This window comes from Jaculus jaculus, chromosome X (assembly GCF_020740685.1).
Source record: "Jaculus jaculus isolate mJacJac1 chromosome X, mJacJac1.mat.Y.cur, whole genome shotgun sequence".
Taxonomy (NCBI): domain Eukaryota; kingdom Metazoa; phylum Chordata; class Mammalia; order Rodentia; family Dipodidae; genus Jaculus; species Jaculus jaculus.
Genome location: NC_059125.1, coordinates 88,998,806 through 89,070,894, shown reverse-complemented (window position 1 = coordinate 89,070,894; position 72,089 = coordinate 88,998,806).

Here is a 72,089-nt window from a genome sequence, read left to right as displayed (position 1 = left end):
TGCTCCTCCTACTTCTGCCTCCTGAGTACCGGGATTAAAGGTGTGCACCACCACACCCAGAAATATTTTATCTTTGCACAGTACTATGTACACTATCCTTTAATATTCCTAAAAACATTATAGAAAAAAGGTAAAAATATACTGGTTGTAGATAGGGTTCCATAAGTACAGTACAGCAAGCTTGAGTCTGGATCCCCAACACTCTTGTAAATGCTGGGTATAATGGCTCATGTTATTAATCCTATTGCTGGGGAGGTGGAGACAGGATTTCCAGGGCTTGCTACTGAACTGTACATTCAGCATGAGACCCTGTGCCAAAAAACACAAAGTGGATATTGACTAAGGGAAATACCTGAGATGAACCTGTGGCCTCCACATGGCCATATGTATATATGCACCAGAACACACACATTGTGACAATACACATGTGAACACACATGCCACACACATATGCATGCAAAAAATAAATACTAAAACAGTGATTCAATAGGAACAATATTAACATTTATTGTGTATTTATTTGTTCCTTATTTCATCCCAATTCAAAGTTTAGGTGAGAGAAAATGATGAATGGAAACATAGGAAGGAAATGTGCCATAAGCGACATTTAGCAGATGTGATTTTAATGTGTCTGGAATAGCTCTGCATAGTTTTACACCTTTATGAGTTTATTGTGATAACGGTGGCAGGGAGATGCAGGCTGTAGGCATTGCTAAGTGATGATACAATTTTGAGTTTCACTTGATACTTCCATTAAAATGTTTCCACATGCTTTTAAAAAAAATTGCATCTCAGAGAGTTTTAACATGAAGCCCAAACAATGGTAGAGGGAAACAAAATTCCATCCATTCTCATCTTCCTAGATGGTCTCTCTTTAGTCACACCAAGACTAAATGAAGAATTGCATAGGCTGGCACTTGGTATTAGCCATGTACCGCATAGGAAAATGCTATGTCCAGAGTCTTGTAACAATGATTGCAAAGGAATGGTTGAGGTCAGAGTTCTGTATGTGATTGTATAAACCTGGAATCCAAACTTGGGAAAAGTAGCTATAAAGCAATCATTCTTTTCATCCAGGCAAGATTTGGTTTATTGCTACTGCTTTTTGAATCAAATGGTCCAAAGGGAGTACTTTAGAGGGCTTACAAAAGCTGCTATTACTATACAGTGGCAGCAGCCACTGTTCATAAACAGTGGAAGACTGCTTCTAATGGTACTGGTATGATAGAAAAATGGCAGGTGTTTGTGTAGTATCAACTAGAAATATGGATTCTGAAGTTGTTGATTGGGTAGCATGAGCTTTATTGAAATTTCAACAGAAAACCTAAAATAATAAAAGATTACCTATAACTTTCAGTTTTATTTTTAGAAGCTGTTCCCATTAATGACTTTATAAAACACTCGTTGGACTCATGTCATACATAAAGGTAGGATTTGGTAAATTACCATTTCAGGACTTAAAGACCCAAATATCCGCTGTCTTTTAGCCATTAGTTTAATTCATATCTATCTGCTACAGTGTTAATAGTAGAGATTCAATGATAATACACTCCAAAAGAAATGTTTTCCCCAGATTCTACATTGCATGAGAAATAATGCAGAATTCATTGAAATGGCCTCTAATATATTTCTCATTATGTTTTAAGGACCAAGAGTCTCATCTGACATTTCTAATAGGAGAACCATGAAATCTAAGGCCAGAACAAATTCCATTTATGTGTATACATTATGTAAGTCCAAAGAGGTAAATCGGCCCATTTGAAACTGAGCTCATTGCAACAACTGAATTTAAAATCAACTGGATGTTCAGCAAACTTTCAAAGAATCTCTTTGTTTCAAATGATGTTATTGTCCCTTGTAAGAAACAAAATATGCAGAGTAATGTAAGAGAAACCAATGTATGAGCTGGAGAGATGGCTTTGTGCTCAAAGGCATTTGGTTGCAAAGCCTGATACTTGTGTTTGATTCCTTAGTACCCACATAAAGCCAGGTGCACAAAGTAATGCATGTGTCTGGAGTTTATTTACAGTGGCGAGTGGTACATTAGTTGCTATCAAGAAACCTACATTGATGCATCATTACCACCCAAAGCCTATGGTTTACATCTGGGCTTACTCCTTGTGTTGAATATTCTGGGGATTTGTGCAAATGTATAATAGCATATATCCACCATTATAGAATCATACAGAAGCTTTGCTGCTGAAAAGGGCCTTTGTGTTCAGGCCTATTGTGGTGGTTTGAATAGAATAGATGGCCCCCAATATATTCGTTGTTTGTTTGTAGTTTGCATCTGTAGCCATCTCAGGCTGGAGGCAATATCACTGGTGGATCTTAAGGTGTGGTGGTGGGTTTCAGATTTCAATCTAAAGATATGCAAAGTGTGCCTAGCTGTAGTTCCTGAAGTGTGCTGTGGCTTTTGGCTTTTAGGCTTGTGCTTCTCTCTGCTTGGGCCTGTGAAGGCAGGCCAGCTTCTTCTGCCATTATGGAACTTCCCCTGGATCTGTAAGCTTCAATAAATCCCTTTCTCCATAACTGTGCTTGGTCTGGAAGTTCATCTCAGTTAACCTGAAGCTGTCTGCTACACCTATTCATCCCTATCTCTTTCCATCTGTGATAACCACTTATGTTTTTATCTCCATAGTTTTGACCTTTTCAGAATGTCTTGTAGCTGGAACCATACAGGATGTAGCTTTTTCCTATTTACTTCTTTGACTTAGTCATACACATTTAATGTTGTCCTGTGCCTTTTTGTGGCTTAATAGCTCTGTGTTCTTTAGTACTAAATAATATTTGATTGTCTGGTTGGGCCACAGCCTATCCATTTAACTACTGAATTAGCATCTTTTTTTGATTTGTTTTTTTTTTTTTGTTTTTTGTTTTTTGAGGTAGGGTCTCATCCTAGCCCAGGCTGACCTGAAATTCACTATGTAGTCTCAGGCTGGCCTCAAACTCATGGCAATTCTCCTACCTCTGCATCCTGAGTGCTGGGATTAAAGGTGTGCAACACCATGCTCAGATCGCATCCATTTTTTGTGCATGTGTGTGCACATGTGTGTATGTGTATGTAGTAGTAGTAGTAGTATGTGTGGGATGGTGTGGTGTGTGTGTGCTGATGAATGTGCTCCTGTGTAAGTATGTAGAAGCCAGAGGAGAATGTAGGGCTTCTGACTCCATCACTCCTCTGCATGTTTCCTTCAGACAGCATCTCTCACTGAACCCAGAGATACCATTTTTGGTCAGACTTGGTCAGTTGGGTTGGTCAGCAAGTCCCAGCCGTTCATTTGGATGGTAGGAATTCAAACTCAGGATGGATCAAGACCTATCAGTCCTCATGCTTATAAAGAAAGTGCTCTTGACTTATGAGTTATCTACCCAGACTAGCTTCCAAATGTTAACAATTATGAATAAAGTGCTATGAACATCCATGTGTATGTTTTATAAGGGAATAAAATTTCAGATCTTTGGGGTAAATACTAAGGAGTAGGATTACTGGATTCTACATTTAGGGTGTGGGGAAGATGGCTTAGAATTTAAAGTTGCTTGCTTTCAAAGACTTGCTCCCTAGTTTTAATTCTCAAGACACCTAAATAAGATGGACACAAAAGTGTCAAGCGTCTGGTGTTCATTTACAGACCCAGGTGCATCCTCCCTCATATACATGCGAATAAGAAAATAAAAGCAATAAAAAGGCTACTTTTAGTTTCCTGAGAAATTAGTAAACTGCCTTCCAAAGTGGATGTCCATTTTGTACTCCACACTAACAATGAAGCAGAGATCCTGTTATTCCACATCTTAAATAGTATTTACTATTTGATCTTGAAAGTCAAGTGATTCTAACTGTAGCCATTGTAATAGGTGTGCAGTAATATCTTACTGTTTTGGTTTAGTTTTTTCCTTTCCCTTTCCTTTCCTTCCCCTTCCCCTCCCCCTCCCCTCCCCTCCCCCTCCCTTTTCTTCCCTCTCTCTCTTTCTCTACCCATGGTGTTAAGGTATCAACCTAAGGCTTCCTGCACGATCCATAAGCACTCAAAATCATTGCTACATGTTCAGTCCTATTGTTTTGATCCTGAATTCTTTAAAGCTCAGCATATTTTCATATGCTTACTTATCATTTGTGTATCTTCTTTAGTCTGCTAAACTCTTTGACTCCTTTTTAATTGGCTTATTTATTATATTATTGATTTTTTAAAGTTATTTGGGTGGGTTGGATAATAGCCTTCTATCAGAAATGCCTTTTGAAAATATTTTCCTCCAGTATGTAGCATGTTTTTTTTTCCTGCTTGACAGTGTTGATCACTATACCAAGAGCATGTCCAAGAGTGTTATTATCATTTCTTAATTTTTTTATGTTTATCTTAATTTATTTTTTGAGAGACACAGGCAGACAACGAAAGAGGAAGATAGATAGAGAGGAAATGGGTGTGCCAGGGCCTCCAGCCACTGCAAATGAATTCCACGTGTATGTGCCTCTTTGTGCATCTGGCTTACTTGGGTCCTTGAGAATCAAGCCTCTTACCAGAGTCCTTAGGCTTCACAGGCAAGCACTTACCTGCTAAGCCATTTCTCTAGCCCTATTATCATTTTTTTAGATAGGGTCTCACTCTAGCCCAGGCTGACCAAAAACTCACTCTGCAGCCCAGACTGGCTTCAAACTCATGGCAGTTATTTGAATTCAGCTTCCCAACTACTGGGATTAAAGGTGTGATCCACCATGCCTAACTTCCAAAGTTGTATTATTTATTTACTTATTTTAGATATAGCTTAGGAAGCACCACCACATGAAGTAGGAGCATTTATTCTGCAAAAAGCCCAACCTAACAATTTTTAATGCATCATCCCTTTCTGCTGTTACAAATAACTTTATGTTGCTGGCACAAAGAACTACACCATGAGCAGCCTGTGGGAGGAAAGGATTTATTTTGGCTTACAGAGTCAAGGCAAAGCTCCATGATGGCAAGGGAAAATGATGGCATGAGCAGAAGGTGGACTTCACATCCTCACCAACATCAAGTAGACAACATTGCAGGAGAGTGTGCCCAACACTTGCAAAGAGAAGCTGGCTATAACACCCATAAGCCCACCCCCAACAACACACTGCCTCCAGGAGGTTCCAGTTCTTAAAGTGTCACCAATTATGGACCTAGAATTCAGAACACATAAGTTTATGGGGGCACCTGAATCAAATCACCACATTTGAAAAACCCAAAACCTTACCACCAACTTTTTGTTGTCTATTTTTTTCTCTCTTTTTAAAAAATTATTCTTATTCATTTACCTGAGAGAGAGAGAGAGAGAGAGAGAGAGAGAGAGAGAATGAACATGCCAGGGCCTCCTAGCCCCTGCTAAAGAATACCAGACACATGCACGACCTTGTTTACCTGGGTTTATGTGGGTACTGGGGAAATGAACCTGGGTCCTTTGGCTATGCATGCAAGTACCTTAATCACTGAACATTATCTCTTCAGCCCCAAGATATTTTTCTTTGGCTATCCTTTAGAAATGTTAGAACATTGCATTTTACATGTAGATCTATTTTGAAGGAGTTCATGGACAGGTTATAAGGTCTTTCTTGAAATTAATTACTTTGCATGTGTACGTATGTCTATTTGTCAAAGAGGCTTTTGTTGGTTGAAAACACTGCATTGTATTGCCTTTGCTCCTCCTCAAATTTGAATTACGTATATTTGTTTAGCTCTATTTTTAGGTTTTCTAGTCTTTTCTATGGATTTATTTATCCTTTTCCCCCTCAAATAATAGGTTACTATATCAATTATTGTAACTGTGTAAAAGTCTTTATGTCAAGTAATACCAATCACTTGATTTTTTTTTTTCTTCTCCGCCTATATTGTGGGTATCCTAGCTCTTTTGTTGTTCCTTACTATCACCAAAATTGTTGTAAATATCTTTAAAAATAACTTAGAGAGAGAAGGAGAGAGAATGGGCATGCCTGGGCCTCTACCCTCTGAGAATGAATTCCAGATGCACATGCTACCTTGTGCATCTGGCTTACATGGGTACTGGGCAATTGAACCTGGTTCTGTGGGCATCACAGGCAAGGGCCTCAACTGCTAAGAAATCTCTACTTGCCTGTAGCACTTTCTTATTAACTTTTAATACAACACTAAAAATTGATCATTTATACTTATTATTAGATTTTATCTCTTGAAAACGTTACAAACTGTACCTAAAGGTACACATGCTTACCTTTTGGTTACTGGTAATTCTGTATCAAAGGATGTAAGATTATTTTCATACAGGCAAACAGCTTTTTTTTTTCTCCTCTAGAGCTTAGATATTTAGTTTACCTATGAATATCATAGATGATTATTCTCTGATTTTTTTCAACATAAAAACAACTTCTAATAAAAACAATTTTAGGGCTGGAGAGATGGCTTAGCGGTTAAGCGCTTGCCTGTGAAGCCTAAGGACCCCGGTTCGAGGCTCGGTTCCCCAGGTCCCACGTTAGCCAGATGCACAAGGGGGCGCACGCGTCTGGAGTTCGTTTGCAGAGGCTGGAAGCCCTGGCGCGCCCATTCTCTCTCTCTCCCTCTATCTGTCTTTCTCTCTGTGTCTGTCGCTCTCAAATAAATAAAAATTAAAAAAAACAAAACAATTTTATCTGTAATCTTGTTGGTTAGGATCTTCTTTCTCTTTCTTTTGATTAATTGTTAGGAGTGTATTAGTCTTGTTCATTTTCTTTTTAACAACTAACTTTGTTTCCTAAATTTCTTAATTAATTTCTTCATTTCTATTTAATTGATTTCTATCCTGATCTTGACTATTTCTGTCTGTGCTGCAGTTAGCTTCTCATTTCTGTAAAACACCCAACTATAAGTAGTTTATGGGAATAAAGGGTTTATTTCAGGCTTATAGGCTAAAGAAGCTGGCTCACTACCATAGATCTCAGCAGAGGGAGGCCACCAAGCAGTCAGTAAACATGGAGAGACAGAGCTCAAACTTCTCTAAACACACTTCATAGGGCTAAACTACAAGATCTGACCACAGTGACATATCTTTCCTCTGCAGCAAGGTTCTGTCCAGTGGAGACTCAAATTGGATGCTCAATCTTAATAAAACACCTGAGTTTGTGGTGCCATACATTCAAACCACTGCATTCCACCCCTGGCATCATAGAATCCTGACCATCTCACAATACAAATTGGATTCAGAACAACTTCAAAGGTCCCTGTAAGTTTTACCAATGCTAACATTGTTCATGTTCATGTTTCTTAATTGTGAGCCCTGTAAAATCAAATACAAGTTATGTATTTCTATCACATAATGACACAGGGTATAGCAGATACCTTAAGGTTCACTGAGATGAACTTCCAGACCAGGCATAACTATAGAGGAGGGGATTTATTTAAGCTTACAAAACCAGGGGAAGTTCCATAATGGCAGAAGAAGCTGGCCTGCTTTCACAGGACCAGATACAAAGAGATAAGCACAAGCCAAAAAGCAAAAGCCAAAAGCCACACAGCAGAGCACACTTTAGGAACTCCAGCAAGGCACACTTTGCATATCTTTAGATTGAAATCTCAAACCAACCACCATACAGGGTAAACATTTCCATTGCCAAAAAGCATAACAAGGAGAGACTGGACCAATGCAATATCAATAACAATTAGGCAAACATCAAACATCCATAACCAGTGACAAAAATTTCTGGATTTCAATTCTGTCACTTCAGCCTCTTCAATAGTCCTGGTACATGCAAAACATCCTCAGTCTATACTGCAAACCATGATTCATTTTCTTAGCACCATACAATGGCCTTACATGGTCTCCAATACAGGGATGTCTACTCTGCTTCACATATTACAATCAGCAGTAGCTTCTGGAAGTTTTTGTACTGCATGACCTGCTTTTCTGCATTTTCCATGCTTCTAAAGCCAACACTAGTTAAGAGAGTAGCCAATTCAGAGGGGAAATAAATCTTGACTTTGAAAAGCAGCATACTCCTTCAAGTTTACCTTCAAGCCACCTCTTTCCAAAAGCATTTGTACTTTTACTCATTTTAGGGATTTACAGCTCACCCTGAAGGGATCATTTCAATTGTTTTAATGCAAAACAGCTAGCCCACCCTTAACTGTGGTAATATAATTAATAATGGTAGCTTCAATAACCTAAAGCCAGTCTCTGTGCCTGAAACTTCAAACTTACTTGACTTTTTCCAATAACAATCTGTATATTTTTCATATCATTCTATTCATATATATCTTCTGTCAGGCATACCAGTCCATTACTTTTAAGTTCAAATTTTGAGCAAATTTTCTGGCCATGGGCATAAGAATGCATCAATCTCCTATGCCAATATTCCCCTTCCAGCAAGGTTCTTAATTTCCTCTTTAAAAGTTCGTGATCCAAATGTTCACAGTCCACAATTCCCTCTGCATTTAGCATTTTCAAATTCTCACCAGAATAGCCCATAACACTTTGCTGATCACATTGTGAGCTTTCTCCAGTCCCAAGTACCAAGTCTTTCCACATTCCTCTGGTGCACAAATTCCAAAATACCAAAATCCACATAGTCAAATTTATTACAGTAATAATCTTAGAATCAAATCTCTTAGAATCAATGTCTTAGATCTTAGAATCTCTTAGAATCAAATTTACTATTTGCTTGTCATGGCTGGACAGACACCTAACAAAAAGCAACTTATCAGAGGAAAGGGTTTATTTCATGCTTATAGAGTCCAGGGGAAACACCATCAATGGTGGAAGAAGCTATCTCTCATCCACAGATCCGTGTAGAGACTGCCAAACATCCAGAAAACATGAAGAGTCAGAGTTTAAACTACTTTCTTCATCTAGTAGGGCTGGACTACTAGATCCATTCCCAGCAGGGCTCTTCCCTCTGGGTATTCAAGTTGCAAGCTCAATCTTTAAAAAAAAATAATACCTAAGTCTGTGGGCCCATATATTCAAACCACCACAATGTGATACTGTTGGGTTGAATTTTTTTTGTTTTTCCAAAGCCTTCAGATGAATTGTTATTTATTTGAGAGCTCTTTATTTTTGTAATGTATTCATTTAAAGCCATAAGCTTCCCTCCTAAGACTGTGTTCATTGTTTTGCATAAGTTTTGATATGTTGTATTTTCATTTCCATTCAGTTCTAGGACTTATTTTTATTTATTCTTTCTTGCTGGGCATAGTGGCATACACCTTTAATGGCAGCACTCAGGAGACAGAAGTAGGAGGATCACTATGAATTTGAGGCAACCCTGAGACAACATAGTTAATTCCAGGTAATCCTGGGCCAGAGTGAAACCCTACCTCGATAAAACAACAACAAAATTCTTTCTTGATTTCTTCAACAATTCATTTATTGTTCCATCTCTAAGAGTTTGTATATTTTCTGTTATTTATCTTGATTAATTTTGATTTTATTTCATTGTGTTCAGAAACAATACAAGGAATTATGTAATTTTTTTCTGACTTTGTAGAGACTTCCTTCATGTTCTAATATATTATCTATTTTACAGAAGGTTTCATGAGATGCTGAGAAGAATGTGTTTTCTGTAGTTAGAGTAGAATGTTCTATAGATCTCTGTTACATCTACTTGATCTATGGTGGGGTTTAATTCTGTTTATTTATTTTATGTTTAGATAATCTCTCTATTGATGGTAGTGGGTATTAATGTTGCCCAATATAATTGTGCTGGGATTTATTTCTTATTTAATGTCTAGTAGATATTGCTTCATAAAATTTAGTGTATTATATTTGGAGCATATATGTTTATGATTATCAAATCCTCTTGTTTAATTGCTCCCTTTATGAATATAAAGTGGCATGCTTTGTTTTTATTACTTTTGGTTTAAAGTCTGTTTTTTCAGATATTAGCATAGACATTCCTGCTTGCTTTCTATTTTCATTTGTTTGGAATATCTTTTTTCTTCCTTTCCCCATAAGGTGGTATAGTAGACAGCTACAGGTTGCTAAGATGAACTTCCAGACTGAAAGGTTTGGGAGTGATCAAGACCACATGAACCATTCTGAGGCAAAGACAGAAGCTTTTATTCAGGAAAAGCATGAGCTGCCAGGGTGACTCACCAGAGAGTAACACAGCCAATCTGAGTTTTTAGGTAGTGGACTTTATAGGGCTCTTTCAATTGGGGGAAGATGAAGAAGGGAAAAGAAATTGCTTTTAAGTTGAATAAAAAAATGATTTCTTTAGGGGAGATCTAAAACAACCAGGGTGTGAGACAGGAACAGTGACCAGGTGAATTAGGAGATAAGGGAGCAATAAACCATAACCTGGGGCATTGTTACTCAAGGAAGGGATAATGGCTGGGTGGTTTCTTGGTGAATGGGGATAATTTGCTTCCTTATGCCTCTGTCACCATTTTGTTGTCCTTAGTGATTCCATCTTGGGAGCCCATCTAGACCTAACACACACCAGGAACATTTATGGAGGATGATTTATTCATTTAAAGCTTTCAGATCCAGAAGAAGTTCCATAATGGCAGAAGAATCTGGCCTTCATTCACATGTCCAAGGAGAGAGAGAGAGAGAGAGAGAGAGAGGGAGGGGGGATTAGGGAAGCCTGAAGGCAAAAAGCCACACCCTATAGTACACTTCAGGAACTCCAGGCATTTTGCATATCTTTAGATAGGAATTGCAAATCCACCATATCACCTTAGGGCTGGAACCTAAGATATGCCCAGTGACACCTCCCCCAGCCTGGTGGCTATGTATCCAAACTACAAACTAATGAAACTATGAATTTCCTGGGGGGCATCCATTCAAACTACCTCTGTCTTTAATGGTAAGGTGGGTTTCTTGAAGATAGCCAATGGATGGATCCTGATTTACAATTGAGACAGTTAACCTGTGTCTTTAGATTGGGTAATTGATTCCTAAGACGTTCAAAGTTATAATTGAAAGATGTGAACTAATCCTTGCCAGGTTGAAGTTGTAGAGTTTTCTATTTGGTTGATCTTCATTTACATTAACAACCATTCTAGATTTAAAAATACTATTTATTTATTTGCAAACAGAAAGCAAAAGAGAGACAGAAAGAGAAAGGGAGAGAGGCACATTAGGGCCTCTTGCCACTGAAAATAAACTTCAGATACATGTGCCTATTTGTGCATCTGTCTTTATGTGTGTACTAGGGAATTTAACTCAGGCCAACAGGCTTTGCAAGCAAGCACCTTTAACTGCTGGGCCATCTCTCCAGCCCCCTCTAGTTTTAATTATTTTTGTTTCTTCCTGTAGCCCTTTAAATACATTTATTTTTCTCTTTAATGTAAAGTACTCCATCCTGTATTCTCTAGGGCAGCTTTAGTGCTTATACATTCATATAGCCAGCTTTTATCATGGAAAGTTTTTCTTTCTCCTTGCATTGTGAGGGATAATATTAATGGATATAGTAGGGGTGGCAGCTGTGGCCTTTCAATATTTGAAATACTCCATACTAAGCCCTTCTAGCTTTTAGAGATTCCATTGAAAACTCAGATTTTGATTGGCACAAATGTGTAAATGATTTTTTTTGTCCTATAGTTTTCAGCGCTCTCTTTGTTTCTGTGTATTTAATGTTTTACAAAAAAATATATTTTTAGTTTTAAAAATATTTTATTTATTTAGGAGTGAGAAAAAGAAGCAAACAGAAGGAGAGTGAATATGGGTATACCAAGGTCTACTGCTACTGCAAGTGAACTCTGGATACATGAGCCACTTTGTGCATCTTGCTTTATATAGATACTGCGCAATTGAATCAGGGCCATAAGCTTTTGCAGTCACATGCCTTAATCACTTAGACATCTCTCCAGCCCTTAATGTTTTAACTATAATGTGATTTATTTTTCCTTTGGTTCTAGCTATTTGGCTGCTTGTGTCTCTTTCATAAGGTATGGAAAATTTTTCTTCTATAACTTACTGAAAATATTTTTATCCCCTTGACTTGTAGTTCTTCCCTTTCTTATCTGCCAATAATTTGAATGTTGGTCTTTTTAAGGTGTCTGCTGTCCCACATTTTGCTCATGTTCTATTTGTACTTCTTTTTGAGCTTATTATTGGTTTTGGGCCTCCTGATATATTTCCTCTGCCTTGTCCTGAATTCTTTTAATTTTTATTTATTTATTTATTTGACAGAGAAAGAGGGAGAGCAAGCAAGCAAGTGCCAGGGCCTCCGGCCACTGCAAATGAACTCCACATGTATTCTCCCCCTTGTGCATCTGGCTAATGTGGGTCCTGGGGAATTGAACATGGGTCCTTTGGCTTTCCAGGCAAACATCTTAACCACTATGCCATCTCTCCAGCCCCTTGTCCTAAATTATGATATTTTGTCTTTCACACGATCTCTGTTGTTGCATGGCATTCTTGGCCACTATTTTTGGCTTTTTTTTGTTTTTTGAGATAGGGCCTCACTCTATCCCAGGCTGATCTGGAATGCACTATGTAGTCTCAGGGTGGCCTCACACTCATGGAGATCCTCCTACCTCTGGCTCTCAAGTGCTGGGATTAAAGGCAGGCTCCACCATGCCTGTCTGCTTGGGCACTTTTCAGTTGATTGATTTCCATTAGTTTTTTTTTTTTTTTTTTCCCTAGCATCTCTATCTCTTTATTGTGTTTCATTTTCATTTCTTGGTTTGACTTTCTCATGCATTTGGTTGATAATGCTCTGCTGGAATTCATTCAGGCATTTCTTTATGTGCTCTTTGAATTCATTCAGGTGTTTATTGAGTTCTTTTAGTTGATTCTCTTGCATTTCATTTAGGTGTTTGTTCATGTGCTCTAAGTTTATTGTATATGCTTATCATAATTTTGTTTTGGATTTTTTCCTCTGAATTTCCTTAATGTAGTTCTCATTGGTGGCTTCAGCTATGTGGTAGTTTATTCTTGGTGGGGATATTATGCCCCGAATAGTGTTATTTTCTTGTGTTATTTGTTTTGTTTTTGGAGTTTGAGCATCTATAGGAAATCCCTTTGTATTGCCAAGAATGATACAACAGTAGCACCTCTACTGGCACATGTGCTGAGTGGCCTGGTATGCCTTGGTTCTAGAAAGTGTGAACAGTTGGTCTACATACAAATCTGTGTTGGGAGCATGGGTCCCAACCCTGGGACCTATGCTGAATGTCCTATATAGCCTTGCTCCTGGTGGGCATGGATGGGCACTCTGCAGTTGTGTTTGGGTGGAGTTCATGGGGGAGAAGAGACCAGTTCTGAGTATCCTAGTCCTCTCTACTCTGGGCAGGTGTATATGCATGCTCTACGCACAAGTCTGGGTGAGGTGCAAGAGTTGGGAAAAAAATTAAATTTGTAAAGGAAGCAATTTTTACAGTATCTTGGCTCTGTTCATTTATACACACATTCCTTTAACCAACTAAATGCGTCTTACATATTTATCACTTTTACAGTATAAATGTTCAACTCATTTTTATTTAGTAATAGTACAGAAACCTATATCAGAATTTAATGTATATATCTTCATTTGTGATATACCAGTTTGTCTTCACTTAAGTATTTAGAGACTGTACAATAGCATTCCTAAAGTAGAACAAATAGGGCAGTATTTCCAAAGAGAAAAAATTGTAAAACTAATAAATCAGTAGACAGGCCAGTTAAAATTTGTACTCTCTTAGAAGTATAATACATAGAGCAAGCTGAGACCATTTAGTCATCATTATCTATGCTATGTAGAAGAGTATATCCGCATTCAGTTCAAGTATACACAGTAAACTAACAAGTCCGTCTTTGAAATAGTTTCTACATTCCTATTATAGGGAAGTTATCAGAGTTTTAACTTGTTCAAAATTTGAAATGTACTCTCAACCAACTGTAAGTAATCTGTATATTTCAAAACTTGGTAGTTTTCTTCTTTTTAAATCTCTCTTTTTCTCACAATCTATAGGAATAATGAAATAGACTAAAAAATCATTACAATGCAATGGTATCTCTGTGGTGCCTGCATATTAAATATTTTGACATTGCTTATACATACTTGGTGTAGTTTGAATGATGTATAAATTCAAGTGTTTTATGAAGTTTTTAACTTGGTACTCCAGCCACCTGGCTCAAGAAGTTGTCATTGGAGGCGGTTCCTGGAATCCAGGTCTAAGGTGTGTTTGGTGATGTATCTGATTTCAGCTCAAAGGTAGGCAGAGAGGTTTAAGATCTAGGAGTTCTGATTGTTACAGGTTTGTGTTTGCTGCTTTTGTTTTTTGCTGAATGTTTGGTTGTTTTTCTCTGCTTGGATGTATGAAAGTACCTTCTTCCATTACTGATGGAATTTCCCTATGGATCTATAAACTTTAAACAAATCTCTTCCTCCCCAAACCTGGTTTGGATGTTCATCACAGACACATAGATCTGTCTACAACACTTGTTTACAAATCTAAATGAAGATGTTTACGTTTATTAAAAATATTTCATTTATTTATTTGAGAGAGAAACTCAGAGAGCAAGAGAGAGTGAATGGGTGTGTCAGGGCCACTAGCCATTGCAAACATACTTGGGATACATGTACCATCTTGTGCATATAGACTTATGTGGGTACTGGGCAATCAAAACTGAGTCATATGGCTTTCCTGGCAAGCACCTTAACCACTAACCCATCTCTGCTTCCCTAAATGAAGATTTTTTAATTGGTCTTTGAACAAAAACACCTAAAAATAATCTGTTAAGCTTTATTTGTGAAGAGTAATAAAAAGACCAAGGATGCAGAAGAGAACTTACAATACCAAGGTTTTCATTGAAATTAATCTGACCTAGTATGAAACTCCAATGCCAAGCCTGAATCTTAAACAAAATTTCTTAAGGCATTATAGCTAATCTGCACTGAATGTCACATGTTTTTTGTAATACACCAAATACAACATGCTCCAGTTTCTAAATCCCTGAAAAATCGTTTATGATGACATCAAGTAAATAAGAATCCTTTTAAAAGAATTATTTGTTGGCTACAATCAAGTAAATTTCATCATCCCTTCCCCAGACCTATTTTGCATATTGGGTCATATAGCAGTTTTAGTCCTAGTAACGATCTATTTTTGAGAGCTCACCTACAGTCTAATGACATTATGGAAAAGAGTCTGAAATTAGAACTGCAACATGAATAAAAAGGCAAACATTCAGAGTTTAAATGATTAACTTAGTATTTAGCAACTTCTCATTTATAAAGGTGTTTTAAAGCACTAATTTATCTACTTAAAGCTCCTGTGAGCATGGCTGTACTATGAGAAAAATCAGAGATTTTAGTGAAAGAAAAGTGAAAAGTTCCTAGTGGAGCTACATTTTTCCATAGCTCATCTCTAAGTGAAATCTCCTAAACAGGTAAATCAATTAAATTTCTCTTATCTAAATAGCCAAACTGCTCAGTAGATTAAGAAATTCCATTTTCCAGAGGCTCTTAGGGATAACCTGAAGCATTGTTCCACATTAAGCCAAATTTTCAGAATTGAAAAATTAAGGAAGCCCAGAATATCTAGGATATTTGGACATCTTCAGGATCAATGATGACTAATGAAAAGCTAAGTGTGATAATATCTCTAACCAGAATCAAGCATATTTATAAGAAAATAACCAGTTGACTCACCATTTCTAATTCCTTAAAGGTCAATTTATTTCTGACTATGGCTGTTTCAATCAAAATTTTGAAATTAAGGAATGCATTTGTGTATCCTTGATGGCCACTGGCAGGCCTGAGGCATAAACAAGAGAGAAGACCAAATAGAAGTTGTTGTGGTAGAGCATAACCAACAAATTCTTAAGGTTCCAGCTATAATTTCTGCCAATGGCTCCAGAGGGCAATGAGATAAATGTATTAGCTATTAAAGCAATGGACTAAGAGAGAGTAAATTAAGGAACAGAGATAAGATTATGATGGATAGTGCAGGAAGAGTGTCACATAAAGATGTCACATTATTGTGAAGGAACCATTCTAGAATAAACAGACTCTTGGACCTAAAAAAAATGTAGTTCAAGAAATATGTCCATTCAGAATACCATGCTGGAAACAAAAAGAAAACTTGCTCCCTTCCTCCAAACCCTCATCATGCTGGAAAGCACCATGGGAACTGCTGGAAGAAAATGATCACCAACAGAATGAATAAGCAGGAGACCTTGCAGACTACAAAATTAACCAGCCAGACAAAAAGTACACACTTGTGCAATAGTGGCACACAGCCTTTGCTGGTAGCCTGTGTTCTCTGACTGGACATGAGGCCTACTCAGTGGGAGAGCACTCATATCTGGTATTTGAAAGCAAGTCAGAATCCTATGGTCAGGAAACTCATACTTCAGAGAGAAGCCCCCGATTGCTCTCTGGAGAATAGGAGGGCGCTTCCACACAAAAAAATTCTCAAGTAACTTCACATACCTCCTTTACCTTCAGCTGTTCAAACTCTTGGTTAGAAAATATGCTTTATTTTATAGATGACAGAGAAAACTGAGGGCAAGAAGATAACCCACTGCTCGCCACAAGAGCTTCCACCTGTACTACATCTCATAGGGCCCAGGAGAACATGCAATGGAAGCGGCACTATTAACACTGTTCACAGTGATAGCCTGACAACCATCTCTGAGGTGATGATAGCAGACATGGTGATCCAACAAAACCTATCAAAGCAGAGATCCAGATCCTATAAAGAATTCACCAATAAATCAGATTACCAAAAGACCTGCCATTTCTCAGGGATCATTGTGGAATGGTGGGTAAAAAGAATCTAAGAGCCACAGAATAAGTAGGAATGCCCTCAGGCATGGTTCCTCCACTATCCCATTGGGACTGACTGAGACCTTCACTATCCCACAGTGACTCCCATATCCTTACTGAAGAGGACCCCCAAGGAAATGGTAATTTAGGAGGGGAAGATAAGAGTATAATCTGTTAATAAATGAATAAAAATATCATTCCACTCCAAGCATAACATTATAGTAAGGAACACCAGTGCAATTACATATGAATACACAGACAGACACACACACCCCCCCACACACAATGCTCATACATACATACATGCATACCTGACTACATGATTATATGTTTTCCCATAGCATTGTTGATTTATACCATATGTTATAATTTACTTTCTATGCATTTTCTACTTACATAGAGAGGAAAATCTTTTCAGTTAAAAATGTTTGTCTGTTTTCTATGTATGTAAAAGACAGTGTCTGATACAAGATAATCTGTCAATAAATATTAGCTGGCTGAATGAATTAAGTTACAGAGGCTTAAAAATGGGAGGTAAGGAGATTGAGAGATGGCTCAGTTGATAAAACATTTGCCACACAAGCTTGATGACCTCAGTTTGGATCCCCAGAACCCATATAAGACTGGATATGGTAGTAGGCATCCATAATCGCAGAGAACCTATGTCAAGATGGGGACAGGAGAATCTCCAGAAACTCACAAACCACCTAATCTGCCATACATGGTGGCAAACAACAATAGCCTGTGTCAAACAAGATGGATGGTTAGTACAATTACTGGTGGCTGTCCTCTGATCTCTACATTGCATGTCATGGCATGTGCATACTTGAACTCACACACATGAATACTCACACACATACATACATAAATAAGGATAAAGAACAAAAACTCATTCCTTCCATAAATTGCTTCTGGTCAAGTGTTTTGTCCCAGTTGCAAAAAAAAAAAAAAAAAAAAGTAACTACTACAAGAATGACAATGGAAACTTTCATGTCAAGGAATGACTTGATCTAAAATATTTTAACAGACATTTCTCTAGATCTCACATGAAGAATAAACTTCTGGAGTGTAAAGGTTTAAACATGTAAAGCAGTTAAGAGACTACTACAATGACTCAAAGCATCGCTGATTGTACTTTGAACCTGGGTACTAACAAACATTGGAAGTTTTGAGAATTGGTCAGATTGAGGATATATTTTTAAGTTACAACCACTGTGATTTATCTACAACACCCCATCCCTTTATTGAGTTATGACTGCCATGCAAAAGCTGTACAAATCTTATGGACACAACTTACTGAGTTTGGAGGTAAATATATAGCTAGGAAACTGTCAGCACAATCCATGCTATAGACGTATTGATCACTTTTGAAAGTTTTAGCCCTCACTCTTTAGGTATTACTGTTTTTAAAAGAATGCTTATGAGCATACAAGGAAAAGGGAATGAGTCAAAGTAATTCTGATTCTTTTGGCCTGAACAAATAAAAAGATGATGATATCATATATTAAAATGGGAGAGCTTTGATAATTTGAAAGATTATGGGCATTGCAAAATGTGTTGAAGATTTTGGGATTTTTTTAACATAATATATTTATCCCTCAAGTGGGGATAGGTTGGAGGTCATTTCATTATTGATTATTTGGCTAGGTTAGCAAAGGTTTAGATTTAGGTTTCTTTGGTGTCTTTCTTTTAAATCTTTTAACATCTGAGGATAGAATAGAATATAGTATAACACCAGTTTTAATACTATATATAATTTGCTAGCATTTTAATATGATAGTTCACCAAAAAAAAGTATTTTGGTGACTATCTTCTTAAATTGATAGGTGCAGAAAACTTCAAAGATTAAATGTCCCTATGTACATAGAGACCACTAGCAGAAGCAAGATCATATCATGTCAGTCATATGTACTATATTTAAAGCAAAAGGTTACACATAGAAATTATACTACTTCCTGAATGTTTTTGTGTTTTGTTTTTTCAAGGCAGGGTCACTCTAGCCCAGGCTGATCTAGAATTCACATGTAGTCTTAGGTTGGCTTCAAACTCATGGTGATCCTTTTACCTCTGCCTCCAGAGTGCTGGGATTAAAGACATGTGCCACCATGCCTGGCAACATCCTAAATTTTAATCCTATGAAGTAGGTATATTGTTTTTACTATCTAAAAATATCTATATAATCTCACTATTATTATAATTAAGTAATTTGTCATACAAACAACATTTCAAGACACACATACATCCCTTGATACAGAATTGTAGTTCAACTAATTTCTCTCAGGTTTTATTAGTGCCTAGAAATTTATAACCTAGAATATTCCTAATAGCTGTTGTTATAATAACAAAAAAACTAAAAGCATGTAAAATCTAGAATATTTAAACATCAAATTATGGTGCATTTATACAATGAAACATGAGGCCAACTCAAAGAATATCATATTATTCATTAGCATGGAAAAATTAACTTAACATGTTGACTAAAAAGAAAACGCAATTTATAAGACACATGTTCTAGTAGTCAGCTTCAGCACTGCTGGTATGAACTTCCAAACCAGGCATAGTTTACAGGAGAAATAGAATTTATTAGAAGCTTACAGGTCCAGGGGACGTTCCATAATGGCAGAAGAAGATGGACTACTTTCACAGGAACAAACAGAAAGAAAAAACACAAGCCAAAAACCCACACTATGCAGAATACTTCAGGAACTCCAGCTAGGCACACTTTGCATATCTTTATATTGGAATCTCACACCCATCAGCACTCCTTAAAATCCACCCAGTGACACTGAATACAATGAGGGCCATATATTCAAACTACCACACCATTTAAGCCAGGTGCACATAGTGGCACATTCACCTGGTGTTTGTCTTTATTGGCTAGAGGCCCTGGCACACCCGTTGTCTCTCTCTGTCTGTATATATATATAATAAATAAAATATAGAATATAAATAAAATAAAACAAAAATTACACTATTTCATGATTTAGATATGTCATGTTTTTCCCTGGAGATACACCTATGTTAGTGCATCATAGGGCAAACTTTTAATAGCATGCTTTCACTGGTAGTCATTGACTACACTATTTCTGATTGAGGTTAGTGAAAATGACTGGCCAAATTAAGAATTTGAAACGTTCACATTCAACTCTTTCAATTTGAGAAACATGGCTAGTCATCCACATATTCATTCTTAAGATCACTTACAAGATTTTTCCTACTACAGTAATAATTAAGCACATAATTAATTAGTATTCTTACAAAGCATCATATATGCTGTAGTGAGCTGTACATCAAAGAAATTGAAGAGAAAATTCTCAACAGAAACCAAAGAGAAATACAGTATTTTTACTTTTCCCATTACTCATTTTTCTTCCATATGGTAAGCCAAACAAATGTATATATAGACAATTCTAGATTATGCAGAATCATGAGGGACTGAAACAATGTGGATAACAAAAATCCATAGATAATTTGAAGTGTAATTAAGTAAACACATACTGCACAGAGTTCTTGGCATAGCTTCTAAAGAGAACCACAACTGAGTGGTGGGAGTTCATCTACTTTCACTTTTCCTTTGCAGGTCCTGGTGAACAGTGAAATGGTCAAAAGGCTGTCAGCCAGAGAAAAGAAGAGGAGAAAAAGCAGACCATACTAACACAAAAACTGGTAAATCAAAGCTGGGCGTGGTGGTGCACACCTTTAATCCCAGTGCTCGGGAGGCAGAGGTAAGAGGATTGTCATGAGTTTGAGGCCACCCTGAGACTGCTTAGTGAATTCCAGGCCAGCCTGGGCTAAAGTGAGACCTTACCTCAAAAAGCAAACAAACAAAAAAAGAAAACTGGCAAATCAACCTCAGAATCTTTGGATTGACTCTAGTGAGAGTGATCAATTAAATACCTCATCAACTAAACTCTGTGAGGACATGACATGAAACTTTTTCATTATGTTAAGAATTTTAAAACTGAGAATGGTGGCTTATGCCTTTAATCCCAGTATCTGGGAGGCTGAGGTATGAATATCACCATGAGTTTGAGGCCAGCCTGGGCTACAGAGTGACTTTAGGTCAGCCTAGTCTAGAGTGAGACCCTGGTGAGAGGAAGTGAGAGAGAGAGAGAGAGAGAGAGAGAGAGAGAGAGAGAGAGAGAGAGAGAGGGAGGGAGAAAGAGAGTGAGAGTGTTTTGCCAGGCTTGGTGATACATGCCTATAATCACCACCAAAGCAGTTAAGATCTGGAGTTCTAGGTCATCCTTGTTTATATGGCAAGTTTGAGTTGAGGCCAGCCTGAGGTACATAAGATAATATCTCATAAGAATAAATGAACAAACAAAAGAGCCTTCATGTATGCAAATTCTAGCATGCTTAACATGAATCAGGTATATATAGTCTTAGAAATTTTCTAATCCTTTGCTCTGCATTGGCAACAATGAAGTGCTATTTCATTTTGGGGCACAGCTAATCAACTGCAGGCTCCTCTGCTAAATATGGAAAACAACCTTTTATGAGTCAGGACTCTGGAGATTTTGGCAGACATCCCTGTTTTCAGACCAATGGGAATGTTGTTGACTCACTCTGACTCACACCCATGACTTTCTGGGACAGAATATAATAAGCATTGTCAACATCCATTTTTTTTTATTATTGTTCCAGATTCATGTTCTTGTAAACAGATGTTAAAAGCATTGTTATGGTGAGCATTTTGTGGTTTATGTCATGCATTTGGTTTTTAAGAATTGTTGAAAATAATTTTTTATAGTGCAATTATTTTCAATATTACACAATAAACTCTAATATTTATAACTAAAACTGTATCTATGTTTGATTAGTAATTAAGCTCTCAAATGGTCATGAAAATTTTCTTTTATAGAGCTGTACTTTAGGATAAATTACTTGATACACTCACTAACATTGAGGACTTCTACTATATCTACATATAATTATTAATGTATCTTTCTATACTGTTAGTGAGTGAGTTCTATTTATGGAGGCAGTTTAAAACAAAATACACCATAAACTGTCTGATATTTGTAAATAAAACTGTATCTTCACATGAATATTAATTATGTTTTCCATAGCAATTGGGAGAGCAATCTTCATTTATAGTAGTCATTTTGAGTAAATGCAATTTTCAATCATTTCAACATTAACTGCTGTTTCTTTTTTTTTTTTAATTTTTATTAACATTTTCCATGATTATAAAATATATCCCATGGTAATTCCCTCCCTCCCCACCCCCACACTTTCCCGTTTGAAATTCCATTCTCAATCATATTACCTCCCCATTACAAACATTGTAATTACATATATACAATATCAACCTATTAAGTATCCTCCTCCCTTCCTTTCTCCACCCTTTATGTCTCCTTTTCAACTTACTGGCCTCTGCTACTAAGTATTTTCATTCTCACGCAGAAGCCCAGTCATCTGTAGCTAGGATCCCCATATGAGAGAGAACATGTGGCGCTTGGCTTTCTGGGCCTGGGTTACCTGACTTAGTATAATACTTTCCAGGTCCATCCATTTTTCTGCAAATTTCATAACTTCATTTTTCTTTACCGCTGAGTAGAACTCCATTGTATAAATGTACCACATTTTCATTATCCACTCATCTGTTGAGGGACATCTAGGCTGGTTCCATTTCCCAGCTATTATAAATTGAGCAGCAATAAACATGGTTGAGCATGTACTTCTAAGGAAATGAGATGAGTCCTTTGGATATATGCCTAGGAGTGCTATAGCTGGGTCATATGGTAGATCAATCTCTAGCTGCTTTAGGAACCTCCACACTGTTTTCCACAATGGCTGGACCAGATTGCATTCCCACCAGTAACTGCTGTTTCTTGATTCTGTCTTCCAATACTATTATGAGCAAAAGGGCAAATGAGCTAGTTTTATGTAATGTAAATTGCTTAAGCTACTTGAATATTTTATACTATTCCCTAATTTTGTTTAAAAGTAAAGAAATAAAGTAATTTGAATTCATTTATAGGTAATACTAACCAAGTTCTATTTAACTGAAAAAAATATAAGCCATTAAATTTCTGTTATTATACAATTTGGGGTAAATGATGGACCTCATCAATGTGATTTTGTAGTCACAACAGCACGAGCTGATGAACTACTTGTTTATACTGAGCACTTGTTGAAAGGCTGACCTGATAGTAAGGACTTTATATATTGACCCATACTATTTGTAAAACCCATGGGACGACATTGCTATCATTTCCCTCATTTATTGTAGATTAATTTGTCAAAGTTTTCCTAACACTCATAAGTGATAAGGCTCAGATTTAAAATCAAGTAATAGACCACTGGAGTGAATCTTTGTAATTATCCATGCTTCACTTATATTTCTAGGGCCTAAAGTACATTGAACAAGTATTTCTTTTTAGGTAGTTCAGGATCATCTTTTAATTTTCATCTCTGTTCAGTTGGCAAGTGTGTCTTACTTTCAAATAAGTTCACAATATTGTGTCTAGTGCATTGAGTTACTTCTCAATGTGTGTATAAACTTGATTTCTCCTTCCATTATTCCTGTCTTCTTTTTTTTTAAATTTTTATTAACCTTTTCCATGATTCCTGTCTTCTTACATTTTAACCTTTTCCACTTGATACCCTTCTGACAAGGATCTCTAATAAGCACATAAGTAAATAAACAATAAGTGACTAATAAGCAACTATAGTACATTGCATTTGCAAAACACTTTGCAATTTTTAAAGCCTTTCCACATGCTTGCTATCATTTTGTTCTTACAGGTTTATTTGCTATTTTTCAATTATAATAGCTTGTGAAGTATAGCAGGAGTCCTAGAGTGAGAGGCTAAGTTGTGGTAATACCCACTGTGGATTTAACATGTCCAGGCATATCTGGATGCCTATCGGGGGTTTATTTATGAGAGGGCATGAGGACTCTGATCTGAACTATAATAATTGGAGACATTCAAATTTAGATCTGATCTCAGCACTAAGACTCTCCCCTGAACAAGAATTCAGTTGAGTAGATGCGAAGCAACTACATTTTTCATGAAATATTATCAGGGTAAACTAGCTTGATTTGGAAAAGAAAATATGGTTTATATTAGGGTAGACGAACAGTTGAGAAGAGCACATGTAGAACTGTGCTGAGTTAAAAGCTCAAGGGCAGGGTGGTAGTACCAGGTTCTGATAGATAATAGGTCAGATAAAAGAGCACTAGCATAACAATCATCCTAAGGACTTGAAAGCATAAGACAGTTGCTATTTATGCCATAGTAATACATTGATGTGCAAGTAATGTCTGGAATGGCTGTTGCAATGGAATGGAAAAACAAGTAGGCCTGAAGAATGGTGGCTGACACCTACGGTGTTAAGGAAGCACCTCTTGCCACTAGGACTCACACTATATCTGGAGCAGCAGAGACAGTGATAATGAATGTTATGAGGAGAAGGAAAGCAATGGTTAGCCATTCATAAGCCATGCGAGCTGCTCCTGGAATCTATTCTATTTACTTGAACCAGAAAAGGCAGAATAGAAGAATTATTGGAGTCTGGGCACTCAGCCATTGTAGGCTTATATTGGTTGGATTTTATTATTACTGGAATTTTCTTAAATATATCCTATCTACCACTTTTCTCACCTCCTTCATGGATTTAGAAGAAACTAAAAGTTACATGTATTGGAGACACTTATAATAATAATAATAACTTTTTAATTTCTTTTTTCTTTTGTTTTTTCGAGGTAGGGTCTCATTCTAGCCCAGGCTGACCTGGAATTCACTATGTAGTCTCAGGGTGGCCTCAAGCATACGCCAATCCTCCTACCACTGCTTCCCAAGTGTTAGGATTAAAGGCGTGTGAAACGATACCCAGCAGATTTATAATTATTTTTCTATCTAACCTACACAGATTGTAATTTATCTATCAATTTTTATGTAAATATATTTCATAAATATTCATTATTTCTTCTACTGATTCTTACTTTCCCATCTATAACTTGTTTTATTATCTCCTTCTTTATGTTAAACAATTATTGAACTTCTATACATGTAAAACTTCTATCAGGCCATGTAGGGAGTTGTAGGGAGATATGACACAGGATTTCAGCCTAAGGAAGGAGTCAAAAATGTTTCCAAATTATAAAATAGTGTCCAAAGATAAAGAAACATAGGAACACTATGGATCAATGGCTGGACATGAAATCTCTCATGTTCTAAGCCCAGAGATAGTACAGGGCCATTTTTTTTTTTCTGTAGTCTAGTGTAGGGGAAAATCAGTATTTTGATTGCCTAGATCAGAAAGCATGTAAGATAAATGGAGAAATTTCCTTTCAATTTTCTTGTATACTTGTTTAATCCTCAGAATTTTTGCTCTCTCAGACAATCAGTATGATAAAGAGCCTATTTTCAAGGAGAATTCATTAAGCTGTGACATGGCATGGAGGAAGATATATCTGGCTTACAATCTGCCTTGCATGAAGCCATGGAAGGTGACAATCAAATAAAACTTGAAGCAATCTAACCATAATCAGAAGGCTGTCAAGGTGAAATAATCCTACTAAGTGGTAGGTTATGATAGGGAATGCAGGAAACACTACCCATTTGCCTTAAAATATACTTGGAACAACATTTTGTTAGGTATCATGAGCTTATCCATGAGAAAAGGTAATTTTACTTTTAATTTTTAAGAGAGGATCTCATTGAGAAGGCCAAGCTGGCATCAAATTTGCTATGTCTGCCCCACCAACTTATCATCCTCCTGCCTATGTCTGCATAAGTCTGAGATTACAGTAGTGTGCCACCTGTTCTGCTTAAAAAGAAGTTATGAAAACATCAACCCTGGCTTCTCCTATCTCCCTTTTCCCTCCTGGTAGGTCCCCCTGTGGCTGGCTTGGGGCTGCTTGGACCTTGAAAGCTTGCTGCTGAAGCAAGCCCCTTCTTCTGCCTTCCTGATTGAAGTGCCCCTGAGTCTCCAATTCCCAGATACCCTGATATGGAGGGGACACATGACAAGGAGTGAGTAGGCCAGATTCCTGTTCTTTGTCTCCTTCAAGTTTCCCTGTCCCAGTAGGTCACTCCATGTATGGCTTGGGGAAGACTGGTCCCTGTGTGGGACTGTAGAATCAGGCCTTTTGCTCTGGTATCCTGATTGGCCCCGGGGTACCAACATCCCTATTCCCCTAAGACAGAGGGTGCACTGGCCACTGTAGGAACAGGCCTCTTGCCTCTGACTCTCCAGCTTCCTGGCACCTGGTTCCCCAACACTTGATTCTCATGTGCTCAAGAGTACATGCAGTTGAAGGAGTAGGCCAGAGTGCCCAGTTCCCCAGGTACCTTTGATATACCTCTAATCTCCACAATCTGTATATCTGTGGTTATAACCCCATCATCCACCAGTAACCAATCTGGTTCACATTCAAAACAGATCACACTCTGAAGATCCTACAAGGATAAAATCTTTCTTCCTCCTAAATAGAATAAAGCCTCTCTTCAAGGTCGGTAGATCACAATGCAAAAAAGTGAATGAAAGTCATAAAACTGAGAAATTTTCACCAAGGATGCCTAGTCCCACAATGCAAGCCTCCAATGAAATCATAGAGAAATCAAAAGGAATTCATCTCCAAAATGAATACACAACAACCAATGAGACTCTGATCAAAAGAATTGCTGAACTGGAAGCAAACTATCAAAAAACCAACAATTGTATCAATAAAATTGAACAGAGTTATCTCTTGGACAGCATTCAGTTTTTGACCGTAGGTTTAACATGACTGAAGTAAACATCAGGACCTGTAAGAGATATGAAGGAATTGAAGGTGAGTCAAGAAATGGAAGATCTCAATAACCAGTTGATTAAGCTTAATGAAGATTTGATCAAATATAAGCATGAATTCCAGGAAGCATCAAGAAAATCAGAAATTGAAATGAAAATATACCTCAAAAAAGAGATGGACATGGGAAGGGGAGATGGCTTAGCAGATATAGTGCTTGCCTGAAAAGTCAAAAGACCTCAGTTCAATTCCCCAGAACTCACAAAAGCCACACACACAAGGAGGCACATACATCTGAAGTTCATTTGCAGTGACTAGAGACCCTGGAATGCCCATTCTCTCCCTCTCTTTCTCTTGCTTTCTTGCTCAATCTCTCAAATAAATAAATAAACAAATAGATAAATAAAAAAATAAAAAACCCAAAATAAAAAAGTGATGGACATGATATAAAATAATACAACAATAAGCAGAAAATTTTCTCAATCTGTCAAAAAAGAGGGCCATGCAGATACAACAAGTCTCCAGAAAACAAAACAGACAAGACCTAAGAAGAAACTCTCCAAGACACATCATAGTTAAAACTCTTCACAATGAAAACAAAGAGAGAGAGAGAGAGAGAAAGAAAGAAAGTTCTAAAAGCAGCAAGAGAGAAACAACTCACAACATACAAAGGAAATCCCATCAGAATGACATCAGATTTCTCTATGGAATCCATGAAAGCCAGAAGGGCCTGGAATCAAGCATATCAAAGTCTATAAAATTATGGCTTCCAACCCAAGTTACTCTACTTAGCAAAAATATCCCTCATAATAGATGGCAAAAGAAAAACTTTCCAAGAAAAAAGTCAACTCTATGATTATATGTACACAAAGCCAACCCTACAGAGAATAATCCACACAGAAAAGTCAAACAACCAATCTCAAGGGCCAATAAGAAGATAAAAAAAAAAAAGACCAGGCTCAATAAAGTACAAAACACAAGGAAGCACCAAACCTCATAAAGCACCTCATCATGGAAGGGATTAAATCAAATCTCACAGTAATAACCTTAAATATTAATGTTCTTATCTCACCTATCAAAAGACACAAGTTATCAGGTTGGATAAAAAATGGACCCTTCTATGTGCTGTTGTCAAGAAATCTACCTTACCACTAAAGATAAACACCTCCTTAGGGTGAAAGGATGGAAAATGTTATTCCAAGCAAATGGAAATGAAAAAAAAAAAATTAAGCTGGTGTTGCTATATTGATATCTGAACAAATATACTTCAAACCAAAAGTAATCAAAGAGGACAAAAATCTCCACTTCTTACTCCTCATTGTAATTCTAACATAGGTGCACCACAGTTTATAAAATAAAACCTACTTGACAACAAAACAGAAATAAACACCAACGCCATCATATTTGGAGACATCAATATGCCACTATCATCAACAGACAGACTATCCAAGCAGAAAATCAGCAGGGAAATAATGGAGCTCAACAACACTATAGATGAAGTAGACCTAACAGACATCTACAGATTTTTCCACCCCAACTCTACATTCTTCTCAGCAGCCCACAGAATGTTCTCCAAAATAGACCATATATTAGGCCATAAAGCATGCCTTCATAAATTCAGGAAAATTAAAGTAACTTCCTTCATCGCATCAGATCACAATGCTTTAAAGCTAGAAATAAACAAGAGAGAATTCCACCAGTGCCTGGAGACTGAATAACACACTTTTAAACAATGAATAGGTTGTTGAAGAAATCAAAAAAGAAATTGTAAAATTCCTAGAATTGAATGATATTGAAAACAGGATTTACCAAAATTATGGGACAAAATGAAAGCAGTTCTAATAGGACAATTCATAGTGCTAAATACCTCCATAACAAAGACAAATAGATCCCAAATTAATAGCCTAATGGTCCACCGAAAGGCACTGAAATACAAGAGGAACCCAACCCTAAGAGCTCCAGATGGAAAGAAATAAAATGAAGAACAGAGAAAAAAATGAATAAATTGGAAACTATGAGCATAATTTTAAAAATTGCTGAACAAATAGCTAGTTCTTTGAGAAAATATTTTAACAAAAGATTTATAAACCCTTGTCTAATTTGACCAAACAAACAACAACAACAACAAAAAATAGAAGTCTCAAATTAGCAAATTCAGAAATGAAAAAGGAGAGATCACACCAGACATCAATAAAATTGGATGAATCATCAGGGCATATTTCCAAATCCTCTACTCCACAAAATTAGACCATCTGGAAGAAAAGAATGAATTCCTAGACACATACCACCTACCAAAACTAAACTCAGAGCAGATCAAGCTCCTAAACAAACCTATCACATCCATGGAGATTTATTGGACCTGGAAAGGATTATACTAAGTGAGGTAACCCAGGCCCAGAAAACCACTTGTCACATGTTCTCTCTCATATGTGGATCCTAGCTACAAAAGACTGGACTTCTGTGTGAGTAGAAAGAAAACTTGGTAGCATAGGCCAATAAGCTAGAAAGGAGATGTAAAGGGAATAGAAAGGGAAGGGGGACTTAATAGGATGATATTTTATATATGTAAAAATATAGAGAAGCTTCTCTTTTCAGATGGAATTGACCTTGGGATGACTCAGAAGGCACCATGTTGCTGAGAGAAAGTGACAGGAGTGCTCAGCACTGCAATATCTCTATCACACCTTCCAAAGCTCAGGGTCTATTGTGGAAGAGGTGGTGGAAAGAATTTAAGAGCCGAAGGAAGGGTAGGACTCCTTACAACATGCTCCTCCAGACACAAAATGGCCTGGATATCCATGACCTTATAGTACCTGACACTATCTACACAAGACCATCATAATAGGAAGAAAAGATGATGACATCAAAATAAAAGAGAGACTGATTGAGAAGGGGAGGGGATATGATGGAGAGAGGAGTTTCAAAGGGGAAAGTGGTGGGGAGGGAGGGAATTACCATGGAATATTGTTTATAATTATGGAAGTTGTCAAATTAAAAAAAAGAGAATGGAAATGTAATCAAAAACCTCCCCCAAAAGAAAATTCTAGGACTGGATGGCTTTTCAGCCGAATTCTATCAAACCTTCATTGATGAACTAAAACAAACTTTTCTCAAACTGTTTCACAAAATTAGAGACATGGGAATTATCCCCAACTCCTTTTATGAAGCTAGCATCACCCTAATACCAGAACCACACAGAGATGCAAGAGGAAAAGAAAACTATAGGCCTATATCCCTGATGAGTATAGATGCAAAGGTCCTAAACAAATCCTTGCAAACCAAATTCAGCAACACATCAAAATCATTATCCACCTTGATCAAGTAGGCTTCATCCCAGGGATTCAGGGTGGCTCAACATACAGAAATAAGTCAATGTAATATACTACGTAAGTAACTTAACCATATGAACCACATGATAATGTTAGTCGATGCAGAGAAGGCCTTTAACAAAGTACAACACCATTTCTTGATCAAAATGCTGCAAATAACAGGCATGGGGGGTTTCTACCTCGATGCAATCGAGGCTATATAAAAAGCTTCCAAAGACCAAATAATACTTAATAGGGACAACCTCAAGGAGTTCCCTTTTATATTGGGAACAAGACAGGGCTGCCCACTCTCACCACTGCTCTTCAACATAGTATTGGAAGTATTAGCCCAAACAATAAAACAGGAGAAAGAAATAAAAAGTGATTCAAATTGGAAAGGAAGAAATTATATTGGCCCATTTTGCAGATGATGGAACCCTATATATAAGTGACCTGAAGGTCTCCATATCAAAACTTCTATAGGTAATTAATCCCTTCAGTAAGGTGGCAGGATACAAAAAGCACTGCACAGAAATCAGTAGCTTTTCAATATGCAAAGGACAATTACACAAAGAAAGAAATCAGTGTGGCTTTCCAGTTTTTAATAGCAACAAAACACCTAAATACCTTGTCATAACTCTAACCAAGGATGTGAAAGAAGTATATAATGAAAACATATATATATATATATATATATATATATATATATATATATATATATAAAAACTCAGAGGAAGAATTCATGAAAGTCTTGAGAACATAGAAAAACCTCCCATGCTCCTGGTTAAGTAGAATTAATATTGTGAAAATGACAATTCTACCAAAGGCAATATACTCATTTAATGCAATACCAATAAAAAACACCAGCATCATTCTTCACAGATTGAAAAAGAACATAAATATTCATATGGAATGGCTCCAGGCTTTGGATATATAAACATGTCTCAGGAAAAAAAGAAAAAGGAACTCTGGAAGTATCACTATACCTGATCTAAAACTATATTACAAAGCCATAGTAACAAAAACAGCCTGACACTGGAATAAGAACAGAAACAGAATTGAAGACTCAGACCTTAGGTCAAGTTACTACAGCTACTTGATCTTTGACAAATGTGCCAATAATGTAGACTGGAGAAAAGGCAGCATCTTCAACAAATGGTGTTGGACAAATTGGATGACCACATACAGAAAAATGAAACTAGACCCACTCATCACTCCATACAAAAAAATCAAGTCCAAATGGATTAATGACCTCAATATAAAACCTGAAACTCTTCTTATAGTGGAAAAAAAAAAAACCCAGGAGAAACTCTCTTCAATATAGGACCAGGAAAAGACTTCCTGAACAAAACCTCAGTAGCCCAGGAAATTAAACAAGCACTCAATCAATAGGATGTCATAAAGCTAAAGAGCTTTATCACAGACAACCATCCCATAAGCACAGCCAATAGATTACCCACTGAATGGGAGAAAATCTTTGCAAGCTATAACACTGACAGAAGCCTAATATCTAGAATCTACAAAGAACTCAAAAAACTAAACAAACAAACAAACAAACAAAACCCACTCCACAAGAGGGGCAGGAACTGCATAGGGAATACTCAGAAGAAGAATTACAAATGGCTAACAGATACTTAAGAAAATGTTTAACATCCCTAATCTTTAGGGGAAATGCAAACTAAAACAACCATGATGTTACACCTTTCTCTAGGAAAGATGACAAGCATTAAAAAAAAATCTAACTACAACAAATGATGGTGAGCTTTTGGGGAAAGAAGAATGCTTATCCACTGTTGGTGGGAATGTAAACTTGTACAAGCACTATGGAAATCAATTTGGAGATCCATGAAAAGGATGAACATAGAGCTACCCACAGAACCAGTTGTTCACTTAGTGGGCATTTCTCCTAAATGCTTCATGCATCAATGCAGAGATATTTGCTCAACCATGTTTATAGGTGCTCGGTACACTATAGCTAAGAACTGGTATCAATCCAAATGCCCATCATTGGGTGAATGGATAATGAAGTTGCGGTACAGTCATACAATGGAATTCTATTCAGTAATAAGAAAAAAATGAGACAATGAAATTTGTAGAAAAATGCACAGACTTGGAACAGATCATACTCAGTGAACTCATACTATTGCAGAAAGACAAATACCGCATGGTGTCACTTATCTGTGGTTCCTAAACTGGACCTGCTCGAGGTGCTGTTATACCTGATAGGTAACTCAAGGCTCAGACAATAAGGATGGAAGGGTTTGTGGGGAAGGTAAGAGGAGGAGAGGAAACAATCACAAAATTAAGTCCACGATGAGCTGATACCATAGTAATCTTTATCCTTGGAGATACCTAAAAGATATAATCCTCATAAGGTGTAACAGGGGAGCACCTGAAAAGTAGGGCTCTGGTGAGAGTGGGGTGAATCCTAAACTTAAAAGACACACACACACACACACACACACACACACACACACACACACATATTTTTTCTTTTTCTGTCTGTGACCTGTAGCTCCTAGTACCAGAGATTGTTTGCTACCCATATTGAGCTGTTGATCAGGGAAATCCTGCAAGGTCCCCAAGTCAAGACAGATTTCTGTTAAAACACTTGACTACCTGCCTGAGGAAAACGTAAGACCCTATTGCTGAAGACACCATATACTGTTGACACAGAGCACAGAGAAATCTGGCTGGACTTCAGAAGAAAACAAGTCTTCAGGCAGCTATCCTGTCTAGTACTGGAAAGTGCTACATTAGCTATTGGTGGAATATGTCCAACAACAATCTGAGCAACCAGAGGTCTAAGCTACTTAGAAGGAAACACCCTGACACGATGTACATGCAAGTGCAATAGTGGAACACAGCCTTGATCAGTAGCCAATAGCTTTCTTATTGGCTAACAGATCTCCTCAGTATAAAGGAATACATATCTGGAATTGGAAATCAGATCAGAATCCTATGGAAACAAAGATTATGCTCTCCAGTGTTAAGCTCTCTCTAAACTTTGGCTAAAAGAGGGGTTACATACATCAAATTCTCCCAAAATTAATAATGCTTATCCCATTTAATCTATGCTGACTTCATTCTCCAATGGAGAATCTGTTCTTTTTATCAGAAGGTAGCAAGACTGGAGGAAATAAACTACCCCTCACACTTCAGCCAAGCCACAGCTGAAATCACAGAGGAATGGGTTGATGAGCAAGAGTGTTGCTTCCATGCTGAACCTGACAGTCAGCACCAGGGTGAAAGAGACTAGCAAATGAGATAAGTTGAAGAGATCTTATTTTATATACATTTTCCTTGGTTGTTTGAATTTTTAATCAGAAGAACACATTACTTTCAAAATAAAAGGCCTCTTATAAAAACCAGACAAATCTATGAGATAATGCAAATGCCACATTTCATCAGAGTTGTTAAGGGGAAAGCACTAAGTATTCCTTCAGAAGCACTTAGCACCTGCATCAATTATTTATTAATGTCACATATAGAGAATGTCCAAGCACTTGGGATCAGGAGACTTTAAACCAATCAGATTATACTGTGAAACAATTATTTCTACAAAAGATATTTAATATACTCTTATCAGCACAACACTCTTAGCTTCCATCCTTAAAGCCTTAATGCCTATGGTTATATATTTTCTTGCATGTTTTTATGGCAGGCCTTTCAGGAACTTCTCCTAACAGCCATGAACAATACCCTATGGGATTTACTTTCTTGCTATAGTCAGAAATATGCATAGAATATATAAACTATTGGACAACAGACTGTGCAGGATTTTGATCCTTGTAGGGGGAAAATAAATGATGGGAGCCTTTAATACTTTTATAATACCCTTGAATTTGTGCTGTATACATTTTCTCAACAGTGGCACAGGGAGAGAGAAGTAAACGGACTTGGGGAGGCAGAGATAAAAATTCAAAGAGATTAGTGCAACTAGAACTTGGACGATCCAGTACCAGGGACACAATAGCTGCATAGATAAATATTTCCAGACATCTACCAGAATTAAGCAATTAGATGAAACCTGTATGTGAATATGTATAGAAAAAAACTGTCTGATTGTGCAAAGAACTGCTAGGGACAGAAAAATTACCAAGAAATAAGTGTTCATATACAAGACAAGTATGGTGGTATATACGAAGCACTCTGAAGCTGGAGCATGAAGGTTACTATGACTTTGAAGCCATTTTGAGCTAGATAGGAAGATACTATTTCAAAATAAAAAAAAAAGTTCCCTCAAATGTGAGAACCATTTTGATTTTAAGTCGTAGAAGGGAGAGACCTGGAATTCAGCAGAGATCTCACAAGATCATACCATCATGCTGGGGCTAAGAAGGCTTAAATAAAGCCTCAAAAGTATTTTACTCAACTGTGTGACAGAGTAAAGCCCTATGCCTTTGAAAGTAATATCATGGAATCTAAGCGTCAACATATGGAATTCATGATATTGCCAACTAGTAAAATAACTATGGTGCATATGAAGAAGCAGAAGAATATGATCCATATATAGAAAGAAAGTCGATACTAAAATGAGAGATGATGGAATTTAAAAGAGAGTCATTACTAGAACCACACATGCTTCATACACTTATAGAAATAAGCAAAGCAAAGTAAAGCAAACCATGAACACAGCGAGAAAAGAAATGGCATATGTAGGGCTGGGGAGATGGCTAAGCAGTTAAAAAGATGGCTTGCATAGCCTGCTGGTCTGGGTTCAATTCTCCAGGGCCCAAATAAAACCAGATGCACAGAGTAGCACATTCATTTGGGGGTACATTTGCTATGAGAACAGGATCTGGCACACTCATACTCTCTGTTTTTTTCTCGATCCTTGTAAATACATAAATATTCTTTTTTTTTTTTTTTTTTTTTTTTTGGTTTTTCGAGGTAGGGCCTCACTCTATCCCAGGGTAACCTGGAATTCACTATGGAGTCTCAGGGTGGCCTAGAACTCATGGCAATCCTCCTACCTCTGCCTCCCAAGTGCTGGAAGTAAAGGCATGCACCACCATGCCCAGCCCAAATATTCTGTTTTTTTTTTTTTTTAATATTTTTTGTTCATTATTTATTTATTTGAGAGTGACAGACACAGAGAGAAAGACAGATAGAGGGAGAGAGAGAATGGGCGAGCCAGGGTTTCCAGCCACTGCAAACAAACTCCAGACACGTGCGCCCCCTTGTGCATCTGGCTAACGTGGGACCTGGGGAACCGAGCCTCGAACTGGGGTCCTTAGGCTTCACAGGCAAGCGCTTAACTGCTAAGCCATCTCTCCAGCCCCAAATATTCTGTTTTTAAAAAGAAACTATAGATGTAAAAGCAGTAAACAAAACCTATATCAATGATAACCTATATGGAGTGGAAATTTAATTGAAGCATTAGATATTGCCAAGAAATGTACAGTGATCTTGAAGACAGAGCAAACCAAATCAGAGTGAAAATAGGTTCAAAGGAGCCTCAAGTAACCATATGAACCTGAAAAGCAGATGTGTGATTGGAATATTAGAAGGGTAGAGAAGAAGAAAAAAAATGGGACTGACTAAATGTGTTTTATGTTTGATGAGAATTATGAAAGCAAGCACTGAAGAGGCATAACAAGCACACAGCAGGGCAGATGAGTTGCCATTTGTTTTCATTTGCTTGTTTTGTTATTCTCTGGATGTTGACATGTCAACTGTCTTTTACTGTGATTCTCTAGTTTTATTTTTCCTTGTTTCTGCCTCCCTGATCTAGTATGCTTTCTGCAATATTAAAACTGATTTTCATCTGGACCAAAGTAATTATACTGCCTATATTAACATAGGAGAAGAGATGAAAATGAAAAAAAAATCACTTTGTATATCTTGAAACTCTCTAGTTCCCCCAGATATGAGGTTTCTATAATCTCTACCTGTTAGTATAATATATTGCACTTCAGTGCCTGACATAGGTCTGTTGGACCATATGGGTGGCATTTTGTTCTTAAGTTCTCTTTATATTGTGCCTGGTAAGATTACTGCTCTAATTCTATTGAATTGTCTTAAATATAGCTATTATGTTTCTTCCCCAAGTGTTGTCTATGTCTCGTGCCTAATATAATCAACAAATACAGACCTATAGATTGATTAGACCTATGTTCCTCAAATTCCAACTTCCATGAGAATCATGGGGAAAGTTGACAAATCACAGACTGCTTAGTTCTGTTTCAGGCTTTATGATTCATAAAACCTGAGGGAAACCTGTAGATTTGCATTTCTCACAATTTAGTATCGGTTCCATATAAAACTTTCATCCATTCGCAAGGATAGCAGCTCTTCTTTCTACCATGTGTTTCATGACCTCCATATATATATATTTGTGTGTGTGTGTGTGTGCTGTTGTTGTTATTTTCATTTATTTATTTGAGAGCAATAGACAGAGAGAAAGAGGCAGAGATAGATAGATAGATAGATAGATAGAGAGAGAGAGAGAGAGAGAGAGAGAGAGAGAGAGAGAGAGAGAATGGGCACTCCAGGGCCTCCAACCACTGCAAATGATCTCCAGACATGTGTGCCCCCTTGTGCATCTGGCTAATGTGGGTCCTGGGGAATCGAGCCTCCAACCCGGGTCCTCAGGCTTCACAGGCAAGCGCTTAACCACTAAGCCATCTCTCCAGCCCAGACCTTTCTATATATTTTAACAGTATCTATGATAGTAGTTATTATGTGTAAGTTGTTTATCTAATACATCAAGCTAAATTACTAGATTGGTGAGTAAGGGAGGATCCAGTATTAAAGTTATGCCCATGTGTGTTGACAAAAATAGGGAACAGATAAATAACCTCGTGACAGAACTAGTTTTTCAAGAACCAGACCAATCACTAAATTTGTATTTTCCCAAATATGTTCCACAATATGCATATCACCATATAAGGGAAATAATTTGTTTATTATAAAATAACATTAGATGATGGACATGGGCACAGACCTAAAAATGTCTCTGTTCTTGCACTAGGTCAATGAACCACTAGAATTTATATCCTTGAATTTACAGTAATAAGTTGAACAAGAAGCCTCTAGTATTAGGCACTTTTATTCCTAATTATTTTTGGTGCCACATTCTAGTTGCATCAAAAGGACAAATTTTTCTCCCACAACTGTTTTAGAAAAAACAACTCTACCAGGGGCCAAGATGCAGTTCTCAGGAGGGAGAATTTTTGATGTTAGAAGCAAAGAAGTGTTTGAGATTCAGCAATACTCTCACATGAAAGATGTGGTAAGATGAGTTTTTTTTTTTTTTCAAGTTAAGAGCCCCTATACTACTGTTTCCTGTAAAGCTGAGTGAACTTATCAGTTTTATATCCAGGGCACAGAAAACAATTCAGGAAACTTCTACTTTATGCTTTCTAGGACACATTTTTGTATTGTCACTCTCTGGCAGATTGTAAGATTTGAGAATGGAAAATGGAGGGGTCAAGAAAAGGAAGTGGGAACTGGGAAGACAGCTCAGTGGTTAAAGACGCTTGCTTGTACAGCCTGTTGGTTCAGGTTCAAATCCTCAGCCACTTACCTAAGGCTGTATTCACAGTGTGGGGGTATCATCTGGCACACATTTACTGTGGTACAAGGTCCTGGTGTGTGTGCATGTGTATATAAAGTTGTGAGACCAAAGCTATAGGTAGAATACAGTGAAAACTTGCCAGAGACTCTTCACAGATATATGTACTCCTAAGAAATATCTTAAAGAAGTAGGTAACATGATGGAACTTGGAAATTCAAAGCTTTTGGATTCCAGCCATTTATTTTCTCACCTGTGTTATGTCTAACGTATGTGACCTATTTTGCTTTCAATTGTGTAGAGATGAATTCTGTTACATGAAAAGCATCTACCTGATTAAAGATATCTCATCAGATAAATTCTTTGTGAAACTGAACTACTGCTATTCTTCTAATTGAAGAAGTAAAGTATTGCATTGCCATGATATTTCTGTTATAATACCTACCTTTTTCAATTGCTATAATAGCTTTGATGATAACAAGTGGGACTATTTTTTCCTAAGTATAGTTCCCAATTATTTTATGCCCCTGGAAGAGCTAGTAGTTCTTATGTTTTGAAACTTATTTCTGACATAGTTCTTCTAAAAAATGTCCTTTTCATCTCTGTGAGTTTCCTAATAATCAACATTTTAGCATTATAAAGAGTTAATTCATTATTAGTGTCAGGTTATCAATAAAAGCATTTTCATGAGCAAGTCTAATGGTTCTGTATTATTGCAAAAAAGCACTGTTGGAATAAATTCTAATTATATTTTTTTATGCTGAAATGAAAGGTCATTTTCTCAGGTCTTTACTCACACTGAACTATTAAATGTGTATTCTAATAAGCTACATTCAACTTCTTTTTTAAACACGCCATCTTTATTGGTTTCTTTCTATCTTCTATTTCATTTGCTGATCTGCATTTCTGTTTAAGCCAGCAACCTCTAATAATGCCATGACTTGCTCAGCAAAATCCTGGCACTTCTGGCAACTGACCAAGCTTACACAATGTGCTTTCACATAAAAGCTTCCTCAATGCAGACTGCTATGTGAACTATTTTTGTAGGGATTTTATAAAGCTGCTTTGTAATTAAATGAATGAAAATTAAGGATCCAATTTAAAATTAGCTTGTACAAGATCATTATCTATCATTTTGATCAGAAAACAAGAGGTTCTATGTCATTTGAATAATATGTTAGTAGGAAGGGCATGTCACTTATCCTAAGTTTTCATATCATATTCATATTTGAACATGGTCTAATTACATTTAATAAAATGTAGAGATATATAAAAAGCACAAACCACTTATGAAGATTCATTTCTTAAGCTAAGATAGCATTTTAAAGCTTCCAGGCAATTTACTAAATAAAAATGATACTGTAATTTAAATCAAATCATTTGGAATGAGCTTAGCATCCTGTGTTTTGGAGGTGTTATAGTCAGGTTCACATTGCTGGTAGAAATCACCCAACCAAGAGCAGCTTGTGGGGCAAAAGAGGCTTATTTTCGCTTATAGGCTTGAAGGGGAAGTTCAATGATGGCAGAGAAAAACAGTGGCATGAGCAGAGGGTGGGCATCATCCCCTGACCAACATAAGGTGGACAACAGGAACAGGAGAGTGTGCCAAACACTAGTAAAGGGGGAGCTGGCTATAATACCCATAAGCCCACCCCCAACAATACACTGCCTCCAGGAGTTGATAATTCCCAAATCTCCATCAGCTGGGAGTCTAGCATTCAGAACACCTCAGTGTATGGGGGACACCTGAATCAAACCTCTACAGGAAGGAAATATTTTGAAGGTTTAAAAGTGTTTAGTGATGAATTTGGAGTTTTTCTAATAGGAAAAATTCAAATGTAATTATGCTTCATAATTCTTCCTAATAAAAATTCTGAAAATCAATTAATCTCTCCTGGATGTAAATATGAAAAAGAATCACTTCCTATATCAGAAAACCACATAATGTGAAGAAAGGCCCAAAACACATGCTCCCTGGTAAGTTATATGAAATTATAGAATACCTTTATTTGCAGAATGTATGCTAAGCATTATGCTGGAGAGATGGCTTAATGGTTTGGGTGTTTGCCTGGGAAGGCTAGGACCCAAATTCTTTTCCCCAGGACCCATGTAAGCCAGATGCACAGGGTGGTGCATGCATCTGAAGTTCATTTGCAGCTGCTGAAGGCCCCAATGAATTCATTCTCTCTCCCCCATCTATCTGACATCTATCTTACTCTCTCAAAATAAAAATAAATTAATTAATTAATGGCTCTTTAACACTTTGAGGGTGGCAAATATTAATAAAAGAATGTATGCTAAACATAAATAACAGTAGCTTGAATGACAGAGTTATGCAATTTTTGAAATGATTATTCTGAAAAACCCATGAATATATACAATAAAAATTATAGTGCTAATTTTTCACTGCCAAAATAAGTGCAACCTGCATTAACAGTGGTTTACATAACCATAAATGTATCTTTTTGCGATTGGTGTATGTGTGTATCTATACACACACATACGACATGGAAAGAAAGCATCTTGGTATAGAAAGGAATGATCAGTAACTGGGGTCAGAAGTAGAAAGAATTGAGAAAGTGCTGGTAAATTCTACCTCCCACGCACTCTCTTCTGGAACCTGGAATATAATCCCAGTAGAATGTAAAAGGAGCACAAATATGTCACACTAAAGTAATTATAAAATTAATAATAGAAGTGGCTACCAACAAAATTACAAGTTTTAAATGTAGGAAGTTATGTGATTCTTCAGCTGAGTGTATTTACTTCTGCCTTGGAAACAATTTTATTGAGACTGAAAATGTTCATGATGAGAAGCATTTGGAGTTTGTTTTCAGTTTTTAGAGACTCTGGTGCATGCATTTTCTCTCTTTGGCTGCCTCAGTTCCCTCTGCCTCTCTTTGCTTGCAAATAAATAAATCAATAAAGAAATATTAAAAAAAACAGTTTAGAACTTATCCTTGGGTAGTAGTGCACTAGTGCGAACAAGGCCACAGTTTAACCTCCAGGATTGCAAAGAACTTATACCTTTCATGTTTGACAATAAGAGAAAATATAGAACCCAGCAAGGTTAACACATTCCCATTATATAGTCTGTGTGTTAATTATGTATGCACACGTTACATAAATTTTAACATTCTTACTAAGCTTTTGTTTTCATATGATGAAGCATTATTTAAACATTTGGTAAAATTTTCTGTCTCTGGTTGTTTTAATTATTTCCCCAAATAGATTGGAAAGCCTTGAAAAATATTTCTTTTTATTTTATTTTTAAATTTTATTTATTTATTTATTTTAGGGAGCAAGAGGAAAACAGGGAGGGAGAGGGAGAGAGAGAGAGAGAGAGAGAGAGAGAGAGAGAGAGAGAATGGGCAGCCACTACAAATGAACTCCAGATACACCAGATACATGTGCCACCTTGTGCATCTGGCTTAGGTGCATCCTGGGGAATTCAACCGAGGTCCTTTGACTTTGTGGGCAAATGCTTTAACCACTCAACCATATCTCCAGCCCCTTGAAAAATATTTCTATGCATGTGTGTGTGTGTGTGTGTGTGTGTTGATGTATGTGCAGTGCACACAAAGGCTGAAACTCAATGTCAGTTGTCTTACTGTATTGCTCTTCACCTTTTCCTCTGAGACAGAGTCTCTCCCTGGACCTAGAGCTCACTAATGAGACATTTTATATGGGTACTGGGGATCCAATCTCAGGTCCTTGAGCACTTTTCCCACTAAGCCATCTTCCCAACATGTCACTACTGACTTTTAAAATCTAACTTTTATTTTGAGTTTTATATAATCCTAGGGAAAAAAAGCTGATTTCTTATGTTTTACTTAGAAAAAAGATTTTTTTTTTTAGAAATTTACAGCTTGGTTATATAAATGCTAATATAACTATCACTAATTTAAAATTAAGGTTAAAAAGTCTATTATGATTAATTCATCCTCCAATTTTATAAGTTGACACATTTTCCTAAACATGTTTTTCTACTTTGCCAGTCTTTTAGGAAATAAGCATCTACTTAGTTTAACTGCCACATTAAATCTAAACTTGTCTTCTGTGTTTTTAAGGCTCTCCATAACCAAACTTCTCTCTAATGTATGTGCAACTTACCTGTAAATATACCCTTTGCATCAGGTATCAAGCATATTTTTTAAGGCAAGAGCTGAGAAGTTAAGAAAAAACTGGCCTGGTTGGGCAGGTTAGTCTGAAAAGTAAAAGAATGGTTCCCTCTCTCAGGTATGATGGAACCCCCTGGTTTCCCATGGTCTATTTACTTCCTTTCATTCAAAAATTAGTGTCTACTTACTAGACTTAGGAAATTTCTTCTTTCTTTGCACCTTTGCTGACATAAATGACATTGTTTTCCCAGGTGGACTATGTCCTCCAATTCCAGGGATACTCATTCCTACCTCCTTTCCACTGTTCTCAGCAAACAACTTGGATTCCTTTTGACCCCCAATTCATATATGATGCACATTCTTACCCAAAATTAATGTAAATGTTTGTTTATACAAATCTCCATCCTGGATATATTCCTATTAGTTCCAATTTATTCAACTCCCATTTAGTTTGCAAGGCCTACTTCAGTTTCTGCCACCAGCATTAAATCTGTTGCAGCTGTTCCTGCCCATGGGGCTACTCCTCCCCGCACTCTGGATCCCTTTTACACAGATTATGTCTCAACTGTTTGTTTCAACTTTCAGTAAGTATTTATTTCCATTTTTCTATATGACAGACATTACCTTACAGCAAGCAAAATCAGTGCTTTAGAAATTAGTGGCAGAGATAGATCAATGATAAAACAATATAATTATTATTATGGGGAGGAATAAGAAAGTGAATGATGTGTCATGAAATCTAAGTTGGAAGAGGAAGGAAAAGTAGATAGAAGAATGATTGCAGATATAAATTCACAGAGTGGTCAAGAGACTTGAGACCCTGCGAGTGTCACATATTAAGCAAAGTGGAAGTAACAGGACAAGGGAAGTACAAAGGTAAGAGACTGTGGCTAGAGAGAAGGATGTCTCAATTGAAGATTTCAAAAGTGGAGCAATTCTGGGTGAAAATAAACTACAAGGTGGGACCATGAAAATAAGTTGCTAAAGGTCAACCTTAAATTCTTCTTCATTTTCCATATGTTAGTTTACTTTTATCATAAATGTCATTAGGAATTTATCAAAGAACAGTCTAATATTATCTCAGTGAACTTGATTCTTTCATAATCTCCTCCCTTTGAGTGTGGGTGAAATCTATGCATTTGTTTCATCACTCTAGTGATTATGTCATGTTTTATAGCTAAGTCACATGAATCCCACGAAGGGGACTAGATACTTCCCACACAGAGAAATTTGAGGCATGGCAAAAAGCTTATGCAAGAGAAATTCTCCATTGTTGAATTTAATGAGGTATCCATACATCAAGGCATATGAACTCTAAGAGATCAGAGTCTTCTTTGACTACTAGCATGAAAGAAATTGGAATTCCCTAGTAACAAGGAACTGAATTATGCCATAATCATGTGAACTTGGAAGAGGATCCTAAGCTTCACTTAAGAACACATCTGGCCTGATATGTACCTTTTAGCCAGGTGAGGTTCCACAGCAGAAATAAGCCAATGGTGTAACCAGACTAATGAACTATGGAACTATGAGCTACTGGCTGATATTGTAAACTCCTAATATTCAGCAATTTGTTAGGCAGTATTAGTGCTATAGTTTGAATCTGCATTGCTAGTAAAGGCCCATGTAATAAAGGCTTTGTCTCTAGCCTGTGACATTATTGGGAAGTATAAGAATCTTTAAGAGATGGGGCCTAGTAGAAGGAAGCTAAGCTGTTAGTTGTGTGCCAGAGGAATATGGAGAGGTTGTCACAGACACAAAAGTAATAGGCTAATCAGCCATGGATTGAAACTTTAAATCATTAGTAAAAATCAACCTTCACTCTTTTAATGTGGATTATTACAGATATTTTGTAATAGTGATGGAAAACTGCCAAAAACAATTAGAAAACTAATGTATGGTATAATTTGCAGCAAATAAGATGTACTCTTAGTGAGTAGTCTGATGAGTTTTGGCATACGCATATAGTATTGCAACTATGATACAGAAAATTAGGAGGATCACTGTGGGTTTCAGGCCAGTCTGAGACTGCACATTGAGATCCAGGCCAGCTTGGGCTAGGGTGAGACCCTACCTCAAAACTCACCTCCCCCCAAAAATAGAACGTTAACATCATGTTAAAATTATCTAAAATTCTTTGGTGATCCTTTACTATCAGCGCATTCTCAGTGGATAACTACTTGAATAATTTTTATAGCTTCATATGTTAAACATTGACCCTGTCTCTACCCTTCTTTTGCTATACCTTTGCTCTGTGACTAGGTCTGTTTTAGGCACTGAGAATATAGTAATAAATGAATCCATTAAAGTCTATCACTTATATAGCATATAAAAGAGGTTCTTTTTCCTTTTTATTAGTTGTGTACACACAATGTATACAGTAATGTTGGTACCATCGTTAGCCTCCTCCCCCCTCTGCAGGGACCCTCCTCAATGGGGAATATGGGTTGTGCATTTTGGGGATAGCCATCAGTTATGGGGAGGAGGCCATGTCTCTGTGCATAATGTCCCAATATGTGGATCTAACAGTCTTTTTGCCCCCTCTTCCACATAGTTCCCTGAGCATTGTTGAGTTCATTTTAGGTCTACTTCAGTGATGAGGTCTTGGGAGCCTCCGTGTCTCTGGATAACTGGTTTGGTAGGAGTTGAGTGTTCTCTGTGTCTATATTCTTCACCCTTGTGCTGGTACCAGATTCACCAAGAAAGCAGCACTCTTGCTCATTTCCCAAATTATGCTATGGTTTCAGCTGGGGCCCTGGTGAGGTGTGGTGGGCTGATTCTCTCTTCAAATTCTGCGTCCATCTGAAAAAGAGAAGCAAATTCTCCAAAAGAGAGTGAAGTCCAAACCTGATAAATGGGATAACCATTAGTCTTTTAGAATGAATTTAATAGGTGTAGGCACTCTTGTAGCATACGATTGGTGGGAGCTTGATAATGGAGAGGGCTTGTTTTTTGGATATGGTTCTGACTTGTTTCCCAGATCCAGCTATGGGTTTTGTTCTACTGAGTGGATCCATTAGCTAAATCAAGAGCAGTTGCTTACACACAATGGCTGTATTGCCACTATTGCACTTGTGAGAACGTCATGTCAGGTTGTTTGCTGCTGAGTAGCTTAGTCCACGAGTTGCTTGGACAGATGTTGGTCATTTTCCCATAGTCATTCATGTAGCACCTTCTGGCACTAGATGAGCTAAATGTCTGGGGACTGACTCTTTTCCAGATTCCAGCCAGGACACTCCATGTTCTGTACCAACAGCATATGGTGTCTTCAGCAGTAGGGTCTTACCATCAACTTTTGGTGGGTTATCAAGTATTCTGACTCTCTTCTTTTGGGAAATCTTGTAGGTCTCTCTGATCAACAGCTCATTGTGGATGTTAACCACATGCTGGTACTTGGAGTTATAGGCCAGCACCAAGGGAAAAAAAAGGAAGAAAAAGGCTATGTAAAAGAGAAAGAGAGAAATAATAGAAGAGTGAAAGAGAAAAAAAAATAGGAGAAGATTAAGGTTAGTCTTTGTCCTATCCTTTCCAGGGCCTTGTGATTCAGGTGTTCCCTCTAAGGACCATAACAGAGATTTTTAGAGGTTGATATCTTGTCCACCTTTCCTCGAAACTTCACTGCTGGCTCTATATAACCCTAAGTGGTATTAGCCTAACTCAAGTTATCCTCACTTGAACACCTCACCTCAATGGTCAAGGGCTAGAAGTAATTCAAGTTTGTTTTGCTGCATGATTCTATAAATCATGAGAGTAATTCTATTCTTTAATCTTTGTTCTGTGTTCAATTCTGATGCTAATGTCCAGCCAGATCCTTGGAATGGCTCTGGGGTCCACAGAATTATGGAATATCCATGTTCAGGATGTGTTCTCTTACCCAATCCATTGCCATCCTTTCAGTTGCTAGTGCTCCATGCACTTCAGCCAGGAGTCACAGAAAACTGCATGTATGATGGACTTAATACATTTTGTTGTTGTATACTTAAAACTCTCCTAGATTTCACTTCTTCAGCAGTTGGGGTTCACAAGGCTGACCTTGGTTAAGGGAGATCAAGATCTCTCCTGTTCCCTTTATTCCAGGGGATATGGAATCATACCACATGTATTGCAGGGATGTTCATTGAGCCTGATTCTTAATGGACAGCTGGAGCTTCTCTCACTTGAAGATAGGAAGAGAGAGCTCAGGCAGCTGCCAAGAAATACTGGTTGTGGCATTCAATCTGTGTGTGGTCAGAGCATGGTTGGAGTTTAGGGGAGTCAAATATGGCCTGGTAGTGAGCAGAGGCGTGGGTGTTGTGACCTTGCATGACAATTTAAAAATCTGCTCTGAGGATACTGGGAAGACTTCAAAGTTCTTTCATATATTCCCACCCCACTAAATTTGGCTTGTGTCTGGGCATTAATAGACCCTGAGCTGTGGTACTTGATAGTAAAGATGTGCAATAACTGCTTCTAGCCTTTTCATGAAGTAGTGTCTTTATTTTTGAACTTGTTTCTTTCACTGATTCTATTGCCCAATCTCCCTGATGCCAACTACTATAGCACTACAGCTGTCCACTGGATATTAGTTTTCTTCTTCCTTACTGTAGGAAGTGCATGACTGGCCAGGGCAAATAGGTATGAGCAAAATATGAGCCATATCACTCAGTGTCAATGTGCTTAAGATGTGACTGTTTCTTCTCTAATTTTTTTTTTTCCTTATTATGGCAATTACAGAAGCATGTGTTGAAATTAGGTTGTAAAGTAGAAGGAAGCTGAGCATGGTAATATATGCCTGTAATCTCAGCACTTGGCATGCTTGGACAGGAGAATCAGGAGCTCACAAGTTCAAAGGCAGATTGGGCTACAGGTCTAGAGAAATATTGTCAAAAATTTTGAAAAGGAAGGAAAGAACCTATGTCCTTGAATCACAAAATGGAATCTTTCACTGATTATGAATACCACCTTGGACTACGGTGGAGATATTATTGTATCAAGATTACACACACACACACACACACACACACACACACACACACACACACATATCACAGTTACAGATGGGAATACTAAAAGCCAATATATTAGCAGATGTACTACTTCTTGGAAAAGTTATAAGAGTTTCTATGTCTTTCCTTATATCATTTTTCATCTTCTATTAGGGCAGATGCAATGGTTGGAGCTTCAGTGATCCTGAAGTAAGGATGAAGTTCATATATCCTATGAAAGATTAATAAAGACTATAAGAAAAAATGATTCTCTGATGATGTGGACAGCTGCCACATACCAGCAGTTCTGGCAATAACTAGATTATTAATTACGTAGAAGAATAAACAAATCCACATAAAAGCCATTTCAAGTCACCAATGCTATGAGTAAAATTGAATTTTTATTTATTTGCAAGTAGAGAGCAAGAGTGAGAGAATGAGAAAGCAAGAGAGAATGGGCAAGGCATGGCCTCTAGACACTGTAAAGAACTCCAGATTCATGTGCTAGTTTGTGCATCTGGCTTTATATGGGTGTTGTGGAACCGAACCCAAGCCATCATGCTTTGCAAGCAAGTGCATTTAACTGCTGAGCCATTTTTTCAGTAATGTAACTTTTAATTCATATTTTCTAGCATCATACTTCTCCTGTTTTCAGAGATCTTTTTGTAGCATTACCTGACACTACGTGTACATTTGTTCACATGACCTTTTGTGACTTGCTGTTTGCATCGCTATCATTTCTTCATGAGATAGTCTTGTTTCTTGAACCTTCATCATCTCCAGTTTGTCCTATACCATCCTCAACAGAAACCTATTACAGTTTATCTAAGTTATAGTGAATATATGCCAATTTCTTTAAAAGGGAGAATTTAAAATCCTTCCCAACTAATGAAAATTCAGCAATTCGATTCTCTCATCAGGTTTTCTATGTCCATTTTTCTCAATACCAACTTTATATGGCCTTGCCAGCTCTGTTTCCAGGTGAACGTGAAAGAACTATGAGTATATAGATTATATGATAGACAACACCCTGTGAAATCCATCATTCAAGGTATACAAGAGATTGGATAGTGTGACCTATGATTTATAGGTGGGAAGACACCACTTATCATCTCTAGGAAGATCTGTTATACCTATTGGCTGTGCCCATGCTGTGTGGTATATTGTTTTGCAGGTAGGGTCAATCTCACATCCTTGTTAGAGTTGTTTATTTCTTTTGTATATCTGTGAAAGCAAGAAAGCAATAAGAGATGCTCACAAGGAAATTCAAGGGCCAGTAACTTTTGTTCTCAACCTGGGAGGTTCAAAGGGAAAATGTGAACTTGTGCACAGCATGGTTTGGTTGTTTGAAAAATGTTCCTTGAGGAAAGTAGAGATGAAAGAACTGTGAACAACAGGAAAGTTGCAATGTTTTGTGGCTCTGTGGCTTCTGAGTTGCCCACTATCACCTTGAGAAAATCAACCAAAGATGGGTAAGTTTTGTATTCTCACTAATTGAAATAAGAAAAAGAAAAGATAAAAATACTTACTGAAAAGATAGATCAAGAATATTGTGTATACTTTTCTAAGATATTAATATTTTTCCTCCAGGTTTCCAAAGTTCCTATGCTAGGTTCAATTTTGTAAATTCTTCTTATGAATTGAATTGATTAAAATGTACTCCTTCAGGACCATGGGAGCAGGGGAGGGGGGTTGTAAGAGAATAACCTAATGGGCATATTACAAACTTGAAGTATGTTAATATATTAAAGCTCATAATAATTTATTATTATTCATTTGCAAGGAAGAGAGAGGGAGGGCGAGAGTGAGAGAGGAAGTTATTGGAATTCCTTTTCATTTACAAGGAGAAAAGGAGAATGACAATGGATGCACCAGGGCTTCTTGCCACTGCATACAAACTCAAGACACATGTGCCACTTTGTGAATCTGGCTTTATGTAGGTACTGGAGAATTGAACCCAGTCTATCAAGCATTGCAAGCAACTGCCTTTAACAGCCGAACTATCTGTCCAGCCTCATAGAGTTCCTAATATATTTTTAAAAAGTACTAGTTTGTGCAATGAGGTCTATTCGTTCAAATTGAAATTAATCAAATATTTTAACAACTACATTTTTATTTCATTGTCAGTATTTTATTCTAAAATGATGTCTAATTCTATAAAAGCCTTAAGGTGAAATTATTCAAAATTTGATGAAAATATCTAATTTATTTGGAGACCACTTGTAATTATTTTCACTTATAAGAGAAAGTAAAATGTCCTGGACCAACAAAAAGAACAAACCCATTATCTGCCCTCAAAATATTTTATATGCACTTTAATTTTTTTAAACGTTTTTATTGACAATCTCCACACATATACCCTGACATAATCCCCTCCTATCACTTTCCTTTGTTCCCTCTCCCCTATCTTCCTCTACTGAACCCACTCTTCTTTCCAACTGGATCCTCTCTTTTGATGTCATTTTTCACTCTCCTCCATTCTCTATGATATAACATGCTGATGGGCCCAATATTATTCATGTCATAAATGTAACTGCCACTTTGTGTCTGGAAGCTGACCTTCAAACGCACTTCTCCCCATCCTTTGGCTTTTGTATTCTTTTAGCTGCCTCTTCCACAATGGCCCCTGAGCCTCAGAGGGTATAGCAGAGATGTCTCATGTAGTGCTAAACACTCAACTACCACTTCTTAGCACTTTGACTAGTATTGAGTCTCCCTAGTTGTCACTGCCATCTGTATCTCAAACTATTTTAATCATATCCTTTTTAATGAAGATGTTTTGGTCTTTAAAAAGTGTTAGGGTTGCAGTCAGGTTCCCATTGCTGGTAGAAATAACCCATCAAGAATATCTTGTGGGATAAAGGTATATTTTGGCTTACAGATTTGAGGGGAAGCTCCATGATGGCAGAGAAAACGATGGTATGAGCAGAGGGTGGACATCACCCCCTGGCCAACATAAGGTGGACCATAGCAACAGGAGAGTGAGCCAAACACTGCCATGGGGAAACTGGCTATAACACGCATTAGACCACCCCCAACAATACACTCCCCCCCAGGAGGTATTAATTTCCAAATCTCTACCACTTGGGAATGTAGCATTCAGGACACCTAAGTTTATGGGGGACACAAATCAAACCACCATATTCCATCCATGGCCCCCAGCAACTGATGATCATATATGATATAAAATGCAATGCATTCAGTCCAACAATTAAAAGTGCCCAGAGTTTTATCAATTGCAATGATGTTTAAATATCCTCATAATCCAGTCTTTTAACAGCCATGATACCAAAAAATCCCCAAAATACCCATAGTGACACAGAATAAACATTCATGTTGCAAAAGGTGGTATTGGGCATACCAAAGAAATAGTCAACAAATACAAGATTTAAAACAGGGCTGCCTGGTGTGGGGGCACATGCCTTTAATCCCAGCATTTGGGAGGCAGAGGTAAGAGGATCAGCATGAATTCCAGGCCACCCTGAAACTACATAGTGAATTCCAGGTCAGCCTGAACCAGAGTGAGACTCTATGTCCAAAAAACAAATAAATAAGAAGTCAGGCTTGGTGGCACACACCTTTAATCCTAGCACTCAGGAGGCAAAGGAAGGAGGATCATCATGAGTTCGCGTCCACCCTGAGACTACATAGTGAATTCCAGGTCAGCCTGACAGCCTGAGCTACAGTGAGACTCTACCTCGAAGAACAAAACAAAACAACAACAACAAAAAAGAATAAAACCAAGTAAATATATAAAATAAAATAAAAAATAACAGGGCAAACATCAAACTCTGTAGCTCCAAGTCCAATAATTTCTTACTAGAAACCGCTCTCTGGAGTTCCAATTCCACCCCTCCAACTAGGCTACTCACAGTCGTAGAATTCTTCATCAGGGCCCGTAGCTCTCCTTAGCAGCCATCTCATGGTCGTAACACCTCCAGTGGATCTCCACTGTAACCAATAATCCATCCTCACCGCTCCATCAGGTCTCCATGCAGGCATCCAGCAAACTTGCTACATACTGCCCATGGCCATTTCCAAAACAAAAGACTGTGTTGAAAATTCAATGACCCTCTCTTTCCTGTATTTCTTATACTCCATAATACCAGGTATGGTGCCAATTTGTTAACCCAGAGGGGAATAAAACAGACTTTGAAGAACAGGACACTCCTTGAGCATTCAGGCCCCTTCAAACAAGTACATTCTTTCTGTTGACGTAGTGCAGGTCATCTGGCCTAATCACAAAGGTTGTAATATCTCACATAATTGTAGCTGAACAGGCAGAAGATTCAGCCCAATGATTTCATTATTTCTGTGGCATATCCCTTTGTTCACTCCATTCCATTTCTACCCAATGCAACCCTGCACAAATTCTCACAACAGAAGCATAACAGCAAGCCTTTCACACAATCTGCTTCTAACTTAGTTCAGACAAAGCTCTTTCTCACCCTCACAAGCCAAACCTCCCAGCCCATAGTTCTTACTGCATTCAGGTCTTTCAACTCTGACCAGAATAATCCATCAAACTGTACTTACAGCACTTCAAGGCATCTCTTAGGCAAAGGTTTCAAACCCTTCCATGTTCCTCTTGAAAATCAGCTCCAAAAGGCCAAAGCCACACAGTCAGGTTTCAAGAAGCAATGACATCACTCTCAGTACCAACTTTACTATTCCAGTCAGGTTCCCATTTCTGGCAGGAATAACTCAACCAAGAGCAGCTTGTGGACAAAAAAAAAAAAAAAAAAAAAAAAAAAAGGTTTATTTTGGCTTATGGCTTGAGGGGAAGCTCCATGATGGCAGGGGAAAACGATGGCATGAGCAGAGGGGTGGACATCATCTCCTGGCCAACATCATGTGGGCAACAGTAGCAGGAGAGTGTGCCAAACACTGTTATAGGGAGCTTGCTATAACAACCATAACCCTGTCCCCAACAATACACTGCTTCCAGGAGGCATTAATTCCTAAACCTCCATCAGCTTGGAACCTAGTATTCAGAACACCTAAGTTTATGGGGGACACCTGGGTCAAACAGTCACAGTTAGCAAATAGTCAACCTGATTAATTATTTTTTTTTTAACATTTCACTTTTTTTTATTTGAGAGAGAGGTATGGAGAGAAAGACTGAGGATGAGGTCAATAGAGAGAAAGAATGCACATGCCAGGGCCTCCAGCCACTACAAACTCCAGGTGCATGTGCCACTTTGTGCACCTGGGTACTGGGAAATCAAACCTTGGCCCTTACGCTTCATGGGTAAAACACTTTAACCACTAAGCCATCTCTCCAGCCCCATTGACTAATTATTAAAATATATAGTCAGCTCTCTAGTTCAAAACTATTTCTTTGAGAGTTGATGACAAATATACCATTAGCAGTCAAAGGTTTTCAGTATCCCATAACGTTTTTATGCACATTTTAGAACAATAAGGAGAATGCTGTAGTGACTAGAAGGAGAAGGGGAAATGATTGTTATCCTATGTGCCTTCCAATCTGGGTTCCAATACTAGTGTCTGGCTTGTCTTTATTATTACCAGGATGTTGCCTAGATCACTCATTACCAGTTGTTGAAAAAGAAATTATGGTTCAGGTACAGCCTAGGGACTAGAACTAGGGAGGCAGCTAGAAGTGTAGAGTTGAGGAAGGTTGCGATTTAGCAGAAATGGAGTGAAAGGGGTGTCATGGATTCTGGGAAGTGAAAGGTACAGTTTCAAAAGCCTTGATTTGTTTTACATTGTGATAAAGATGGAGCTTGCTTTTATAGTCAGCTTTAAGGCTGGCAGTAGTCATAACTGCAGAAGAGATTTTAGGATTTTGTAAGACTAATACCTTTGGAGTTACATTAAAAAAAATAAGTGCTGGAAAACTTTTGATGATATCAAAGCTACATGGCTACCACTACTAAGTTTCTGTATTTGTTTAAAATTTACAGTAGTAGGAACTGAACTCTCAGCCTTGTGTATGCTAGGAAGTATTTTCCCATGAAGGTACTACATCTTTAGCCCTCCTAAAATTATCTTCTTTTTTAAAAACTTTATTTATTTATTTGAGAGAGAGAGAGAGAGAGAGAGAGAGAGAGAGAAAGAGGCAGAGAGAAAGGGAGAGAGAGAATGGGTGCACCAGGGCCTTCCAACACCACAAACAAACTCCAGATGCATGCAACCCCTTGTGCATCTGGCTTACGCGAGTCCTGGCGAGTAGAACTTAGGTCCTTTGGCTTTACAGGCAAATGTCTTAACCACTAAGCCATCTCTCTGAGTAGGAATAAAATTCAGTAGCAAAGGCCAGTAAGCTAGCAAAGAGGTATAAAGGGAAGAGAAAGGAAGGAATAGGGGTACTTAATAGGATGGTATTGTATATATGTAAGTAGAAGAATAGATAGATTAATGGGGGTGAAAAGGCCCAAGTGAGGTCAGGGGAAGAGATTAAGTAAAGGAAAGGTGGAGGGAGGGCTAATCAAAATCTAAGAGTATATAAATAAATCATATGGAAACCTACATTTTTGGACAATGAAAAACTCAGGAGCTATAGATTGTTACTAGAAAATTTTTAGTGCCAGGGATAGGATGCCTTCCAGTGAGTTGTTGGCCAAGGAGGTCCCTGATGCCCCCAAAACATTACAGTCTATTGCCGAGGCCCTTGGCTTCCCTCCAGGAATAGACGACAAGACCCTATTGCTGAAGACTCCACATACTTCGGCTGCAAGGCCACTGAGTTGGAACTCAGCTAATAACCTCCTCCATGTAGGCCAGCTAACAGAAAGCTGGAATAAGTCATTCTGCATGCAGTTCAATGGGAGAAAGAGAAATCACCAAGAGAAGGCACTCAACAGTGGACACTGCAAGCCTCATATTTTGCCAGCCAGGCCAAATGAGCCAACGGGTTCAATAGTGGCACATCTGTCATGGTAGAAATCAACTGTCCTCTAATTGGACTGGAGTCCTGCTCTATGGGAGGGAATACATCCCTGATACTGAAAACCTACAACAGGGGTAGTCATGAGCCCTAGGGGTGTAACATCTGCTGCTGTCTGGCTAAATGCATATAGTATGCTCACCAAACTGCCCAGTAAGCACTTCTTTTAATGTTCATACCCATATATTAATGCTCCTCTCACTTTTGGTAGAGAAGCTTCTCTTTTAAGATGGCAGTGACCTTGGGATGATTCAGAAGTCATCATGGTGTTGGGAAGAAGTGACAGGAGGGTCCATTGTGGAAAAGGTGGCAGAAAGAATGTAAGAGCCAAAGGAAGGATAGGACTCCTTACAGCATGCTCCTCCAGACATAAAATGGTCTAGCTATCCATGACCTCACAGTGCCTGACACTACCTACACAAGACCATCATAATAGGTGGAAAAGATCATGACATCAAAATAAAAGAGAGACTGATTGAGAGGGGGAGGGTATATGATGGAGAATGGAGTTTCAAAGGGGAAAGTGGTAGGATATAAACAATACCATGGGATATTGTTTACAATCATGCAAGTAGTTAATAAAAATAATAATTAAAATAAATTATCTTCAAGATAGGGTCTCACTATGTGTCATATCCTGGACTGAAACTTGCTATGTAGCTCAGCCTGATCTCTAACTTTCACATTAAGATCTTACAGTCTCTACTTTACCTTCTGTAGGGATTATAGGTGTGCCTGCTGTCACTGGTTATTTTTCCCCTTGTCATTGGGAAAACAGAGAACAATGAGTGGGTATGTCATGCTGAGAGGGAGGAACCAATCTTTGGCACTGACTACTGCAGAAAGTGGCTTTTGTTAATAGTACCCATGTCCAAAGAATTGAAGATGACTCAGATTTCCTTGTAGTGCAACAACACTTCAATTTTTAGAAACATATCCACAGAAATTATCAATATATAACTGTAAGTATGTTCTTTGCAGTATTGCTTATGATAAGCTAAATGTCCAATAACAATAAGATTTATACAGGTATAATACATGTATGTAAGGGAATCCATATACAAGTAGAAAACAATATTTTTATTATACATATTATAGGGAAGAATAAATAATGTGAACAAGGTAAAACAAAATTTTAAAATAAAATTAATTGCCAGTATCATATATATATATATATATATATATATATATATATATATATATATGTGTATGTATGTATGGTGGGCTGGAGAGATAGCCCAGCAGTTAAAGGCACTTGCTTGCAAAGTCTGCTGGTACAGGTGTGTGGTGGTTTGGTTCAGGTATTTCCTCATAAACTTAGGTGCTCTATTTTTAATTTTTTGTTTATTATTTATTTATTTGAGAGCGACAGACAGAGAAAGAGGGGGAGAGAGAGAGAGAGAGAATGGGCACGCCAGGGCTTCCAGCCACTGCAAACGAACTCCAGACACATGCGCCCCCTTGTGCATCTGGCTAACGTGGGTCCTGGGGAATCAAGCCTCGAACCAGGGTCCTTAGGCTTCACAGGCAAGCGCTTAACTGCTAAGCCATCTTTCCAGCCCAACTTAGGTGCTCTTAATGTTAGGTTCCCAGCTGATAGAGATTTGGGAATTAACACCTCCTGGAGGCAGTGTATTATTGGGGGCAGGCTTATGGGTATTATAGTGAGTTTCCCCTTGCCAGTGTTTGGTACACTTTATTGTCCACTTTATGTTGGCCAGGGGATGAGGTCCATCCTATTCTCATGCCATTGTTTTTCCCTGCCATCGTAGAACATCCCCTTGAGCCTGTAAGCCAAAATAAACCTCTTTTTTGTCCCTCAAATCTGTTCTTCGTGGGGTGATTTTTGCCAGCAACGTGAACCTGACTGCAATAGTAATATTGGTACTGAGGAGTGATGTCATCTGCTGCCAGACACCTGACTATGTGGCTTTGGCCTTTTGGAGCTGATTTTCAAGAGGAATGTGGAAGGATTTGAAACCTTGGCCTAAGAGACACCTTGTAGTATTATAAATACAGCTTGATGGACTATTCTGATCAGACTTGAAAGGCCTGAATGCGATAAGATCTATGGACAGTGAAGTTTGGCTTATATAGGAGAGAAAGAGCTTTTCATGGACCGGGCTTGAAGTGGTTTGTGTGCAAGGCTTGCTATTTTGCCTGTGTTCTGACAACCTATGCATGGTTTCAGTGCATAGAAATAGGCTGGTGCTAATCCCAGCACTTGGAAGGCAGAGGTAGGAGGATTGTTGTGAGTTTGAGGCCACCCTGAGAGTGTATAGTGAATTTCTGGCCAGCCTGGACTAGAGTGAGACCCTACTTTGAAAAACCAAACCAAACCAAACCACAACAACAAAAAAAGAAATGGATGGGTGTGAGCAGTGGGATATGGCTCAGAAAGAAATCTTTAGGCCAAAACTGCTGCCTGTTCAGGTGCAAATGAGAGACCACGACAACTGAGATTGGGCCAACTGACCTGCACTGGGGCAATAGGAAGAAAGTAAACTCTTTTGAAGGGGCCTGAATGCTCAAGGAGTGTCCTGTTCCTCAAAGTCTGCTTTATCCCCCCCCCCCCGCCCCGGATTAACAAATTGGCCCTCTACCTGGTATTATAGAGTATCAGAAATGCAGGAAAGAGTCATTGAATTTGTAACACAGTCTTGTGTTTGGGAAATGGTCATGGGCAGTGTGAAGCAGGTTTGCTGAATGTCTGCATGGAGATCTGATGGAGCTATGAGAATGGACTTTGGGTTGCAGTGGAGACCTAGTGGAGATGCTGGGGACGCGAGATGGCTGCTGAGGAGAGCTTCCAGATAGTTTTCCAGCACTGTGAGTAGCCTAGCTAGAGGGCTGGAATTGGAATTCCAGAGACTTGTTGCTGTTTAGAATTGTTGGACCTTGCAGACTTTTCACTGACTAGAGATGTTGGACTTGTAGCTACAGAGTTTGATATTTATCGTGTTTAAATCTTGTATTGGTTGAATACTTCTTTGGTATTCCCAATGCCATCTTTTGCAGTGTGAATGTTTATTCTGTACCATTATGTTTTTTTTTTTTTGGTGGGGGGGGGATTTATTTTTTGGCATTATGGCTCAGTTAAAAGACCTTGGATTATGGGTATGTTTGAACATCATTTGGATTGATAAAAATTATGGGGAATTTTAAAGTTGGATGAATGTATTGTATTTTATATCATGTGTGGTTATCAGTTTAAGGGGGCCAAGGGTGGAATGTGGTAGTTTGATTTAGGTGTCTACCATAAACTTATAAACTTTTCTGAATGCTAGGTTCCCAGGTGATGGAAATTTGGCATTTAACAACTCCTGGAGGGGGTGGGCTTATGGATGTTATGGCCAGTTTCCCCAATCCAATTTTTGGCACACTCTCCTGCTATTATTCTCTAGCTGATGTTAGCCAAGGGGTGATTTCTACTCTTTGCTCATGGCATCATTTTCTCTGCCATTGTGGTGCATCACCTCATGTCTGTAAACCAAAATAAACCTCTTTATTCCCACAAGCTGCTTTTGGTTGGGTGATTTCTACCAACCATGCTAACCTTACTGCAACAAGGTATGATTCTCCAGCAAAACTAGATTCACAAAGTGGCACATGTGTGTGGAGTTCATTTGCAGTGGCAGTAGAACCTAGCCCATCCATACTAACACTCTGTCTCTCAAATAAGTAAGTAAAAATATTTTTAAAATAGAAATTCTCTGGGTCCAAGCTTGTTGGCACATGCCTTTAATCCCAGAATTTAGGAGGTAGAGGCAACCCTGAGACTACATAGTGAATTCCAGGTAAGCCTGGGCCAGAGAGAGACCCTACCTTGCAAGAAAAGAAAAAAGTCAATTTTCTTTAACTCTCTATTTACATTATCCTGTACTATCTATTTCAGCAATTTAAACTTATCACTATGACATACTTTATATTTACTTGTTTATTTTTCACTGTTTGTACCCTTTCTCCTCATTAGAATGTATATACAACAAGGTTTATAGCATAGATAATAGAAACATAAAACTATCATGTTCCCAACCTGAAATACAACTTGTGACCTAATTTCTTGTTGCTATGATTCATTCACTCTTTTCCAGAGCTGCTTTTCTTGTGGGTGTTGCAGTGGATTGCTTAGTATCTATGGAGTTGATAACCACACAGGTCAAGGATCATTCTGTTCCTAAAAAAAAAAAATCCTCTCTTATTCTATGGGATTCACATTCTTAAATCCTGACTTGATTCTCTTTCATGTCTGGCCATATTACATTTCTCTGCTGTAGTTTATCTCATACCCTAAAACTCATAAATGTTATGATATGTAGGAATTTCAAAGTCTTTATATATCATGTGCTGATGTATTTTACTGTAGCATATGGGAATATGAAGATTGAATTGTTTCCTAAAAGCTTACTCTCATTTTTCCATTATTGACCTTAATATCTGAATAATAATATTAACAACAATAATCAAAACAAGAATATAAGTCTATATATGTGTATATAATGTACATTTTCAAAGTTCTTGCATATTATTTCCTTGAAGTACTACTATAGGAAAGGTGATATTTATTATGATTTTGTTGATGAGAAAATCAAGTAAAAATAAGAATTGTGTAGGGGCTGGCTTCGTGGTTAAGGCATTTGTCTGCAAAGCCAAAGGACCCAGGTTCAATTCCCCAGTACCCATGTTAGCCAGATGCACCAGGGGGCACATGTATCTGGAGTTTGTTTGCAGTGGCTGGAGGCCCAGGCATGCCCATTTTCCCTCTCTCTCTCTCTCTCTCTCTCTCTGTCTTTCTCTGTCAAATAAATAAAAATAAAATATATTTTTAAAACTTTTAAAAAAGGAATTGTGGCCAGGTGTGATGGCACACGTCTTTAATCCTAGTATTTGGGAGGAAGAGGTAGGAGGACTGCTGTGAGCTCGAGGCCACCCTGAGACTCCATAGTGAATTCCAGGTCAGCCTGGGCTAGAGTGAGACCCTACCTTGAAAAACCAAAAAAAAAAAAAAAAGGAAAAAAGGAATTGTGGTTTTGTGGTTTATCCATTGTATCAGTTACTCCTTCATTGTTTTTAATAAATGCCCAACTTAAAGAAGGAGAGGGCTTTTTTTTGGCTCACAGGTGTGGGTTTTTTGGTGTAATCTTTTTGTTAACTTTTTATTGACAACTTCTATGCATATAGACAATATACCATGATCATAGCCCCTCCTGCCACCCTCCATTTTCTCCCTCTCAAATTGTCCCTACACTAAATCCTTTCTCATTTACAACTAGTCTCTCTTCTAATTTGATGTCATCATTTTCATAATTTCCCCTTCCTATTATACAAGTCTTGTGTAGGTAGTCTCAGCCACTAGGAAGTCACAAATACCACAGCCACTTAGTATCTTGAAGACAGTATTGCAAAGAACTTCGGCTCACAGTTTTGAGGGGAAGTTTTATAGGGGAAAAGGTAGAGTGGCAGTAGGGGGAACAGAGTTGTTGCCATTATCTCAGCAATCAGAAAGGAGAGAGAATAGGAAATAAGAAGATCCACCTACAAAACCTCATGGTCCACCCACAGTGACTCACGTCCCCTAGCCAAGCTCTACCTCCTAAGGGCTCCACAACTTTACCAACAGCATCACCAGCAGAGACCAAGTTTTCAAACACATAAGCCACACACCCAATTTCACAAAACATCTTAGTTTTTGGACTTATGGTTTATAATCCTGAGATACAGTACAAATACGAAAAAAAAAAATCTTAAGTGGCAACTCTCTTCTAAAGGGGGGGGGGGAAACCCTGCACATATCAGGTTAAAATTCCATAAAGTGAGAGGGAGGATAAAAAGAACCTATAACAAACAAAACACGCAAAGTGATTTTTTGCCCATTATTGCTTCTTATGCCAAAGCAAGTTTCATAGATTCCATTTTCTATGAAACCTTATAAATTTTGCTAACCATCAGTGGTAGCATACACCTGTAATCCCAGCATAAGGAGACAGAGGCAGGAGCATCACTGCAGGTTCGAGGTCAGCCTGGCCTACTTAATGACTTTCAGGCCAGTCAGAGACACATTTAAAAAAAAAAGCTTGTCTCAAAAAATGGAGCTGGGCGTGGTGGTGCATGCCTTTAATCCTAGCACTCAGGAGGCAGAAGTAGGAGGACCATCGCTGTTTGTTTGAGGCCACCATGAGACTACATAGTTAATTCCAGGTCAGCCTGGACCACAGTGAGACCCTACCTTAAAAATAATGGGAAAAAATTATATTGAGTTCATGTACTATCCAATTTTAATTGTAGAAAATGTAATAGGTTAAACTTATTCAATTAAAGGATTATTATTATTATTATTATTATTATTATTATTATTTGGTTTTTCGAGGTAGGGTCTCACTCTGGTCCAGGTTGACCTGGAATTAACTCTGTACTCTCAGGGTGGCCTTGAACTCACGGTGATCCTCTTACCTCTGCCTCCCGAGTGCTGGGATTAAAGGCGTGTGCCACCACGCCCGGCTAAAGGATTATTTTTAACCATGCTAAAAATATTTGAGTGCTGCAAAAAAAGTGAAGATAAGCAAAATTATATTAAGAAATGAAAATAAAATTCCATAGCCAAGAAGTCATTAGCTATAACATTAGGCAACAAAGAAAACAGACTGAAAATATTTAATTTTGGTTGTCAAATGAAGATCAAGTAAGACATAAAGAAACAGAATACATGTTTCATGAATTAAGGTATAAAATATATTCTTCACCTTAAGTACCTTATATTAAAAATTAAACTCTGTCCATTAACTAATTTATAACTCACCTTCATTAAAGATCTAGATATATAGATGTTGCATAATATTGAATACTTTATTATTCAATGAAAGTGTGATGAAAATGAAACACTGGAATGTGAGTAAATTCATCTATATTCTAGTATTACACTGCCAATACTAGAACTGCAGGATCATGTTAAAATGTTATTATCAGTATTGAAATTAGTCAAAGATCATTTAATTATTTAAAATAATTATAATATCATCAAGGGTAATTTCATAAGTAGGTAATTATATAGGACTCAAGTAAAGTTTTAAAATACAAAGAACACTTGGTATATAGCCAGTACAAATGAACCTGGTACTTAGCCAAGACAAAAGTGCCAAGGTAATTCTTACAAGATTTCTGTAAAATAAAATTATATGGCTTCTAGTTGTATTATGCAACATTGGTATAACAAAGTGAGTTTAATATTTGCATGGAAAGGACAAAAACAGTTAAAATTTTAATAAAGTTTTTTTTTAAATTTTAATACAAAATAATCCATAATCTCTTATAATCCCAGCAATGAGAAGGCTCAGGCAGGAGGTTAATCATGAGTTTCAGTATAGAAAAAAAATCATATTAAACCTCACCAATCCTGTGCTAGTTCTTACCTGAAGTACTTCTCATATACCTCAGGACTTATTTGTTCCTATAGAAATGAAGTTGAGGCTTAGAACATCAGAGAGCCTGCTTATCTGCCCAGTCTCAACAGCAAAGCTTGGCATATTCTACTCTCCCATGCTGCTTCATTCCTTTATCACAGAGTAAAATATCCCCTGCAAAGACAAAGTCAAATGACTGTTAAGACACAAACACTTCATTAATAGCTAAATATTATCATAAACTACATGGCTTCCTCACTCTACCACATTGCAAAGATGCCTGTTCACTTTATTTTAGGCTAGTCAAAATATCCCAACATGGTAATTCAATAAATGTCAAGAGTTTTCCTGTGTAAGTAGTCAATTATAAGAAAACAAACAAGGGGGTAGACTGTGCTTAGAGGCCTTAAAGGTAATTACTCAGATTTGCTGTTGCTGGTTGAATTATGTCCCCGATAACTCAAGTGTTGAGTGCTAACTCACTGTAGCTCAGAATGTTACTTTATTTGAAAGTAGAGTCATTAATGTTGGAATATAAGATGAGGTCATTGGGATGGTCCATAATTTAATGTTACTGGTGTGCTTATAAAAATGATAAACTTGGGTACTTGGACATAGTGATAGATACACACAGATGAAAGACTCCAGGAAGAAACAAAGAGAACAGGCTGATCTACAAGCCAAGAATAAAGAGTAGAATGGTCTTTTTCTTCATATTCTTCTGGAGAAAAAAAAAAAAAAAAAACAATGACACAATGGTCTTGAGTTCCTGGAATTGAGAATTAAAAAGTACATTTCCACTTTTTGAATCACTGGTTGTGGTACTTTGTTACAACAGCCTTGTAGAGCTAATTATAGTTGCTTAATGGAAGCTTAAGGTAAAGAAGTATTTTAAGAAATTACTTCATGATAAAAAAATCAAAAGTCATATATTACACGTAGAAGTGAAGGCCTTACTGCATATGATGGATTTTTTTTATTTTTATTTATTTATTTGAGACATTGAGAGAGAAAGAGGCAGGTAGAGAAAATGGGTACGTCAGGGCAAAGGAACTCCAGACGCATCTGACTCATGTGGGTCCTGCAGAGTTGTTGAACTTGGGTTTTTTGGCTTTGCAGGCAAATGCCTTAACTGCTAAGCCGTCTCTCCAGCCCTGTTTTTTTTTTTTTTTTTTTTTTTTTTTTCGAGGTAGGGTCTCATTCTAGCTCAGGCTGACCTGGAATTCAGTATGTAGTCTCAGGGTGGCCTTGAACTCACAGTGATCCTCCCACCTCTGCCTCCCAAGTGCTGGGATTAAAGGCGTGAGCCACCATGCCCAGCTTTTTTTTTTTTAATTTTTATTAACATTTTCCATGATTATAAAATATATCCCATGGTAATTCCCTCCCTCCCCACCCCACACTTTCCCATTTGAAATTCCATTCTCCATCATATTACCTCCCCATTACAATCATTGTAATTACATATATACAATATCAACCTATTAAGTATCCTCCCCCCATCCTTTCTCCACCCTTTATGTCTTCTTTTCAACTTACTGGCCTCTGCTACTAAGTATTTTCATTCTCACACAGAAGCCCAGTCATCTGTAGCTAGGATCCACATATGAGAGAGAACATGTGGCGCATGGCTTTCTGGGCCTGGGTTACCTGACTTAGTATAATACTTTCCAGGTCCATCCATTTTTCTGCAAATTTCATAACTTCATTTTTCTTTACCGCTGAGTAGAACTCCATTGTATAAATGTACCACATCTTCATTATCCACTCATCTGTTCAGGGACATCTAGGCTGGATCCATTTCCCAGCTATTATATATAAATTGAGCAGCAATAAACATGGTTGAGCATGTACTTCTAAGGAAATGAGATGAGTCCTTTGGATATATGCCTAGGAGTGCTATAGCTGGGTCATATGGTAGATCAATCTCTAGCTGTTTTAGGAACCTCCACACTGTTTTCCACAATGGCTGGACCAGATTACATTCCCACCAGCAGTGCAGAAGGGTTCCTTTTTTTCCACATCCCCGCCAACATTTATGATCATTTGTTTTCATGATGGTGGCCAATCTGACAGGAGTGAGATGGAATCTCAATGTAGTTTTAATCTGCATTTCCCTGATGACTAGTGACGTAGAACATTTTTTTAGATGCTTATATGCCATTCGTATTTCTTCCTTTGAGAACTCTCTATTTAGCTCCATAGCCCATTTTTTGATTGGATTGTTTGATTCCTTATTATTTAACTTTTTGAGTTCTTTGTATATCCTAGATATTAATCCTCTATCAGATATATAGCTGGCGAAGATTTTTTCCCATTCTGTAGGTTGCCTCTTTGCTTTTTTCACTGTGTCCTTTGTGGTGCAAAATCTTTGTAATTTCATTGGGTCCCAGTGGTTAATCTGTGGTTTTATTGCCTGAGCAATTGGGATTGTATTCAGAAAGTCTTTGCCAAGACCAATATGTTGAAGGGTTTCCCCTACTTTTTCCTCTAGCAGTTTCAAAGTTTCTGGTCTGAGGTTAAGGTCTTTAATCCATTTGGACTTAATTATTGTGCATGGTGAGAGAGAAGAATCTATTTGCATCCTTCTGCAGATATTTATCCAGTTTTCAAAACACCATTTGCTGAATAGTCTGTCTCTTCTCCAATGAGTATTTTTGGCATTTTTATCGAATATCAGGTGGCTATAGCTACTTGGGCTTACATCTGGGTCCTCTATTCTGTTCCACTGATCTACATGTCTGTTTTTGTGCCAGTACCATGCTGTTTTTGTTACTATGGCTCTGTAGTATAGGTTAAAATCAGGTATGGTGATACCACCAGCCTCTTTTTTGTTGCTCAGTATTATTTTAGATATTCGAGGTTTTTTTGTGATTCCAAATGAATTTTTGGATTGTTTTTTCTATTTCCATGAAGAAAGCCTTTGGAATTTTGATAGGGATTGCATTAAATGTGTAGATTGCTTTAGGTAAGATTGCCATTTTCACGATATTGATTCTTCCAATCCAGGAACAAGGGATGTTTCTCCACTTTCTAGTGTCTTCTGCAATTTCTCGCTTGAGTGTTTTAAAGTTCTCATTGTATAGATTCTTTACTTCCTTGGTTAGGTTTACTCCAAGGTATTTTATTTTTTTTGATGCAATTGTGAATGGGAGTGATTCTCTGATTTCTTCCTCTGTGTGTTTGTTGTTAGCATATATGAAGGCTACTGATTTCTGTGTATTTATTTTGTATCCTGCTACATTGTTGTAGGTTTTGATCAGCTCTAACAGCTTGCTAGTAGAGTCTTTAGGGTCCTTTGTGTATAGAATCATGTCATCTGCAAATAATGATAACTTGATTTCTCCCTTTCCAATTTGTATCCCTTTTATGTGTGTCTCTTGCCTTACTGCTATAGCTAAGACTTCCAAAACTATATTAAATAGAAGTGAGGACAGTGGACACCCTTGTCTTGTTCCTGATTTTAGTGGAAAAGCTTCCAGTTTTCCCCCATTTAATAATATGTTGGCTGTAGGCTTGTCATAAATAGCCTTTATTATATTGAGATATGTTCCTTCTATTCCCAGTCTCTGTAGGACTTTTATCATGAAGGGATGTTGGATTTTGTCAAATGCTTTCTCTGCATCTAATGAGATGATCATGTGATTTTTGTCCTTCAACCCGTTTATGTAATGTATTACATTTATAGATTTGCGTATGTTGAACCATCCCTGCATCTCTGGGATAAAGCCTACTTGGTCAGGGTGAATGATCTTTTTGATATACTCTTGTATTCTGTTTGCCAATATTTTGTTGAGAATTTTTGCATCTATGTTCATGAGGGAGATTGGTCTGTAATTTTCTTTTTTTGTTCTATCTTTGCCTGGTTTTGGTATCAGGGTGATGCTGGCCTCATAGAAGGAGTTTGGTAGAATTCCTTCTTTTTCTATTTCCTGGAAAAGCTTAAGAAGCAATGGTGTTAGCTCTTCCTTAAAAGTCTGGTAAAATTCAGCAGTGAATCCATCCGGGCCTGGGCTTTTTTTAGTTGGGAGATTATTGATAACTGATCGGATCTCCATGTTTGTTATAGGTCTATTTAAGTGATTAATCTAATTTTGATTTAATTTAGGTAGGTCATATAGATCAAGAAAATCACAAGCCGGGCGTGGTGGCGCACGCCTTTAATCCCAGCACTCGGGAGGCAGAGGTAGGAGGATCGCCGTGAGTTCAAGGCCACCCTGAGACTACAGAGTTAATTCCAGGTCAGCCTGGACCAGAGTGAGACCCTACCTCGAAAAAAAAAAAAAAAAAAAAAAAAAAAAAGAAAATCATCCATTTCTTTCAGATTTTCATACTTTGTGGAGTATATGCTTTTATAGTAGGTCCCTATGATTTTTTGAATTTCTCTGGAATCTGTTGTGATGTTACGTTGTTCATCTCTGATTTTATTAATTTGTGTCTCTTCTCTCTTTCTTTTGGTCAGATTTGCTAAGGGTTTATCAATCTTGTTTATCCTTTCAAAGAACCAACTCTTTGTTTCATTAATTCTTTGGATTGTTCTTTTTGTTTCTATTTCATTAATTTCTGCCCTAATCTTTATTATTTCTTCCCGTCTACTGATTTTTGGTTTGCCTTGTTCTTCTTTTTCCAAGGCTTTAAGGCGAAGCATTAGGTCGTTTACTTGCTACCTTTCTAATTTCTTAATATAGGCACTTAAGGCTATAAATTTACCTCTTAGAACTGCCTTCATTGTGTCCCAGAGATTTTGGTATGTTGTGTTCTCATTATCATTTGACTCTATAAATTTTTTGATTTCCTTTTTGATTTCTTCATTGACCCACTCATCATTTAGTAGTGTATTGTTTAGTTTCCATGATTTTGTGTATGCTCTATAGCCTTTCTTGCTACTGATTTGTAGTTTAATTCCATTGTGGTCAGATAGAATGCAAGGAATTATTTCAATTTTCCTGAATTTGTTAAGATTTGCTTTGTGTCCTAATATATGGTCTATTTTAGAGAATGTTCCATGTGCTGCTGAAAAGAATGTATATTCTGCAGCCTTTGGATGAAATGTCCTGTATATATCTGTTAGGTCCATTCCTTCTATGACCTCATTTAGTCCAGATGCCTCTCTGTTTATTCTTTCCCTGGATGACCTGTCAATTGATGAGAGTGGGGTGTTAAAGTCACCCACCACCACTGTGTTTGGTGTTATCTGTGACCTTAGTTCTAATAGTGTTTGTTTGACGAATTTGGGAGCCCCCATGTTAGGTGCATATATGTTTAGGATTGTAAGGTCCTCCTGTTGGAGTGTGCCCTTAATCAATATGAAGTGACCTTCCTTATCTTTCTTGACTAACGTCGGACTAAATTCTACCCTGTCTGATATTAGGATAGCAACCCCTGCTTGTTTTCTAGGCCCATTTGCTTGAAACACCGTCTTCCAACCTTTCACCCTAAGATAATGTCTATCCTTTGTAGAAAGGTGGGTTTCTTGGAGACAACAAATTGTAGGATCCTGCTTTTTAACCCAGTCTGCAATTCTATGTCTTTTCGTTGGGGCATTGAGACCATTGATATTAAGAGATAGTATTGAAAGGTGTGTATTTATGTTTGTCATTTTTGTGTGTGTGTGTGTTTCTGGTTCTACCTGCGCTCTCTTCTGTTAACTGGTATTTGAGTATAGCTTGTTTTTTCTAGGTTCCTTATATGTGTGCTTTTCCTTTTGTTCAGCATGGAGGATTCTATCAAGTATTTTCTGTAGAGCTGGTTTTGTCTTCAAATACTCCTTTAACTTGCTTTTGTCATGGAATGTCTTTATTTCTCCATCTATTTGAATGGATAACTTTGCAGGATAAAGTAACCTTGGTTGACAGTTGTTATCTTTCAGAACTTGGAATATTTCACTCCAAGCCCTTCTGGCTTTAAAAGTTTGTGTTGAATAATCTGCTGTAATCCTGATGGGCTTGCTTTTGTAGGTAACTTGATTTTTCTCTCTAACTGCTTTCAATATTTTTTCTTTGGTGTGTGTGTTTGGAAGTTTGATTATAATATGCAGAGGAGAGGTTCTTTCTGGGTTTTGTCTGGCTGGGGTTCTAAAGGCTTCCTGTATCTGTATTGGCACCTCTTTCCCAATTTGTGGGAAATTTTCCTCTATGATTTTGTTGAAGATGCCTACTATGCCTTTTGAGTGAAATTCTTCTCCTTCTACTATGCCCTGAATTCTTATATTGGATCTTTTCATAGTGTCCCGAATATCTTGAAATTCCCACTCATATTTTTGTATAAGTTTGTCTTTCTCTTTGTTGGACTGCATTAGGTCTGCCACCTGGTCTTCTAGCTTAGATATTCTGTCCTCTCCCTCATCCATCCTACTGGTGAGATTTTCTACAGAGTTTTTTATTTCATTAACTGTTTTGTTCATTGCTAGTAATTCTGACTGGTTTTTCTTTATTATTTCTATTTCCCTATTTATGTCTTGTATTGCCTTCTTTATTTCATTAAATTGGTGTCCTGCCTCTTCTTTGATTCCTTTGATTTCCTCTTTGATTTCTTCTTTGATTGTTTTCATGTGTTCTTTGACCTCTTTGAACATATTTATAATTATTCTTTTGAACTCTTTCTCAGGCATTTCCTCTAACTCTTTCTCACTGGAGGACATTTCTGATGCATTAATACTTTTAGGTGGATTTATATCGTCTTGCTTTTTAGTGTTTCTTGTGTTATAATGTATATATTTTTGCATCTTGGATTAAGTTAATGCTTGGATTTTCTAGCTAGCTGTGTATTCTTAGCTGTATCAATTGATTTGATGTAATATATTTTCAGGGTAGGACCTTAAGGTATCAGGTGTGGCTCTTAAGACTCTCAGAGTATCTACAAAGATGTTCTTAGGGGTTGAGTTTCCCTGCTATAGGAGTATTCAAGCAGGCTGAGTGGAATAAAATACAGGTAGATTCTAAAATTTAACTAAACACTGTACACATTCAATCAAAAAAAGCCCCGAGTATGTATGCAAGAGTAGTTATTATAATGACCAGATCCTCTATCAACAAAGAGGTTTAGATTTCTGGTCTGTTGAGGGATCCACGTCAGCTTGTGACCAAGTGAGACCCTTCCCTGGTGCAATCCCAGTTACCTTGGGTGATTTTGGTCTCAGTCAAGTTGCTGCCTGGGTCGTCGGGCTGCTGTTCTGATTTCTGGAGCTGGGCACTTGCTTTTCCTACGGGGCAAACTGAGCCGCTGCTGCTGCCTCTGCTGCTGGTGTAGCTGCCACTGCTGAAGCCACCACTGCTGCTGAAGCTGCTGCTGCTGTGACCACTGCCGCTGCTCCCCCTGAAGCTGCTGCTGTGGGATCTGCCGCTGCTGCCGCTCCTGGGTCTGCTGCTATTGGGGCCGCTGGTACCGGTGCTGGAGCCACTGATGTTGCTCCCGAACTCTGCTCCTGCTTGGGTCCTGTTGTCAGCCCAAGTTGGCGTGGCCGGGTTCCAGGACGCTGCTCTGTTCGCTGGAGCTGGGTTCAGGTGGTGGGGGAGGGGAGGGAGCCGCGGCTGCTCTGGTTGTCTCGCTGTTCCACGTGTTCTTCTACCTCGCGGTCTGCTCCTCCGCTGCTCGCTGCCGCTCTCCCCTCACGTTTCCCCAGTTGCGGAGAGCGCGGTGTGAGGGGAAAATCCTGCAGCTGGCTTTTCCTGCGGCTCAAGCCAAGTCTGGCGGTTTTCTGCTGCGCCGCGGTTGCGGCGGTTGGCCGAGCTGCCGGAGCCGCTTTTCCCACCTGTGCGGGCTCTGGATGCTCTATAACTCTTCTACTTCTCCGCTGCTGCTTCAATTTCCTATACACCTCACTTTTTAGTAAAAGTGTGTATTTTGCTGAGTTTTTTGGGTCTTTTTCCCCCCTAGGCTGCTTTGGCGTGGTACCTACGCCGCCATCTTAACCGGAAGTCTATGATGGATTTTTTAAAATTAGCTAAGATAAAATTATAACTTGAATATAAAAATTCAGTTCAACAGAATTTCTTAAGCAAATTTTATTTTATAGTTCCAGGTATATTTGAGGGTCCCTGTAAAGCCATATACTAGGGACTGATAGTAAAAAAAAAATGATGATATCTGCTCTCATGAATTTTATAGACATATGAAATTAGGTATGTATATGGATATATATGTGGTGTTTTAAGTCTGAATAGGTGAACTATGTAAAGGAACTTGGAGAAATACACAACTGAATAATTACCCAGGTCTTATCTCATTTAAGTGGCATAATAGTTTTATGAGGCAGTTGTTTCCATTTTAGAGATAAAGAAATTGTGGCACAGAGAACACAAATCTGAAGAGTAATGTAACTGAAATTTAAACTCACCTAATTCTAAAACCAATTTGTTCCACTATTCTATATTTTAGAGAGAAAGGGAGGCAAAAAGGGGAATTATACATTCACATAATTTATGCCATACTGAATATATGGATTTGAGATTGTAATGTCACTGAAAATATGTATCTAAGTAACATATGAGTGTAGTGGTTTGATTCAGGTGTCTCCCATAAACTTAGGTACTCAGAATGCTAAGTTCCCAGCTGATGGAGATTTGGGAATTAACACTTCCTGTAGGCAGTGTATGTTGGGGTGGGCTTATGGGTATTATGGCCAGTCTCCCCTTGCTAGTGTTTGACACACTCTCCTGTTCCTGTTGTCCACCCTACATTAACCAAGTTGTGATGTTCACCCTCTGCTCATTCCATCATTTTCCCCTGCCATCATGATGAAGCTTCCTCTTGGGCCTGTAAGCCAAAATAAACCCTTTTTCCCACAAGCTGCTCTTGGTCCGGTGGTTTTCTGCCAGCAATGTGAACCTGACTGCAGCACTGAGGTATATGTTTGATAAAGTTATAAAATAAGAAATTGTATTGGTAATATAAAAAAAGAAGGTCTGAACAAATGTAAACAATTTGCCAACTGCAACCATTCTTGCTTCTTAGCTCTGTGTTTTCAAATCTGTAAGATACATTATAATGACAGATACCAAGGCTTTTATGTAGAGCATATAGTAATTGACTATGTACTGATTATGCAGGTTTCTTCAAATGTAAATTAAAGGCATCTTCCAGTGCTTGTGCTGGAGAGTTAACAGAGTAGCCATAGAAATCTGATTTGTGGAGATATGTTCTGTGGTCCAGAAATAAGCTCATGTTTATTAACTGTGATGGTTTGAATGTATGGCCCCATACACTCTTTTTTTTTTTTTTTTTTTGTGGTGGTAGCTGTTTGGTGGTGTCTCTCTGCTTGGATCTATGGAAGTGAACCAGATTCTTTTGCCACTGATGGGGTTCCCCTGCAACTTGTAAGCCTGAAGTTAACCCTTTCCTCCCATAAGCTGCTTCTGGTTAAATGTTTGTTCCAGCCACACAAAAATGACTGAAGCACTAAATTCACAGGAAAAAAATTCAGACTACCAAAAATCAATTTACAACCAGAAATACAAATTTTAAAGTGCATGGAATGTACATGTTAAGACAGCCAATGTTTTCTTCTTTTCTTTTTCCAATAGGAATCCTGGCCAAACAGAGAGGTGCATTTAAGGAACAGGCAAAGAGTGAAGTAAAATGAAATTAATATGTAATGACTACTCATTCTGAAGCATTGTTGTACCTGCTTATGGAATACATGTCTACCATTGAAGAGACTAAAATATCTTAAGGTTTTGGTACTCTGTCTCCTCAACAATGCTAGGATGTCTTGGCTTTCTCCTTTTCCCTAAGACAACTTTTTCAAGGACTCACTTTTGCTTCAGATACATCAGTATAGGCTATTAGTCTTGCTCAGTCTGAATGCTATTCTCTTATCTTTACTTGTGTATGACCTGGTCTAATAAGGCCTGATTTTTGTAGTTTAACTCCTATAGGGTAAAATAAATTTCAAATGACTGCAATATGTCATAGTATTGTCCATACACACTTCCATCTTTCCTTCTGTGTACCTTCCATAGTATGTAAAATCTTACCCCTTGTTTTCAGATTTTTACTATTATATAGTTTTTGTCTGCTGTGTATTTGCGAATATTTTCAGGCTATTTTAGAGTGTTATATCATGTTAATAAAAAATTTAAAGTTTTTAATGCTAAGAATTCTAATGTTTGTTTTATATTCATGTAAGAGGAAAAGAAAAGCAGACTTTCATAAGGGAACTGCTTTCAAGTTCAGAGTAAGATATGATGATAAGAAGTGACAATGAACATAAGTTACAATATGTATAAAATTCCATATGTATATAAATACATATTCCAATAACCATATGGCTATATTTATATATTTGAAACCAATATTTACAAGAACTCTTTGATTTGTCTTATAAAATACATTCTTGATATTCATAATAAAATACAGTACAACGAACTGGAGTCAGCAGTCTTGAGTTCTTAATGTTCTTTCTATTCTAGTTGATTTTCAGGCCTTTGGAAAATGAACAATTAGTGCCCTGGCCTTCATAACCTATAAAATGAGCATCATATTGGGACATGAGGGAAAGCAAGGCAAGGTCTGTAGTTCTGGCTGGGATCCAGAGTCTGACTAGACAAAGGGACAGAGGTGCTAGGACCACCAGGGAGATTTTATAAAGGGGATGCCACTTAAAATTTTGAACTTTGAGCTGGAACGATGGCTTAGCAGTTAAATGCTTGCCTGTGAAGCCTAAGGACCCTGGTTCAAGGCTTGGTTACCCAGGACCCACGTTACCCAGATGCACAAGGGGATGCATGCATCTGGAATTTGTTTGCAGTGGCTAGAAGCCCTGGCATGCCCATTCTCAATCTCCCTCTCTCTCTCTCTATGTCACTCTCAAATAAATAAATAAATAAATAAATAAATAAATAAATAAATATAAAAAAAATTGAACTTAAAGCCTTGGGAAGAGGATCAAATGATACTAAGAGAACAGTCTTTGGAAATAACTAACAAACCCTTCAGGAAGGAAGGGGCAAGATAGTGACTTTTCCCTTGACACTAATATATTGTGAGAAAAAGCTAAATTTACTAAAAATTCTAGCCTTATATGACACTTCATTTTTCATTTGAAAACATGTCCAGAATTTTAGTCTTTTTCCTCACTCCTGAAAGCAATTACTTCTATGCAGATAACCGTCTAATCTTCCTGACCACAGCTTTTATCTTGAGCAGCAGAATGACATCTTCAGCTAATGGCTGGCTATATCCACTACCACACACTCAGCATCTTTCAAGAAGTTATCTCCTACATCAGACTTTCAACTAAAAATTCTTATTCAGTATCTCAAATATGGAATCTCAGAGTTAGGGGGTCTTCCTCCCTCCTTCCTTCACTGCCTCCCTCCTCCTCCTTTCTCCTTCCCTTCCTCCCTTTCTTCTTCCCTTCTTGCTTCACTCCCTTCTTTCTATCCTCCTCTCTCTTTCATTCCCTCCCTTCATTTCTTTCCCTTCCTGCTTTCCTTAATATATTTTTTTTTGTTTGTATGTTCTTT